General features: G+C 44.4%; 2 protein-coding genes across 12 annotated transcripts in view; both read left to right on the top strand.

Annotated features, from left to right (window-relative positions):
* The first annotated feature begins 5,882 nt into the window (after window positions 1-5,882).
* Window positions 5,883-26,227, top strand: PEX5 (peroxisomal biogenesis factor 5). 10 transcript variants are annotated; one of them, XM_047787633.1, is made up of 16 exons: window positions 5,883-6,028; window positions 6,648-6,810; window positions 7,125-7,160; window positions 7,371-7,503; window positions 7,706-7,837; window positions 14,742-14,847; window positions 15,314-15,404; window positions 15,803-15,913; window positions 16,177-16,278; window positions 16,906-17,025; window positions 22,259-22,402; window positions 22,587-22,657; window positions 23,248-23,460; window positions 23,696-23,861; window positions 24,196-24,353; window positions 24,774-26,227. In XM_047787633.1, exons 2-16 carry the CDS (start codon window positions 6,664-6,666, stop codon window positions 24,973-24,975), a joined length of 1,932 nt encoding a protein of 643 aa, XP_047643589.1. In that variant the 5' UTR covers window positions 5,883-6,028; window positions 6,648-6,663; the 3' UTR covers window positions 24,976-26,227. The 10 variants fall into 10 exon arrangements, with proteins under 10 accessions (XP_047643589.1, XP_047643588.1, XP_047643594.1 ...); XM_047787632.1 differs by having other exon boundaries at window positions 5,951-6,146; XM_047787638.1 differs by having other exon boundaries at window positions 5,951-6,204; window positions 16,177-16,269; window positions 16,930-17,025.
* Window positions 26,228-53,817: 27,590 nt separating this feature from the next.
* Window positions 53,818-66,370, top strand: part of LOC125131269 (antigen WC1.1-like) — a 21,334-nt gene continuing 8,781 nt past the window's right edge. For both annotated transcript variants that reach the window (XM_047787626.1, XM_047787625.1), the window contains exons 1-4: window positions 53,818-53,922; window positions 58,500-58,817; window positions 62,837-63,145; window positions 63,236-63,544. In XM_047787626.1, the coding sequence (XP_047643582.1) occupies window positions 53,853-53,922; window positions 58,500-58,817; window positions 62,837-63,145; window positions 63,236-63,544 (1,006 nt within the window). In that variant the 5' untranslated portion in view covers window positions 53,818-53,852. The remainder of the gene's footprint in view (window positions 53,923-58,499; window positions 58,818-62,836; window positions 63,146-63,235; window positions 63,545-66,370) is intronic.

Below are 66,370 nucleotides of genomic sequence, written 5' to 3'. Positions count from 1 at the left end.
ATGACGGCTGGGCAGATGGTCGTGTCATGATGGGAGGCGGGAATAAGCAGGAGCCTGGGGGCCTGGAGAGGAGTTTGAAGCCCCTGTGGCTCCACATGCTCCAAACTACCGCTCATTCTTGTGGGCCTAACCTCCTCTCTCAATGTCTCTGTCTCCGTCACACACACACACACACAGGGCACAGGAATCAGGAGACAGGCAAGATGCCAACTCCCCTAGTGTAGAGAAAGGGCGGCAAGCAGGAGTCCAAATGGGTTTTTATTTTATTGTTCAAAATCTCCTGGAAAGTTGTTCCCCAACCTCCCTCCCAGAAGCTGTCAAAGCCTCCGGACGCCAGACCTGGGCCAGGGTTTCTTTTTTTTTGTCTTTTTGCCTTTTTCTTGAGCCACTCCCATAGCGTATGGAGGTTCCCAGGCCAGGGGTCTAATCGGAGCTGTAGCCAATGGCCTACACCAGAGCCACAGCAACGCGGGATCTGAGCTGCGTCTGCAACCCACACCACAGCTCACGGCAACGCCAGATCCTTAACCCACTGAGCAAGGCCAGGGACCGAACCCACAACTTCATGGTTCCTAGTTGGATTCATTAACCACTGCACCACGATGGGAACTCTTCCAATTTTCCTATTCGCCTGTAATTAGAAACAGCAAATGCATCTCCTTTGGCCTCATTCAAATCTTTTCTTCTGAGCCGAGAGGTTGTTTTCCTCTTAAGCCTACTCTCCGAGAGGAAAATGAGATTCCTGAAAAAATGTGTGATGGAAAGCTATGCCCTTGGGAGAAGCAGGGCTGTAGAGGCAGAGGCAGGAACCAAATGTTGGAGAAGAGAACCAGGTGTGTCTTGCTTCCTGTGACCAGACCTGAGTACTGAAAGGTCACCTTTCTGCCTTTGTGGGAGGGTGGACACACAGGCACACACCCTGCAGCCCTGGGGCTGATGTGAGGATCAGAATCAGCCCCCACTCCCACCCCCAGCCCGGGAGCTTTGTTGGGGCAGGGCCGGAATGACAAGTCTGCTCCCAGCCTTCTGGGAGCTGTGGAAAATCTTACTCCCTTCAGATTTTAACCTCCATGCTGGCCCCCAAAGTGTGTCCCCCGGGTCCCCTCAGGGCTCCTCTGGACCGCGTGGATGGTCCCCCGCATCTGTCACATGAGCTGAGACGGGTTTGGGTTCACAGTACTGCTCCAAGCCCTACGGGTTCGAGGTCCTTGACTCTGCCTCCCCGGAATCCTCCCCCCACCCCCGCGGCCCGCACCCCCCACCCAGGCTTCCCTCACAGGGTGCCCCCTCCTGGGCGAGCCGAGGAGCAGGAGGAAGCGAGCCAGCGCAGAGGGAGCCAGGCGAGTCCCTGGTGGGCCGGTTGTCTGCCAGACGCAAGGAGCTGGCACGCTTCTTTTCACAGCGAAGTGTCACTGCATCTCTTGTGGCACCACGCTGTTGCTCCCTAAAATACCCTGGTCCTACAGGAAAAGGACAGATGAGGGTTTAAATTTAGCAGCAGTGGGTGGGAGGGGCGGGGGGATGGAGACTCTGGGATGTGGTGGAGCGGGCTTTGTCAGAAAAGGAGTTGGAACCCCATGATGCCAGGGTGAGGGTTCTAATCCACAGGATGAGGGAAGTCCGTCCCCGATATCCAATCTCAGAGACTTAAGCCAGTATCTCCCCATCAGATGAGGTCCTTCTCCCTTAAACAGGTGAGTTGGGATTAGGCTGCCCTGGCCCCACTGGCTCCGCGGCTGGTTCGGGGTAGGGGGCTGGTGGTGGCTGCTATTAATGGGCAAAACCAGCCATCGAGAAAATCTCTGATTTTCAGTTAGTCTTCCACGCTCCAGGGCGCCACGGAGAAGGAGAGTCACTTTAAAAAAGTCACAGAAGCAGTGAAGAGAGGGTGAGTGATTCCACTTGCAGAGGACAACAGGGCAAAGCCCCAGGGTACCAGGCCCCAGGTGACTTAGCTGCTCTGCTGCCTTGGCCCCCTGGAAGTTCGGCAGTCCCCCCACAGATCACCGTGCCAATGGCCTGCGCACCCAGGGCCTTCCTCTTCATAAGCCATCTTGCTACTTTGAGGAAATCCCCAAGCACAGGGGGCACCTCCTGCAGGGGCAGGGAGGGCAGGACGGAGGTGAGGGGTTTGAGGAGGCCTTTGCCATCAGCTCTGCCTGTGTTCAAATCTCAGCGGCTTAGTGTTCGGTCCTGGTCTTTAGCTTCTCCAAGCGTTGGCTCGTCACCTAACACGGGAAGTTGCTTAGTCCAAGGGTTGAGTGAAACCTCAATAAGATCACTTTTTCTGAAGCAACTCAGAACCAGCATATTACACATGAGCCATCACGATCATTAAATATTGGGAGATGGGCAAAGCCATCCCTAGCCCCGGTGACAATGGGGTCTTGAAAAACACAGAGTCTAGGGGATGGCAGGCTCCCTGAAGTTCCTTCTACCCAAAGCCCAGGCAGCCTGGGCTTGTGGTTTTGAACACAGGCTTTGGAGCCTGACATACCTCGGCTTTTCTTCACTGTAGCATCTTACAGAAGCTTCTTGTGGCTAATGTCCATAGGAGAGTGACTGTTTTTATAGTTGTCAGGTTGTTTTAGAAAGTAGAGGGTTATTTTTTTAATAGGTAGGGGCTTTAGGGAGTTCCCGTCGTGGCTCAGTGGTTAATGAATCCGACTAGGAACCATGAGGTTGCAGCTTCAATCGCTGGCCTCGCTCAGCTCAGTGGGTTAAGGATCCGGCGTTGCCAAGAGCTGTGGTGCAGGTTGCAGATGTGGCTCGGATCCCGTGTTGCTGTGGCTCTGGTGTAGGCTGGCGGCTACAGCTCCGATTAGACCCCTAGACTGGGAACCTCCATATGCCGTGGGAGTGGCCCCAGAAAAGGCAAAAAAAAAAAAAAAAAAAGGTAGGGGCTTTAGCAAGAGGGGCTGAGGTGAAAGAAGTTTGCTGAGATCTAGATGGGGGTGCAGTAGCAGACCATCTACCTGATACGGGGTAAGGTGTGATGCCAAAGACGCCCTGCTGTGTGAACTGTGAACTGGTCCAGCTGAAATCCCACCCTGCAGTCAGCAGAGGTGACTCCGCCTGAGGAACCCTCAGGGAGTTAATGGGGAAAATTGCCTTGGCAGCCTGAAGCCCCTCAGCCCTGTGCTTTCCTCAGCTCTGTTCTTCCATCTGACAACTACTACTCTGCAGTGCTAATTTTTTGACCTAATGACCTCAGCCTTCCTGACATGGTTAAATTGCTCTCCTGAGAAGGTGTAGAATTTAGTATAGAGACAGTGAAGTAAATCATAATATTGTGATATTAAGATAAGTTTAAAAGTCTGCATGAATTTGAGTAAAGCTTTGTGTTTCCAACTTGATCATTGATTTTAGTGTCATGATTTTTAGTTAAAAGGTATGACACTGCTCACACTTATAAAAGGTATTAGAACATCTAAGAGAAGTCAAGCAGCCAAACATGGTAAACTAAATTGATGAGAGTTGCTTATGTTATATGAAAGATTTTGCAAGTATTTTAAGTCCTTTTTAGGCAATTGAAGTACATGAGGGGAAAAAAATCAGATATATTAAGCATATGAATATGGTCTAAAACAGTTATGGAAATTTTACTAAGTTCGTAGATGAGATTAATTGCTAAGGAAATTTAAATCTGTTCAAGTTGAGTTAAATGTCAATCAAAGAACAAGTGGAAGGAATTTTAAAAAATTTAGTACGTTTATAAATAGAACTTCAGGATTTGTAAGTTGAATTTAAAGATGTAAGCAAAAGCAGGTTTTACACTTATAATTGTAATGAATTAAATATTAACTTAAATCCCACCTAATGAAATAGTCTTTTCCACACACATTAGACATTATGAATATTCACAATGATGGGGTGTTTGAGGAGCTGGTATCAGCTGTGGGATCAGAAAAAGTGCTGGGATCTAAAGAAATCTGAGATGGAGAAGGCATGGCCCAGACAAGACAGGCACTCTTGTCCTGGACACAACTGAGAGGGGCCCTCAAAGCTGCAGTAGAGGGAACAGCTGAGACCAGAAGACTGAAACAGCTACATCAACCATTTTCTTGCTTGGAAAATCCTTTCAGTGGAGTTTAATTTCATAGTCAATGCTATGGCCTGACACTGGTGACCAGAAGGGGGGACTGTTGTAAAGACTGCCAGCTGCACACCAAACCTTAGTCAAGCCCATTGAGGGCATCCAGCTAAACTACATTTCCCAGCCTCCTCTGCTATTAAAGTGGCCAAATGGCTGAGCCAATGAAAGGTGAACATTACACCACATCAGCCTCCTGATTGGAGAATCTCTTCAATGGAGTTAAATTTCACAGTCAATGGCAAAGCCTGACCCTGAAACCAATATTTCCCCATCACTCATTTTCTCTAGTTAATTTTTTTTTTCTTTTGTCTTTTTGCCTTTTCTAGGGCTGCTCCCGTGCTATATGGCGGTTCCCAGGCTAGGAGTCTAATCAGAGCTTTAGCTGCCGGCCTACACCAGAGCCACAGCAACGCAGGATCTGAGCCGTGTCTGCAACCTACACCCCAGCTCATGGCAACGCCAGATCCTTAACCCACTGAGCGAGGCCAGGGATTGAACCTGTAACCCCATGGTTCCTAGTCGGATTCCTTAACCACTGAGCCACAATGGGAACTCCTGCTATGAACATTCTTGCACCTGTGCACCTGCAAACACACATGTGTAAGAGTTTTCCTAGGTAAGAGTGATAGAGGTTTGGTCATCCAGGCAAGGGCTGGATCTGTGTACTGCAGGGGAAAAGGGGTAGTAGGGTCAGGTAAGGAAAAAGAGAAATTCTGCACAATCTTAGACCTTGTCATTCGGTTTTTTTGAGGTATCACGGCAGCTTCTCTACCATCCGAGGGGTGAGTTTATACAGCCATGCTCCTCTGGAGTCTCCACCTTTGAAATCTGCAGCCAGCCAGGAAACAAGCCTGGCCCGGGGCGCCACCTGCTGACTACCTGCCTCTTCTCCTTCACCCTAGACTGGGATGTTACTTTTGTCCTTTTGGCACAAACCCGTTCTTGCTACTCAAACAGCAGTCCTGAGCACCTCCTGCTCTTCTTCATGACGTCAGGACACCCTTGGACTTGAAGGCAGACGAGATTTCAGGGTTTCTTTCCCAGTGTCCTCGAGGTGTGACACTAGAGCCAATTCTGTGGCAGATGGTGGGGCCTGAAGCTTCTTCCATGATTAGAAATCATTTCTTGCATCATATTTATGCTTTCCTATTCTGGAGCAGTGACAATAAGGCCACCATGGTGACCTTGATCAGCGGTGAGGGAAGAAGCGGGGGAGAGGAGTGACTCACTGTGCATTTTCTCTGTAGGTTAGCAGCTTGAGGTCTCAGGATGCGTTGGACCCTATTTTAGTCAACGGAATTTGTCATCAACTAGCGCTATTTTCCCCAATACGCAGATGTGACAGAGGGATTGGGGGCAGACCTCTGTCACCACGGAGACAGTGACGCTGTCCTGCTAGGGGCAATTTGGAGTGAGGCAGGGCTAGAAGGCTGGAAAAGGCCCCGGATTTGACCCCCACACTCCCATGTCAGGGCCTTTCTCTAAATTCGCGGCCCAGAAAGGGAAGGAATCCCCTTGGGTCTCAAAGCGCCCCCCCCAGGGAAAAGGTGGAATGATCTGAGCCCAGAATCCACTTGCACGGCTTTCTCCCAAAGCTATGAAGGCCCTTCCTAGCTCCCTTCTTCTCTGAGCTTTCCATCAAACAAGTCCTAGAGTCCACCATCCTTCGGAGCGCTCCCAAAGTCGCCGCGCCAAGATTTCCCCTTTAAGCCGCTCTTCCCCTTTAAGGGCTACGGCTTCTCCCATTACGCGAGCGTCGCAGACCTAAGGCCCCGCCCCTCCAAACAGCTTCCGCCTGGGCCGCGACTGCGGCGCGGCGGTCACTGCCACTTTAAGCCTGAGCCCCGCCCCTAGCCCCCCGCCCCCTTCTCTCCCCTCCCCCTCCAGCCCGCACCTGGTACCTCGGCTGGTCCTGTGGCTTTGCGCGAGGTGGTGAGCGCTGGGCCCCGAGGGAACGCGCGGACACCTTCCTGGTCTTCCCCCGCCCTTGCGGTGCCCTAGCGGGTCGCGGAGGTGGAGCTTGAGCTACGACCCGCGCCGCGGAGACGGGGTACTCGGAGCGCGGGAGGAGTGGGCCGGGACCAGCCGAGCGGCGGGGAGGGCCTCAGGTGACTTAGTGGGAGGGAATGGCCCGCAGCGGTGCTCGCGGGAAACTGGGGTTGTGGGGAATTGGGCTTACGGTCCCGCAGCTAGTCCCCTCTCCCTTTCCCGACTAATTCTCCCCTACAGCCCAGGTGCGGAATTGTCCCTGGGTTCCTTGGGGTCCACGCTCCTTCCTTGGGGGTCTCAGGCGCGCCTGAGACTGCAGTTGTGGAGGTCACTGGAGAGGCCCAGGCGGAGAGCGGTGGCTTTTGAGGGGGGCGGCAGGAGGGTACCAGCCTCCTGACTCCTGGCAGAGGTGGGGGCCACAGCAAAAGTTAGAGGGGTGGAGAGTGGCTGGCAGTCAGCAACCTAGGACGGACATCTGCCCACCTCCCCCAGATCCGGGCTGAGTTGTGGATTGTGGAAGGGTCTGGCTCTGGGACCTCAGTTCCGAATTTCTGTCCTTCAGAGATTGGGCGGTCACCATGGCAATGCGGGAGCTGGTGGAGGCGGAATGCGGGGGTGCCAACCCGCTCATGAAGCTGGCAGGGCACTTCACCCAGGACAAGGCCCTTCGGCAGGAGGGGTTAAGGCCTGGCCCCTGGCCCCCAGGAGCCCCAGCCTCCGAGGCGGTGAGTGTTCTTCTGGTGGAAACCCTGAGTGATGACTTGTAATGGAGGGTCCCCATGCCCACTTTGGGATAACTGCTTTCTCTGTAGTAATTGTAGTTATCAACTGATGAGTATTTCCTAAAGCTTATACTAAGTGTCTTTATATAGATGAAGGTAGTTATTTTATATATGAGGGAACTGAGACTGGGAGAAGTTTTGTGACTTGTCCAAGGTCACATAGGAGGAAGAGCTGGAACGTTAACCCAGGGTTAACTGGGTTGTGTGTATGTCATCTTCACCACGGTTCCATATTGTCTCCCTTTCTTTTGCTTTAGGTCTCTAAGCCTTTGGGGGTAGCCTCTGAAGATGAGGTAAATAAACATACCAGTCTGTTCTGCTGCATTTTCTGTTTGCCTGTTGTATTTTTACTTTCAACTTGGTTTACCTGTATTTCCATCTGTGAACTTCCCTGATAAAGTGAGATTTGCCTTAACTCTTCTGCTCGTTTTGGTTTTAAGTCGTCTTTGAGCATTTCCAAATCTATAGTTTGTTTCCTTTTTCCTCTTTCTCTCTTCTGACAGTTGGTGGCCGAATTCCTGCAGGACCAGAATGCACCACTTGTATCCCGTGCCCCTCAGACCTTCAAGATGGATGACCTCCTGGCAGAGATGCAGGAGATTGAGCAGTCAAACTTCCGCCAGGCACCCCAGAGAGGTGGGTCCAAGTCTAGTGCTGAGGCGATCACCATTTTCTGTGCAGATAGGGACAAGGGATTCCATATTTGGGTGCTGCTGCTATTGGGGAACTGGGGTGCAGAACGAGACCAAAGGAACAGTGTTTTGATGTGCACTCAGGGTTCCTTAGGCATGATAGACTGATGTGTATTTTTCTTAGTTAGCTCTCTCTCTCTTTCAAGCCCCTGGTGTGGCGGACTTGGCCTTGTCTGAGAACTGGGCCCAGGAGTTTCTTGCAGCTGGAGATGCTGTGGATGTAACTCAGGATTATAATGAGACTGACTGGTCCCAAGAATTCATCTCTGAAGTTACAGGTGAGGATTGTCATGGAAAATCTAAAATCGTTCCTATGGTACAATCAAAATTCTACACTGTTACCCTAATTTATTTTAGGATATAGAATAATTTCAAGCTGTTTATGAGTTTACTGGACTCTTGGCTCTTTTCCTTAGGGCACTGAACCTGATTTCTCTTAGGTGGTAATATGAAATTGAAACATATTAAACAGAGGACTGAGTTTGAACTGGATAAGAGATTTTGAAGAGAGAGGTACATATGAAGAGAGAGAGAACATGAGGAGTTAAGTTTTCTTCTTCGTTATCTGGAGCTTTATTACTGTAGTTTGGTGGAGAGGATCCACAGGGTGGATGGGTGACAGTGTTGCCCAGGAGGAGAGAACTGTTCAGCACTTCCTTTGGGATTTTGGCATCAAGTCATCTTGAACAGAGTTGGAGCCTTGGACGGTGGAATTGTGGCATTCAAAGGCCTGAAGGTTATACTTTTTTTTTTGTCTTTTTAGGGCCGTACCCGAGGCATATGGAGGTCCCCAGGCTAGGGGTCCAGTTGGAGCTGTAGCTGCTGGCCTACACCACAGCAACGCCAGATCCTTAACCCACCAAGCTAGGCCAGGGATTGAACCTGCGTCCTCATGGATGCTAGTCGGGTTCATTAACCATTGAGCCATGCCGGCAACTCTGATTTCTTGATGATAGTAATAAAAACTATTAATAAGAGTTAATGTTTACTTACCATGTTCTAGGCTTTGTGGTAATGCTTTAAATGCATTGTCTGTTTAATCACTCTGAGAGGTAGTTACTCATTTTATTCCTAGTGAACAGATGAACACTGAGGCTGAGAGGTTAAGTAATTTGCTTAAGGAGACACAGCTTTGCAAGTGGGTGGAGCTGGGATTTGACTCTGGGTTTGAATGAGTCTGCAGATTTACCTCTTATGCTATACCACCATGCCTGCAATTTAAGCTCTTCAGAGTCCCAGCCTATTTTTCTGAAGAGGGAAGTCTATACTCACTGCACTCCTTAGGATTGATTCTTCTCCCCCTAAGCCTGGGGGCAAGGGCATTCCCTTCAGCCTTGCTCTTCCTGATTGTTCTCAAAGAGAAGCATTGTTAGCCTGTTTCCAATTTAAGAATTCAAGAATAATGGGATCTTGGGTTGCTGATGTGGCATGGGTTTGATCCCTGGCCCAGGAACTTGTGGATGTGGCCAAAAAAGAAAAAAATAAAAGAAAAAAATAAAAGAAAAACAAGGGATACAAATGGAGAAAGTTGCAAAGATTCTAGCCTCTCAGGGTGTTCACTTCATCACAGTTCCTGAACTTTCCTGAGATGTTTAACTGGACCCAATTGGTTCCTCCTCCCCCCATCATTTTTATTCTCCTGGAGACAGAGCTTCTTCCACACACAAGAGAAAACCCCCCAACTCTTACAGCTGAAACTCACCTTTAATGAAAGCTGTTGGTCCTTTTTATTGTTTAAGTAGGAGTTTGAGAAAGAACAATAGGTGTTCATGTTTCTGCTCACTTTGTATTCTTAAACCAAGTTGAGCTTCACGGTAATGCAAGGCAGGTTTTATAGATAAGGAAACTGAGATTTGGAAGGTCTGGTATTGTTAAATCATTCATTTAACAGAGATGATATTCAGACTCATGTCTGTCTGATTCCAGGCTCCATACTTGGAATTATTACACTATCGTTGAGACTCTTCTCTGTGGATTTGCCTCAACTGGAAATCTGAGCTGTAACAAAGACCCTCTATCAGATCAAAACTCAGCTTTTCATACACACCGTAGGTTTAAGTGCTATCTCTTATCACAGAGAGACTTCTGTTATAATGTATGGGTAGCATTCATACTTGATAATAATAATAAAAAAAATCATGCCTATTTTAAGCATTGAGATTGATGAGACAATTGTTAAAATTACTTGCATACTTGGAGCTACCAAAATCTTCATTAACCTATAAATGAAAAACTACTTTAGAAAGACCTGTTGAACCTGTCTTACCTGTTAAATTCTCTTTGGGAGATCTCTCTCTGTTTTGTATGTTCTTTTGGAACTGTGGCTGCTTCACAGCGGCGGGGATGTGGAAAACTGGAAGGGAAAGTCAAGCTATGTGGGGTCTGCCTGCATAAAAACGTCCTATTGCAGTAGTGTATTGCTTTGCATGTAGTGGTCCTTCAGAATTTATTGAAGAAATGAATTGAGATCTGGGAGGAGCTAAAAGAAATACAGTTGTCCCTTGGTTGCCAACAGGGGCTTGATCCCAGGACCCTCATGGTTCCCAAAATCCTGATGTTCAAGTCCTTTGTATAAAATTGGATGATATTTGTGTGTAACCTACCTTCCCATATGCTTTAAAGCTCTAGATTAATTATAATATCTAGTACAATGTAATGCTATGTAAATACAATGTAAATGCTATGTGAATTTGCTTTTTGGAGCTTTCTGGAATCCCCAATATTTTCCATCCTTACTTGGTTGAATTGTGGGTGTGGAATGTCTGGATGCAGAGGGCCAACTGTAATTCATTTCCATTAGCCTCATAGCATTTATGGCTGATATTATTATACTAGTGGTATTGGTTGCCTGTTTGTGGAAAGTAGACTTCAAGTTGAAAGAAAGGTTATATTCTTTAAATCTTTATTATTTTTAAGTCCACATTGTTAGGATTCTAAGCTCTAGTTTAAAAGGAACCTTGAAACTTTGTTTTTCTCGTTTTAATGTTGTCTCTGGAAATAGAGTTTCACTGGAAGTTGCAAAGAAAATGTACGAAAAGGTCCTGTGTATCTTTCCCTCTGTTTTTACCAATGGTAACATTTTGCATTTGTTAGTTATGTACAATATCAAAATCAGAAAATTGCCATTGGTACAATCCACAGAGCTTATTGGGTTTCACCAGTTTTACATGCCCTTATTTGTGTATTTATAGTTTTGGTGTAGTTTTATCATATGTGTAGATTTATTTAAGTGCCACCACAATTGCATTATTACATTAACACATGAAGCTCATTTTTTCATTTGACATATTTCTCGATAGAATTCCACCCCCCTCCCCCCCCAAAAAACCCTTCTGGGCCACATAACTGTTCATCTTGTGATTGCTCAGCTCTAGGGAAGAAACACATCTTTAAGGGGGTCTTGCATTTAGATGGCCCCAGCTAATATGGTGTGTGAGGTTCACAGGATAATCATGAGCGGTAAACCTTCACTTTTACAGGAAAAGCAGGGGTCAGCAGTAGCAGGTGGTGATTGGCAGTGGATCTCCATTGGGTGACAGAGGAGGAGGCTGTGGAGTAAAAGGAATAACGATCTCATTGTGATGTCTTCTACTTTTGTATGGGTTTGCCATGAGCACACAGTAGTGATAATAGCAGCTAATATTTGTTACTCTGTGCTTTGCACAGGCACTATCTCATTTGATCTTCGTAAGAATCCCTGTGAAGTAGCTGTTCTTACCCCTATTTCATAGTAGGGAGATGGAATCTTAGAGGGCTAACTTGTTTGAAGATGCACCGTGACTGAGTGGTGGGGTTGGGATTTGAGAGCAGGCAGGCTGACGCTAGAACGTGTGTTCTTGACCACGGTGTGATTTTGCAGACCTGGAAACTTGGCGTGGTTGAAGGTAGGAAGTTCTGAGTTTTAGACCGTTGAGCTTGGGTAGATGTGCCTCAGTGAAATGAACACCAATTGAGAAACCACACGAGGTGAATGTTCTGAATCAGTTATTGGGTACAGTCTCCATGACCTAGGATCGTCCCTTCCCGCAGCAGGCCTCTGCTGCTTCAATCTCACTGGTATCCAAATGGATCTGCTTTTCTGTAGGAATTTCTCAAAAAATAGTGTGAACGCTGAGTGGTATTCCTCTGGTTATTTTATTCTGACTCCTTTGTTGGAGCAGCTTCCCGATGCCATAAACCCCTAAGTCTTGTGGCCCATATGGCCACATACCAAGTTTTAGCTATTTGAGGATGACCCACCTCTGGGATTTTTGTTCCCCTAAACTATGTCTTGTCTGTTTTTTTGTTCTGTTTTTTTTTTTTTTTTTTTTTTTGCTTTTTAGAGCCACACCTGAGGCATATGAAAGTTCCCTGGCTAGGGGGTCGAATTGGAACTGTAGCTGCCAGCCTATGCCACAGGCACAGGAACACAGGATCCTAGTTGGTCCTAGTTGTATCTGTGATCTACACCACAGCTCAGGGCAACGCTGGGTCCTTGACCCACTGAACGAGGCCAGGGATCAAACCTGCATCCTCATGGATACTAGTTGGTTCGTGACCTCTGAGCCACAATAGGAACTTCCCCCTTGTCTGTTTTAAAGTCCAGGTGCTTTGTGCTTTTTTGTTGGTTTTTGCCCTTGAGAGGGGCATTTCACAGAGATGGTGTTCTCAGTAATTTGCAGAGTGCTTGTGGCCAGAATTTGCTTTTGCAGAACACTGGTTGAGAGTAAGCAGTGACCGGAGAGTGAGGGGGAGGGGACTGGTTATTTTTCCAGAGATTGGGACAGAGGTATTCAGCATCTCCTTATTAGGTCTCCACGCTTGAGCCAACAGTCTAGTCGGGCAAAGGAAAGAGAAATATTGCCTATAAAAGCTAGCGAGGGAAATCTGGGTATAAAAGTTGAGAGTCCTTGAAGTGAAGAGACAGAGTCCAGGATCAGAAAAACCTGTCAAACTCTATCTTTGATTTATTAGTAATAAATCACTTCTTATTTTTAATTAGGTGAATTCAGTGAGTTGTGCTCTTTTTTTCCCCCCTCAGATTTTAACATTACTTTCTCAAATGTTGAGATCAGTTTGCTGAAATTATTCAGGCAGGGTCTCAGTTAAATGGAAAGAAAGTTCTGTTATATGTTAATACTGAGGAGGTAAACCTGTCTTCTTGGTGTTAAAAGCAGTGACAAATCTTCAGATTGGGGACAAAGACAGGATGATCATTTCAGTGTCTGATTTATAAGGACACGGGGACAGAGCAGAAGGAAGGAACACCTCAGGCCCCCTTCCCCTTTTTTGGCCCCGCCCACAGCATGCCAAAGTTCTGAGGCCGGGCTGGAACCCATGCCACAGCAGCAACAAGGCTGCTTAACCTTAATCTGCTGAGCCACTGGGGAACTCCCTCAGGATCTTTTAAACCCTTTAACTAATCCTCTCTTTGCTTTTTTTCCTGGCCCTAGAATAGTAAAGGGTAAAGTCCTGGAGGCAGAGGAAAGTTCGATATGTTTATTCTGGTGTTGCCCTTTGTCACTAGAGCTTCTAAGACAATTTTTAGAATTGGACTTAAAGACTTTGCTCTCAAAACCAGTCAGAAGTGATGGAAATCAGAATGGTGTTTATCCCAGGGGCTGGGGACCCACGGGAGCCCGCGAGGGAACTGTAAACGTTCCATGTCCTGATCTGGGTGGGGGTGACTTGAGTGTGTTCATAGGTGGAGGTTAATGAAGCAGCACACGTATGTTTGGTACACTTTCTGTACTTTCATGTTTGTATGTTACGTCTCAGTTAAAACATGAAAAAAAGATCCAGGAGTTCCCGTCGTGGTGCAGCAGAAATGAATCCGATTAGGAACCATGAAGTTGCAGGTTTGATCTCTGGCCTCGCACAGTGGGTTAAGGATCCAGTGTTGCCGTGAGCTGTGGTGTAGGTTGCAGACATGGCTCAGATCCTGCATTGCTGTGGCTGTAGTTGCTGGCAGCTACAGCTCTGATTGGACCTCTAGCCTGGGAACCTCCATATGCCGCAGTTGCAGCCTTGAAAAGACAAAATAAATAAATGAATAAATAAAAGATCCAGTAGGAAGAGTGGACCCATGTATTTTTAGTTCTAGCCCAGCAGTCTGCTTCTCATAGTCTCCTGGTAGGTATATTAAGCTGAAATAAGGGGCTCCTGTTGTTGGGAAGGTGTGAATTCTAGAGGGGAACAGACCAGAGGTTTGGTTAAGGAACAGGAGCTCCTGTGCTCTCCCTTGGCTCCTTGCCAGTCCCTTGCAGTCTCTTGAGTGAGATGGTGTCCCAGGGCCTGCTGTTTCTTAGGAAGGGCTCCTATACTTCAAGCAAAAGGGTTTCGTCTTTTTTTTTTCCTTGATTTCTTTATTTGGATAATTCAGTTGGAGATAGGCCTTCAATAAAAATATAAACTAAATATGAAATATTTAATCGTTAAAGTGGCTTAAATTTCTGAAAGATTAAATAGCAATTATGTATTTTTTTCTTTTTTTATTTGCTCAATGAATTTTATTACAATTATGGTTGTACAAGAATCATCACAACCAAATTTTATAGCATTTCCATCCCAAACATTCAGTGCATCCCCCCAACCGCCAACCTGTCTTATTTGGAAACCATATGTTTTTCAAAGTCCGTGAGTCAGTATTTGTTCTGCAAAGAAGTTCATTGTGTCCTTTTTTTTAGATTCCACATGTTGGTGATAGCATTTGATGTTGGCAAAGGGTTTGGTCCTTAACTCCTCTCCTGAGCCTCCTTATTTAGTCTCCTGTTCCCAACTCAGTAAACTTCTGCCCCGGGCCCCTTGAGAGTGGGTTAGGTATTGAAAATTTGGTAGTATTTTCTTTTTAAGATCGCACCCACAGCATTTGGAGGTTCCCAGGCTAGGGGTTGAATTGGAGCTACAGCTGCCAGCCTACACCAGAGCCACAGCAACACAGGATCCAAGCCGCGTCTGGGACCTATACCACAGCTTATGGCAACACCTGATCCTTAACACACTGAGTGAGGCCAGGGGTTGAACCCGTAACCTCATGGTTCCTAGTCGGATTTGTTTCTGCTGAGCCACAATGGGAACTCCAGGAGTATTTTCTTTTGACCCAGGGTCTCTAAGGGATTCAGTAGGATTTAATCCACTTTGACCTGGTCGATATTCTCCCTTTCCTGATCCCTCAGTGATTCCCCACCTCTCTGCTCCTTGCAGACCCCTTGTCTGTGTCCCCTGCCCGCTGGGCTGAGGAGTATCTGGAGCAGTCAGAGGAAAAGCTATGGCTGGGAGACGCCGAGGGAACAGCTGCCGCTGACCGCTGGTGAGTCCAGCCATGTTTGGATGGATGCCTGTGAAGGGGGTGTTGGACTGTCTGCCCAGCCTCCCCAACCTCCTCCATCCACCTTTCCAAACCAGCTTCATTTTTTACTTTAAGGTTTCCCCTTGTACTGTTACCCCAGATTAGTGTATGTCTTCACCATAATTGAGTCAAGAACCTTAACTGTCTTACCGAACGTTTGTAACTCTTATCTTACGCACCCTTGCTCCCTTTTTAACTGGGAGCCCGTTCCAGTCTGTTGGGAAACGGAGGGATAAAAGCCCGTGGCCAGTGCTCTGCCACTGCTTTGGTGTAAATTGGAGCATGTGAGTCCTCAAGCCCAGAGTGGAGTAGCGTCACCCCTTGGTTCCCTGATGAGAACTATGACTACCGTGGGCCTGGAGGAGGGAACAGCCTGGGGAGGTGGTGGCAGACTAACATGTGAAATGAGCATGTCCTACCTGTCCAGGTATGATGAGTATCGTCCTGAGGAGGACCTGCAGCAGGCAGCCAGTGACTTTGTGGCCAAGGTGGATGACCCCAAACTGGCCAACTCTGAGGTGAGCCACCTCCCGCTGCCGCTCTGCCCAGCAGAGCTGGTTTTAGAAGTCGGGAATCTTGCTTCCCTTCCCCTAGTTTCGTTTCAAAGGAAAGAGATGAGATCCTAGGTCCCCTCCTTCCTTCTGGAGAACAGAGACTTAGGACCCTGCCCCTTCCTTCTGGTATCCTCGCCTCATTTCCTGCCTACTAACCCTTTCCCTTTTCTGTGCCTTTTCAAGTCTTTAGAGGCAGAAATCCCTTTCTTTTTGCTTTCTGCTTTTTTCAGGGTCTTTAGCATATCTTGTCTGCAGCTAGAGCTGGTCAGGGGAAGGGGTAGGTGCAGGCTCCTCTGGGCATGGTTGAGAGGTCACACCCGGAAGCCTTTTTCAAGTGGCCTGTGTGTGTCTCTGTGCCCCAGTTCCTGAAATTCGTGCGGCAGATTGGCGAGGGGCAGGTGTCCCTGGAGTCCGGCGCAGGGTCGGGCCGAGCTCAGGCAGAGCAGTGGGCAGCAGAGTTTATTCAGCAGCAGGTAGGACATCGTCACCTCCCAGTCCCACCTCAGAGCTGGCTGGTGCCCCTGGCTGTGGGCTCAGTGTCCAGTGGTCCCAGATGGGGATGGGATTTTATCGCCGGCTCATTTTGGTAGCATCCATATCCTGAGTGGGTGGGAGAGAGATTCTGAGAGTGTTCTTCTCAGAGGTGCCCAGATTGGTGGTGATTAGTGGGTTTTTAGTTGGTATTTAGGGGATGGAAAGCGGGTGGTGCTATGACCATCGCCGTTCTTTGTCACAGGGTACATCAGATGCCTGGGTTGACCAGTTCACAAGACCAGTAAACACATCTGCTCTTGATATGGAGTTTGAACGAGCCAAGTCAGCTATAGAGGTGAGAGAGGTTAGTGGTGTAGACGGCCCAAGAGAAAACACTCCTTTGTAGAGAGTGGGTGTCTTAACGTCAGAGATAATGAACATTGTATTTCATAATGTCCCTGGCCAACTCTCTCAGACCTGCTTGGGGTGGGGTGCGTGCCTATCGAAAATGCAAATTCCTGGAGAGTTCCCATTTCGGCTGAGCAGGTTAAGAACCTGACTGGTATCCATGAGGATGCGGGTTTGATCCCTGGCCTCACTCAGTGGGTTAAGGATCGGGCGTTGCCGTGAGCTGTGGTGTAGGTTGCGGATGTGGCTTAGATCCTGTGTAGCTGTAGCTGTGGTGTAGGCCGGCAGTTGCAGCTCTGATTTTACCCTTAGCCTGGGAACTTCCATATGCCATGGGTGTGGCCCTAAAAAGATAGATAGATAGATTATAAATAAATAAATTAATTCCTGGGCATCACAGACTACTGAGTCATAATCTGTGGATAGGCCCTAGGAATCTGCATTTAAAAAAAGTTTTCAGCTGGCCTTAAGCACATTAAAATTAAAGAACTGCTGCCTGAGGAATCCCTGTTAGTGGAGCTGAGGGTGGGGTGGCGAGGTCATGATGGATCTTCCTTTCCTATCTGCCTTCCCTTCCTTACAGTCTGATGTCGATTTCTGGGACAAGTTGCAGGCAGAGTTGGAGGAGATGGCCAAGCGGGATGCTGAGGCCCACCCCTGGCTTTCTGACTATGACGACCTCACGTCTGCTTCCTATGATAAGGTGAGAACTGGTTTTGCAGATCGCGGGATTTCCGTGTTTTATTGTATCTCCTTTCGTCTTGAATTTGAAGGGTCCCCGAACCCCCTTCCATGAAAAGAAGCCTGAATTTGTTCCCGTGCCCCCACTCTCCTGCAGTTATTGAGAGTATGCTTTATTCTTGGGATATAAAGTTTAATCATAACAGGCTATCCTTGTCAAATAATAATAATAAATGATAACACCTAGAAAAGAGGTTTGCACATGATGCATTAAACGCACAGAGGAACGAGCTCTGCTTTCGAAGTTGGTTGACAGCATTTTAAGAAGATTGCTATCTCCTCTGGCAGCAAATGGTAGGTGGTTGACCATGTCTCTGCCCTCCACCTTAGTATCTGTTTATTTTTTGTTCGTTTGTTTTTGGCTACACCTGTGTGCGGCATGCGGAAGTTCACAGGCCAGGGATTGAACCTGCACCGCAGCAGCAACCTGAGCCACAGTAGTGACAATACCAGATCCTTAACTGCTAGGCCACCAGGGAACCCCTACAACTTTATTTTATTTTATTAAATTAAAAAAAAATTTTAAAGTATAGTTGATTTACAGTGTCATGTCAACCACAAGTGTATTTTATTTTATTATTTTTTTCCACATTTATTTATTTACTTATTTTTATTACTCAATGAATGTATCACATCTGTAGTTCACAAGTTGATTTTACATTCTGATCGCTTCCTGTAGGTATTGACCACTTGCCCCCAATTTAGGGTATTTTCAAGGAATTGTATTAAATAACTTAAATGTTAGGAAAATTTTCTAGCTATTGATGGTGAAGGGTGCTTGGATGTTGCATGTAGTATAACCTGTTGCCTTAGAAGCATATGTCATATTGGGATATCACTGTGAAGAAAACCACCTTAGGGTCGTAGGGTATTGGGGGATGTGGTTAGTAATTGAGCTGCTGACTTAAAGTCTGCTGTGGGAAGGAGAGAATTGCCTGGTTTTGAAAAGGGCAAAATAGGGACTGCGGAGGTCAGGACTGGTATCTTTTTCTCACTCAGACCTGGTTGGGGCTAGAGCCAGGGCCTGAGACGTAGGGCACGTTGCTGGAAGTGGCTCTTGCAGAGGTGGAGAAGACTAGTTCAGGCTGACTTAGAAAGGCTGGGATTTGAAAGCCAGTGAAAATCTTAGTATGAGGAAAAATGTGATTTCGTTTCTCATCCCTGAGAGCTGTCCTGTGGTATAGTAGAAAAGAGAGCTTGCTTTTTGGAATCCTGCCCTTTGGTTTTTGCCATATAATCAGAGTTTCTTCTGTAGAACTGTGATGAGGAAGGACTGAAGGAAGCCCCTGGAGATAAGGCTTTTCTTAATTTGGAATAAAAACTTGGAGTTCCCGTCGTGGCACAGTGGTTAACGAATCTGACTAGGAACCATGAGGTTGCGGGTTCGATCCCTGGCCTTGCTCAGTGGGTTAACAATCCGGCGTTGCCGTGAGCTGTGGTGGAGGTTGCAGATGCGGCTCGGACCCCGCGTTGCTGTGGCTCTGGCGTAGGCCTGAGGCTACAGCTCCGATTCGACCCCTAGCCTGGGAACCTCCATATGCCGAGGGAGCTGCCCAAGAAATAGCAAAAAGACAAAAACAAACAAACAAACAAACAAACAAAAACTTGATAAGTTGCACAGCCGTTTTGACTTATAAATGGCAAGATGTAAAGTTTAGATAAAAATGTCCATGTTTTTGATAAATACAGACGTAGCTCTAATTTTATGTGAGCAGCACCTCCTGTTAGCATTTTTTACTTCCGAATTAGTGACATGATAGGTGGAGTACATTCTTTAATTCAAAACTTAGAGACATAACTATGTTTCTAGATTTTTGAACCCTATTTTGATATCTTTGCTACCTCGGGATATTGCAATATTAGGAATAGAAACAGTTGCATTAATGTTCCACAGAAATGTGCTGTACTTTATTACTTGCTAATAATGAACAATTCAGATTTTATCTGGCTTTATGCTAACTATTATTGAATTATATGTCAGTTGTACTTTTTTTTCATATATATTTTTTGTCTTTTTGCCTTTTCTAGGGCCGCTCCCGCGGCATATGGAGGTTCCCAGGCTAGGGATCTAATCGGAGCTATAGCTGCCAGCCTACGCCAAAGCCACAGCAACGGCAGATCCGAGCCTTGTCTGCGACCTATGCCACAGCTCACGGCAACACCAGATCCTTAACCCACTGAGCGAGGCCAGGAACCGAACCCGAAACCTCATGGTTCCTAGTTGGATTTGTTAACCACTGAGCCACGACGGGAACTCCTCAATGTTCTATTTCTTATTGGTGGTCCTTAGATTTTCAAGACCATTACCTATAGCTCGAGCAGATACTGTATGCTGTTAGTGACAAGTTTCTATGATGGGACATACTCTACTTAGTCGTGATCCCGTTTTTGCAGTATGATCCTGTGAGATTTTTGAGCAGACCAACAATGGATCAGACCTAGTGGTTGGCTTAGATTAGGCTTTTTAGGATGCCACAGTGATCTCAAGCTTATCCTGCATACTGCATCTAGGTTCCTGTAGAGGACTTTGTTCTCATGTATGCAAATATTCTACTTTTGAAAAATTCCTCTCTGGGGGTTCCTCTTGTGATTCAGTAGGTTAAGAACCCAGCATAGTGTCTGTGAGGATGTGTGTTTGATCCTAGACCTTGCTTAGTGAGTTAAGGATCTGGTGTTGCTGCAAGCTGTGGTATGGGTTGCAGATGCCGCTCAGATCCGGCATTGCTGTGGCTGTGGCGTAGGCCAGCAGCTGCACTCTGATTCAACCCCTAGCCCGGGAACTTCTGTATGCCACAGGTGTGACCCTAAAAGGGAAAAAAAATTTCTTCTCTGATCAGCAGTTGATAAAACCTCAAGGAAGATAGATAACACAGACAGGAGGATACTTTGAGAACCCTGTGATTGCAGTGTGAGGGCATTGATTTGTTGCATTGTCTACTGAGGATAGATAATACCAATTTACAAGTAGTAGTTTAAGCTTTTTGTAAAGCTTTGGCAGATATTCTCATATGCTCTCATTAGCTCTAAGAGTTAGGAATTACTTTCATTAGGAAATTGTGTTATAGGTAAAAGTGGTCTGTTTCCTATGGGGTGGCTTAAAACCTGGAGTGATTTTGGATAGTCGTTGAGGGTGAACGCAGAAAGATTTATTTTGTTGAACTCTAATAGTCTAGGCTGGGGGTTGGCAAGCTGTGGCCCGCAGGTAGATCTGTCCTGCCACCTGTTTTTTATGGCCTGTGAGCTGAGAATGATTTTAACTTTTTTTTTTTTTGCTTTCTTTTAGGGCTACATCTGCAGCATATGGAGGTTCCCAGGCTAGGGATCTAATCGGAGCCACAGCTGCCAGCCACAGCCACAGCCACAGCCACAGCCACAGCAGATACGAGCCATGTCTTCTACCTACACCACAGCTGACGACAACGCCGGATCCTTAACCCACTGAGCAAGGCCAGGGATCAAACCTGCAATTTGTTAGTTCTAGTTGGATTCGTTTCTGCTGCGCCACAACGGGAACTCCAATTTTAACATTTTTATTTTTAATTTTTTGAATTTTAATTTTTTAAAATTACAGTTAATTTACAAGGCTGTGATAATTTCTGCTCTACAACAAAGTGATCCAGTCACACATATACACATATCCATTCTTTCTGATTCTTTTCCCACGTAGATTATCATGGAATACTGGGTAGAATTCTCTGTGCTGTACAGTAGGTCCCTGTTGGCCAGTTGTTTCATGTACTCATTGTGCACATGCCAATCCCAGACCCCCAGTCTGTCCCTTCCAACCCCCCAGATTTTAACATTTTTAGATGGTTGAAAAAACAAAGTAATAATTTGTGAAATTAAATTACATAAAATTCAAACTTCAGTGTCCATAAATAAAGTTGTATTAGAATACAGCTTTTCACATTTGCATATTGTCTGTGGCTGCTTTTTCACTGCACAGGTGGAGAAAAGAAGCTGTGACAAAATATTTATCCTCTGCCCTTTACAGAAAAGGCTTGCTCTCCTTGGTTTAGGGCCCTTTTCAGTCTTGTTTTCATATTGTATGGAGATGTCACAGCATGAGTACACTTTTTATACATTTATCTCAAATCCATTTCCTATTATGTCTCACTTAGTAAATCTCCATTATAATTACTTAATTTTTATTTGTCACAAATAATTTGCATCTGATGACTTATAATGGTTTAGAACTTTGCTGGCAACATTTGAGCATTTCTGGTTCTTGAGCACTTTCATAATGAGAGTGCAGAAGGGTCTCACTCATGTCTTTATTTTATATTGTTTCATTCTGATTTGTCCGTAGCTACGTTTAGAAAGGGCCCTGCCTTGTATTTTGCATTGTTTTCATTCTGGTATATTGTTTTGTGGTGGTGACCATTACTCTCCAAAAAGGAGCATTTTACTCGCTTGTCCCAGGTCCCACGCTTCCCAGGGACCCATTTTACCTCAACCCCTCTCTGCCTTTGTGGACCATCTAGGGACAGAACTTTGTACACAGCATCACAACTCTTCCCTCAAACGAGGAGGCCTCAGCTAGAAGAAGACAGTCTTTCTGAAGCAACTTCCACCCTTAGGATTTGGGCGTCTAGCTTTCATTTACAGTCAGATACAGATTAATATTAGTAACTTTGGAGAATGAAATTGGGGAATAAATTACATTTTTCAGCATGCTTGAGCACATGCCCTCCAGTCAGTGCACACGACTCTGAGCTGGATAAGAGTTGGATTTGAATGGCAGGGCCTCTGACTCCAAGGTGCATTTTCTTTCTACATTATCACACTGTTGCAGGATAATAAGAATTGCCCTTTGAATAGCTGAAGAGAGCTTATCTCATTATAGGCAGATCCTGTTAAGAAATGTGCTCTGTCCAATGATGAAAAGTCAAGGAAGTGGAAATATAGGCCCATAAAGGCTTCCTAAAATGAGCTTAATCCCAGCATAGATCAGAGGTTGCCTGGCTTTCTAGTTACTGTGAGCAGGGGTAGCAGTCTGAGCACAATGCGTGTGGAATGACTTAACTGTGGTCGTAGGTGATCTCCTTTATGATACGGAGAATTTGCCAGCATTTCTCCAGATGAAATGCCTCCACCTTCTTCTCTACTTCTTTCTTGGTTGTCATCTCCCAGTTCTGCTGTCCCATCATGACTCCCTCTTTGATGGGGTCTCACTTGGCTTCTCTTCCTTGTAGGGGTACCACTTTGAGGAGGAGAACCCCCTGCGTGACCACCCCCAGGCTTTTGAGGAAGGGCTGCGGCGACTTCGGGAGGGGGACCTGCCGAATGCTGTGCTGCTCTTCGAGGCAGCTGTGCAGCAGGACCCTAAGCACATGGAAGTGAGCACTTCACTATGCTGACCTCCAGTTTTGAGGGAGCCCCTAAGGGTAGTGCGGATGAATTAGGGCCTGGGTGAGGGCCTGGGATGGGGGTATGAGAGTGGCATGGTGGCTGGAGGGAGCCGGAGGAAGGGACGGTGTGGAGGTGCATACGAGGTGCTGGAATCTGTCCACTTCTCTCTAGGCTTGGCAGTATCTGGGGACAACCCAGGCGGAGAATGAGCAAGAACTCTTAGCCATCAGCGCGCTGCGGAAGTGAGTGCACTGAGAGGTGGGGTGAGGTGGTTCCGGGGCTCTGCAGATAGCGTGTAGAGTGACAGATCCTGTCTTTTTTTTTGTCTTTTGAGGGCCGCATCCACGGCAAATGGAGGTTCCCAGGCTAGGGGTCGAATCGGAGTTGCAGCTGCTGGCCACGGCCACAGCAACGCTGGATCCTTAACCCACTGAGCAAGGTCAGGGATTGAACCCACAACATCATGGTCCCTAGTCGGGTTCATTAACCACTGAGCCATGACAGGAACTCCAGGTCCTGGTTTCCTTCTGGTCACTAACAAGAGTTTTCTCATGACGAAACTAAGGTTTGAAGTAAGTTTGGAGGTAACTGGTTCCATTCTTTCATCAGCTTTTGGTTTTGTTTGTGGGACCCCAGTTGGTTCCTAAGATTTTCCCTCTTTCGGATTTGTAACTTTATTAATAACCCACCTATAGAGTATTCCTCTAGATCTTCATTCAGGGAGTTGGCAGATAAGGCCAGCATAACTGCATTCAGAAGCTGGGCTTGGATCCCAGATTGCTGATGGTCCGGTGTCACTACAGAGACCAGCCCTGCCCATCTCGTTCAAAAGGTGCCTGGAGCTAAAGCCCGATAACCGGACGGCACTGATGGCGCTAGCTGTGAGCTTCACCAACGAGTCCCTGCAGCGACAGGCCTGTGAGACCCTGCGAGACTGGCTGCGCTACACACCGGCCTATGCCCACCTGGTGGTGCCTGCGGAGGAAGGGGCCGGTGGGGCAGGGCCGGGCCACAGCAAGCGCATCCTGGGGTCTCTGTTGCCTGAGTGAGTGTGAAGAGTCCTGGGATGATGAGTAGTAACCCATGTAGCAGGAGGCCCTTGACTGTGGAAGTCTGGGTGGATTGAGGCTCAGGGTCTTAGAGAGGAAAGGGAGACTCAGGGTTGGAAGGTGGAGGGGTGCAGACCCAGACTGAAGCATCTTGGGGATATGATGGGTTGATTAAGGAATATAGACATATTCATCCACCTGGTTTTTTGTGCGTTTTTTCTTGGTACCCAGCTCCCTGTTTCTCGAAGTGAAGGAGCTCTTCCTGGCAGCTGTGCGCCTGGACCCTACATCCATTGACCCTGATGTGCAGTGTGGCTTGGGGGTCCTCTTCAACCTGAGTGGGGAGTATGACAAGGCAGTGGACTGTTTCACAGCCGCCCTTAGCGTTCGTCCCAATGTGAGCCTCGGGGGAGGAAGGGAAATGGGATGTGGCTCTGCTGTGTGGAGGAATCATTTGACGTGCCCTTTGGAGTCATGGGACATTTCACCCCAGGGTTCCTTGTCCTGATTGCCTCAGGAGAATTGGGAACAGGAAGCTGGGATTCCAGGGTCAGCTGGACCTAGGGGAGTCTGCCGGGGTGGGTGAGAGTGATTACATCGTGGTTACACAGTGATTTGTTGAGGCAGGAGTGTGATGGTAACGTCCATTAGATAAACAGAGGGAATGGGGAGAGCTGGCAGAATGTGCTCTGGGCGGCTCACATTCCTGACCCTGGCCATGCCTATCCTAGGACTACTTGCTGTGGAATAAGCTGGGGGCCACCCTGGCCAACGGAAACCAGAGTGAAGAAGCAGTAGCTGCGTACCGTCGGGCCCTCGAGCTCCAGCCTGGCTACATACGGTCCCGCTACAACCTGGGCATCAGCTGCATCAACCTCGGGGCCCACCGGTGAGAGAATCTGCTGAGGAATGAGCTCCCCTTTCTCCCTGCCTTTGGTCCTGATGCCTCATTCTCTCTCTCTCTCTCTTTTTTTTTTTTTGGCATTTTAAGGCTGCACCTGCAGCATAAGGAAGTTCCCAGGCTAGGGGTCATAGCAACCCAGGATCTGAGCTGCATCTGCAAGCTACACCACAGCTCACGGCAATGCCAGATCCTTTACCCACTGAGTGAGGCCAGGGATCGAACCTGCCTCCTCAGGGATACTAGTTGGATTCGTTTCTCCTGAGCCACAGAAGGAAGTCCCTGGTGCCTCATTCTTTGATCCTGTTATTTGACTGGCCAGCCCCAGCTTGCATTCCCCCCATGCCCACCAACCCATCTCCTTCCACTGGTGTCCTGCTCAGCAGCTCTCATTCTGCTTCCTTGCAGGGAGGCTGTGGAACACTTTTTGGAAGCTTTGAACATGCAGAGGAAAAGCCGGGGCCCTCGGGGCGAAGGGGGTGCCATGTCAGAGAACATTTGGAGCACCCTGCGTCTGGCCCTGTCTATGTTAGGCCAGAGTGACGCCTATGGGGCGGCTGATGCCCGGGATCTGTCCACCCTCCTAGCTATGTTTGGCCTGCCCCAGTGACAGTGGGATGGGCTGCCCTGTGAGTGTCTGCCCGGAGGGGTCCCCGCTCTGGATGTGATTCCCTCTCCCCAAATGGGCCTGCCAAGGGGGTGGGCTGATGACCACAAGCGGTACAGCCTCTCAGGAGCTGCCTCACTGTAGGGTGGGTGGTCTGTGTTCTTGCTCCTACATGATTGTGGGAGAAAGCGCTGTGTTGTCTTGGAGTCCCTTGGTGATTCAAGGGCTGAACCATCCAGCTCCAGATCTCTCTGCTCATCATGCCCTTTCTTGGTGCTGCTTTCTGGGTGGGACCCGAAGATAGAGGGTAACTGTTGTCATCAGCTGCCACTTCTGGTCGGGTCTGCCGCATTTGTAACATCTGTCCTTTCCCCTGCTTTTACTGGGAACTGAGAATGGTACAGCCTCCTTGGGTGGTGGTGTGTGGCAGGTTCTCCCGAGCGCCTGTGTGATGACTGTGTTGAGGGTGGGATGTGTTAGGAGGGGGCCTGTTTAAGTGTTGACTTGGCTCAGCAGAGTTGAGTTTTTAGGGGTGCTCGGAATTCTTTCTGTCTGTCTTGGCCTCCCCTGGCTGTGGCTCGGACTCCCAGGTTGGGCTGCGTGCATTAATGCTGGTGTTGTGACCTAGGGGTCCTCGGGAGCTGCTGGGGTCTTTCGCTGCAGAGTGTGGGGTGTGGGATCGAGGAGGACTATTGTGGGATGGGCCTCGAGGGGACCAGACAGGTTCAGGTCAAGGGCTGTGGCCTGGAGCCCATGGTGGGAGGACAGAGCATGGGGGTCAAGGAGTGTTGTGAGTGCAGTGACCCACTCCGATTAGACACCTGTGAGGATGGTTTGAGCCAGCTCCTCTGGAAAGTGGGTTCAGGAAATTGCCATCCCGCCAAACTCCTAGCAGAGAGGTGACTCAGTGTTACCTTGAGTCTTTGCTGTACTTCTTGGAATGTTTCTTGGGAAGAGGGTCGAAAAGTCCCCTTCCCCCATATCACCTTCACACAGTGCAGGCTCGGGGAGATGAGGGAGCAGCTTGGATCCTGCTGGGGAGATGCCCTAACCCCAAAAATGACTGATGTGGCCGAGGAGCCTTTTGCCTTGTTTTCAGTAGCTAATGACCAGAGAGGTTTTTTTTTTTTAAACTACCGTGGTCCCAAGGTTCCATCCTGAAATTTATTTTTCTTTGTATGAATGTGTAAATGATTTAAAAAATAAAACTGTGAAATATTTGTATGAAGAATAAATGGAACTGACATGGGTGTGAGTTCTGCTACTGGGGGTGAGGTTGGGGTGGTGGGAGGGGGGTTGCTGTTTGGAGGTTGGCGTTCAACAGTTTTCTCTCTTTATCTTTCAAATTCCCATTGGTACGTTGATCACCCATCTATCTACCCAGCAATTACTCAGCACCTAATATATGGAAGGTACATAAATAAGTTGGTCAAGGTCCCTGTGTTCATGGAGCTGATGGTTTAGCAGGAGAGACAGATGTTTAACAATCATGCATTTTCACTTCTATACAGGAGAAATATGAGGTACTGTGTGATTGGTATTTTTATTATGAATTATTACATGGAAGGATTTTAATAATTTTTTCATTGCTTAGGGCTTCTAAAAGTTTTCATCTGCCTCTACCTGGTTTTATCAGGAACTATATCAAAAGCCATATCAAGATAGGTCTCTATCCTGGGAACATTTTAAAAAATATAAACAAATATTTATATTTGGAGATAAATGTCCATGGCTGTGTTAGGATTTAAAAATGTCTGGAAGAGCTGCTGGCCTACACCACAGCCACAGCAATGCCAGATCCAAGCGATGTCTGTGACCTACACCATAGCTCACAGCAACACCCAATCCTCAATCCACTTAGCAAGGCCAGGGATCGAACCCGCATCCTCATGGATACTAGTCAGGTTTGTAACTCACAGAGCCACAACCGCAACTCCCAAGAACAGACTTGCGGTTGCCAAGGGGGAGAGGGGAAGAAGTGGGAAGGACCAACAGTTTGGGGTTAGTAGATGCAAACTGTTACATTTCGAACGGCTAAGCAATGAGGTCCTGTTGTACAGCACCGGGATATATCCAGTCTCTTGAGATAGAACATAATGAAGATAATATAAGAAACGGTATGTGTATGTCTATGTATGACTGGGTCACTGCTGTACAGCAGACATTTGGCATAACATAAATCAACTATGCTTTAATAAAAAAGGGAAAAAATTTTTATAAAGCAAGTGAAAATGAAGATGAATATATCACCAATTTAAAGTCTGAAAGAGAACTGATTCAATAAACTATCCAGGCAGTGAAATATTATTTAGCCTTTTAATGGTATTTGTGGACCAGTTTCCAACGACAAAAATGCTAATATAATGAGAAAGAAAGGCTTAGCAAACTTTACAGGTGATCTCAAGAAGAAAATGCATTGAAAAAAGAATAAGGAAATTCCCAGTATGCTAAACATGTCAAAATTATGATTCCCCTCCCCTGCTTTGTCACACTTTTCTGCAGTTTATAACTTTTCTTTGTGTGTAATACTTTAATAGAAAAGAAAGTACAAAAATTAAAAAAATAAAAAAAAAATAAAAAAAGGAGTTCCCATCGTGGCACAGTGGTTAACGAATCCGACTAGGAACCATGAGGTTGCGGGTTCGATCCCTGCCCTTGCTCAGTGGGTTAACGATCCGGCGTTTCCGTGAGCTGTGGTGTAGGTTGCAGACGCGGCTCGGATCCCGAGTTGCTGTGGCTCTGGCGTAGGCCGGTGGCTACAGCTCCGATTGGACCCCTAGCCTGGGAACCTCCATATGCCGCGAGAGCGGCCCAAGAAATAGCAAAAAGACAAAAAAAATTAAAAAAAAAAAAAAAAAATAAAAAATAAAAGAAAGTACAACATCTTGGGGAGGAGGGCATCTGTTGCTGCCCACCTGGACTCTGAGGGGCAATGGTGCAGGGCCCTGGGCCTGGCAGTGGGCTGGGTGGGCGGAGGCAGCAGTTTCCAGTGCGGAGATTCAAGAAGGAAAAAAGTCTGGCTGAGGAAATGGCTTAGGAGTTGCGCCAACTTCATGTAAGCAAAATCCCCACATTCATCCTTTGCCTGCTTTGCCAAGAGAATGCTTTTCTTGCATGGTCAGGACCAGCTGCCTCCCGAATCCACAGCAAATTCAGCCAGTATTTATTAAGCCTCTGTCATGTGCCACGTGCCGTCAGGTACGGGATACAAATTCACAAGGCAAACGAGGTCCCTGCTCTCAGGGCCTATGTGCTTGTTGAAGAAGCAACAGCATAAGTAACCAAGAAACCTTCATTTATCTGAAGAAATAACATGGCACATTGCATGAGAGAGTAAAACTGAGGTAGGAGGTAGATGAACCCCTGGGCTGAGAACGGCTGGGACTTGTTAGGTCAGTAAATTGGGCCTTGTTTCTCTTTGACACTTCAAGGAAGACGTGAATGGCAGGAGCTGAGCTCTGCTGGTCTCCTAGGGTCAAGGAGACCTCCCCAATTACACATGCACAGTAAGACTCCCAGGGGTCAGAAAGTGAGGGGGTACCAGGCCATAAGTCCTGATGCCATCCCAGCACCCTTTGCTCTGGAATCCGTCTTTGCCAAAAGATGTGCACGTGTATTGGGGAGGGGCCTATGTCCAGTCAGTTGTTGGTTGAAGGTAAACAAAGACCTGGAAGGGCTGTCCTATGTAAGTGACTTAGATCACCTCTCTGGCGTGCTTCTCACTCCAGGGGTTTCCTGCCCCTGCACTCCTCTTTAAGGTGTGTATTACTTTGGTTCCACTGTTCTTGGTACCATGGAAGGGAGAACACAGCTCTTGGAGAGGGAGCCCGGCAGGGGGTAGGGGGGATGTCCTGAACAGAGGCTCCTTGGTGCCCTGGCTCACATATCAGCTGTCATGTGGCGTGAGAAGGGGCTCTTGGCAGCTGTGGCTTTGGAGACTTCAGCTGGGCTACAGAGCTTGTGAGTGATTTGTGACCCTTGGTGCCGGGAGTCAGAGAAGAGCAGCGAGATAGAGACAGTGACAGTGGCAGGGGCCCATGCATGATGGAGCGGTGACTGCCTTGACCAACAGACATCTGACTGGCTGCTTTCTGGTGCCTGGGGTGCTGCCCTTTGTTGGTCTTGCTTTCATTTACAAGGGCTGGAAGAAGGAGGAGAGGATTGGAGCAGAAGTCAACCGTGGCCAGCTGCTAAGAGAACCAGAGGAGAGCTCTGCAAACGAGACACACACACAGACACACAGACACAGACATACAGACACACACGGAGTCTCAAGAAAATGCCAATACAGTACAAAAGGTCTGCTTCAAACCAATACACATGATTTTCTAAGTAAAAATGCAATAGAGAAACAAGTGAAGTATGCTTGCTGCTGAGAACAAAATGGCCTGAAAAGCAAGCAAAAATTTCTAGAAAGTTATAAAAGTATACAAATTATCAGGGGAGAGGCAAGGGATTAGGAAGACAGACCTAGGAAACCTAATGTATAAACCTTAGAAATTACAAAAGAAGAACAAATGAGTAAGTAGATTAAATGAATAATGGAAATTTTCCCTGGGCCCAAGCTCAATTAAAAAGCTCTACTGAGCCCCATCTAAGATTAATTACAAAACTGTGCTCCCTAGTGTCGATTGGGATGGTAGGATTCCGGAATAGTAGAGCCTCTGTGGAGACACTTACCCACAAGAGCAGGGTGGCCATAATTATTGTAATAGAGGGCAAGATTGGAGTGGAAACCAGGGACCCTGAGTATGGGGAACTAAGGTAATGACTAGTAGACCTTGGTGGTCCTAAGAGCAAGTGATGGGAAGCCAGTGAATGTATTGCCAGGGAATGTGTCAGTCCCCACAAAAGAAATTCATGATCCTGTGCCCAGGTTCAAGGTCTTAGTCAGTTATGATTGAAAGGGAGCCTAGGTCCCCTTGAAAAGGAATCCTGCAATGCTACCACAATATATTCAATACACATTCTCCAAATCCTCTCTAAAGGGACTGAGGGCCACATATCAGAGTAATCGTATTATGAGGACAAGGAGAATACCCACAGTTTCAAGGGACCTAAAAAGCCATCGTGACCTTGTTTGAATATACCGGGGAGTGAATGGCAGCCAGAAGTGTATGGAGTCCTGGCCCAAGTCCATTTCATAGTGGGTCTAAGATGTTTCTTTCAACATTTAGCTTTTCCCAACTGACAAAATTATTTATCATTACTAAAATCATCATCCTCTGTAGCTTCCCAAACTGGGAACCTTAACTTCCTGACTCTCCCTCACTCCCACTCCCATTACTAAACTATACCCGAGCCTCTTTTTTCATTGTTTAAAGTTATTAATTACGTAACACTTGCTACAAAGACTACATTTAACTGAACATGTAATTTATGAATCACAGTAATGAAGTTTCTTGCAACTTCACAAAAATGTTATCGATGACATTGAAACCCTTGTTTCCTTCTCTTTTTTCTCCCTGCTTTCCCAGGAAGTAACCACTATCCTGCTTTTTACAAAATGCTTTTATCACACATTTATGCGTCTCTAAACAATAGTGCATTTATTTTCAAGTTTTCTCAAAATGATATTATTCTGTTGTAGTTTTCTGAGATTTGCTTGCATTCATTGAACGTATTCAGTGCAGAGCAGCAGTTCACAAACTCTCCCCAAGTTATTTGTTCATTTTTCCATTAACATTTAAATTGTTTCCACTTTTGGCTATAATGAACAAATCATTTTTTTTTTTTTTGGTCTCTTTGCCATTTCTTGAGCCGCTCCCTCGGCATATGAAGTTTCCCAGGCTAGGGGTTGAATCGGAGCTGTAGCCACCGGCCCGCACCAGAGCCACAGCAATGCAGGATCCGAGCCGTGTCTGCGACCTACACCACAGTACACCACAGCTCACGGCAGTGCTGGATCCTTAACCCACTGAGCGAGGCCAGGGATCAAACCTGCAACCTCATGGTTCCTAGTCGGATTCATTAACCACTGCGCCACGATGGGAACTCCACAAATCATTTCTATAAATATTCTTGTTGCTGTCTCCTGGTGTACACAGGCAAGAGATGTTTGGATATATCCCAAGGAGTAGAATTGCGAATGTTTAATTTATAAGGTAAAGCTTAATTATTTCAAATGTGAGTGCACCAATTTCCATCACCACCGCCAGTGTGTAAGAATTCCCACTCATCTGTATCACTCCCATACTTAGTATTATTGGATTCCAACTTACTCTCTTACTTGGTATTATTAGACTTACTGATTTTTTTTTTTTTTTCATTCCAGTGGCTTTAAAATGGTATTTCTGAAGTTCCCGTCGTGGTTCAGGGGTTAACGAATCCGACTAGGAACCATGAGGTTGCGGGTTCGGTCCCTGCCCTTGCTCAGTGGGTTAAGGATCCGGCGTTGCCGTGAGCTGTGGTGTAGGTTGCAGACGAGGCTCGGATCTGGCGTTGCTGTGGCTGTAGTGTAGGCTGGTGGCTATGGCTCTGATTAGACTCCTAGTCTGGGAACCTCCATATGCTGCAGGAGTGGCCCTAAAAAAGACAAAAAGACCAAAAAAAAAAAAAAAAGGTATTTCATTGTGATTTTAATTTGCATTTCTCTTAATAAAGAGATGTTTATTCCCATTCATTTGTCTCCTTCTGTGAATTGCTAATTTATGTCAATGCACATTTTCCCATTGAGTTGCGGCCTTCTTCCTCTCCCTTTCCTCCTCCTCCTCCTTCTTCTCTGCCCCTGTGGCATATGGAAGTTCCTGGGCCAGGGGTCAAATCCAAGCCACAGCAGCAATCAGAGCCACCGTGGAGGCCACGTCAGATCCTTGACCTTCTGTGCCATGGTGGGAACTCCCGGTTGTCTTTTTATTACTGATTTTTAGAAGATTTTTATATATATATTGGAGACTAATCCATATGTCCTACGAATATCTTCTCTCAGTTTATGGCTTGTCTTTTCACTCACTTTATGGTATTTTTTTGATTAACAGAAAGTCTTAATGTCATTGAATTTTTCACTCTTTAAAAAAATGAAAATTGTTTTTTGTGTGTAGATACAAAAGTACTTGCTTACCTCAAGGTTATAAAAATATGTATTATTCTGTACATTTTAATGCTTTGACTTCACATTGAAATCTGTTATCCATCTGGAATTGATTTTCACTAGAGCGCAGGCTAAGAACCCAATAAAAATTTTTTCCCTATAGATAATTAATTACTTCAGCACAATACCTTGAATGACTTCTCTTTCTATTGATTAATAATGCCACATCTATCATACATCAAGTCTTGATATATATGCAGATCTTTTTCTTTTCTGGCTTTCTCTTTGGTTTATTTATCTTTTATCTGTCTCTTTGCCAACATCACATTACTTTAATGATCTAACTTTGTTATAAGACTTTGGCTTTTTCAGAGAAATCCTCTCCCCCTGTTTATTTTAAGGTAAAAAATTCTTGAGCTTTTCTCTTTTACATATATCTGTATATATATATATATATAATATGAATATTATGCATGAATACATATATATGTATTTAAAGAGTGTCTAAAATTCCATGAGAAAGCCTATTGAGATATTAACTGGGACTGCATTTAATCTGAGATCAGTTTGGAAAGAGCTGACATCTTTACAATGGTTATTTTCTTCCATGAAACTTGTATAAACAGTTTTCAATTTATTTAGATCCTCATTATTGTTTTAATGTAAGTTTTTTTTTCTTTTCTTCTTCTTCCCTTTTTTTTTCTTTTTTTCTTTTTTTTTTTTTTTTTGTATTTTCAGGGCCACACCTGAGGCACATGGAGGTTCCCAGGCTAGGGGTTGAATCGGAGCTATAGCTGCAACCTGTGCCACAACAGCCACGGTAACACAGGATCTGAGCTGCGTCTTCCATCTATACCACAGCTCACGGCAATGCCAGATCCTTAACCCACCGAGTGAGGCCAGGGATCGAATAGGCATCCTCATGGATGCTAGTCGGGTTTGTTACTGCTGAGCCATGACAGGAACTCCCAGTTTTTTTTTTCTTTTTTTAAAACTGAAGTATAGCTAATTAACAATGTCATGTTAGTTTTAGAAGTGCAGCACAATGATTCAGTTATACATATGTTTATTCTTTTTCATATTTTTTCTCTTACAAGTTTTTACAAAATACTGGATATAGTTCCCTGTGGTATATAGTAGGACTTTGCTGGTTATCTATTTTATAGATAGTAGTGTGTATCTGTTAATCCCAACCTCCTAATTTATCATTCTCCCCTTTCTTCTTGGGTAACCATAAGTTTGTTTTCTATGTCTATGTGTCTCTCTCATTTTTTAAAATTATGGTTGATTTACAATGCTTTGTCAATTTCTCCTGTACAGAAAGTGTCCCAGTCTTCTCACACACACACACACACACACACACACAATTGTTTTTCTCATATTATCCTCCAGCGTATTCCATCACGAGTGACTAGTTATAGTTCCCTGTGCTATACAGCAGGATCTTATCGCTTATCCACCCCAAATGCACTAGTTTGCATCTACTAACCTCAAAGAGTCTCTTTCTGTTTTCTTTTCTGTTTGTTTTTTTGCTTTTTAGGGCCGCACCCTTGGCATATGGAAGTTCCCAGGCTAGGGGTTGAATGCTGTGCTGGCCTATGCCACAGTCACAGCAATATGGGATTAGAGTGGTGTCTGTGACCTACACCATGGCTCATAGCAATGTCAGATCCCTGACCCACTGAGAGAGGCCAGGGATCGAACTCAAATCTACATGGATACTAGTTGGATTCATTTCCACTACGCCACAACAGAAACACCCCTCTTTCTGTTTTGAAGAGAAGTTCATATGTATCTTTTTTTAATAGATTCCACATATAAACAATATCCAAAATTCACATATCAATTTACTTCAATCCAAGTGAACTTGGATTAAAATTTAATTCTCATATTTATTTTTACCACCATGACTTCCATCTTTTAGTTCTAAGATCTTAGGACAAGAAGGTTTTAAAACTTTTTCATAACAATGTATTTGAAAGAAATTTAGACCTGGAATCTTTTGTGTTGATTTTTATTTTCTCTTCAGCATTTTTATGGTCACTAATCATTAGCTTATTGTCAATTTTTTATTTCTTCTGTGCTATTTCTTATAACAGAGCTGGGACCCTAAGATCATTAAACCAAGGTAATATTGCTATTTTTTCATCCAAAAATCCTTTAAAGGAGGTAATTAAATAAATAAATAAATAAATAAATAAATAAATAAATAAATAAATTTTTTGCTTTTTAGGGCCGCACTCAGGGCATATAGAGGTTTCCAGGCTAGCGGTCTAATCGGAGCTAGAGCTGCAGGCCTATGCCGCAGCCATAGCAACGCCAGATCTGAGCGGCGTCTGTAACCTATACTACAGCTCACAGCAACACCGGATCCTTAACCCACTGAGCAAGGCCAGGGATTGAACCTGCAGCCTCATGGTTCCTAGTCAGATTTTTTTCCACTGCACCACGACTGGAACTCTGGAGGCAATTTTGGTACCCTGAAGGAATTATATGCTTCAGGTGTGGCCTTAAGAAAACAAAACCAAAAAACATTTAAATTGAGATGCAGTTGATATACAATATTATATTAGTTTCAGGTGTATAATAGAGTGATTCAATATTTTTATAGATTATACTTCATTTAAAGTTATTACAGGAGTTTCTGTTGTGGTGCAGCGGAAATGAATCCGACTAGGAACCATGAAATTGTGGTTCAATCCCTGGCCTTGATCAGTGGGTTAAGGATCCAGCATTGCTCTGGCTGTGGTATAGGCCAGCAGGTCTAGCTCTGATTAGACCCCTAGCCTGGGACTCTCCATATGCCACAGGTGCGGCCCTAAAAAGACGAAAAAAAAGTTATTAGAAAATAATAGCTGTATTTCCCTGTGTTGTATAATGTAACCTTTTTGCTTATCTACTTTATACATAGTAGTTTTATCTCTTAATCCAGTACTCTTATCCTGCTCTCTCTATTTGTGATTCTGTTTCTTTTTTTGTTTTTTTTAGAGCTGCACCAGAGACAAATGGAAGTTCCCAGGCTAGGGGTCTAATCAGAGCTATAGTGGCCAACCTACGCTATAGCCACAGAAACTCGGGATCTGTGACCTACACCGCAGCTCATGGCAATGGCAGATCCTTAACCTACTGAGCGAGGCCTGGGATCGAACCTGTGTCCTCATGGATACTAGGAGGGTTTGTTGCTGCTGAGCCACAAGGGGAACTCCTATGATTCTATTTCTGTTTTTAATTTACCCATTTCTTTTCTCCAGAAATATAGAGCCACTGCAGATGCTGCTTCTGAATCAAAAGACTGGAGTTTCCTTGAAACCATACGTTCCCTACTCACCATCTCTCAATGGTCTTGGGCACTCACATAGGGAAACAAACTCTCCGTTGTTCAAACAATAGATGAAAATTATTCATGTTCGATCACACTATCCATTACAAGCAGCCTTATTTCAAAGAAAAGAAAAGAAATAGCTCAATCAGGGGAAAAAATCCCCACCCACAATCTCAGGATAAGACTCAGAATTTCTAGCAAATCACATATTTATCCTATACTTTAAGGCAGTGAGTCCCTTGTCTTGAGGAAAGGCTGCCACCTAGGGCCATGTCTTTTGTTCTCTAAGTTCTATTCTAGTAAAAGTTTCCCAGCAGTTTCCTGATCCCGTTGAATGGCTTAATCTCAAAAGTCACAAAGAAAGAAACTGCTTGTCTCAGGTTGGGTTAGTATGTATCTAACCTGATAATATTTTCAAATAATTTTGAAAACTTTCAAGAGGACAGAGCTAAAGTTTTCTTCTAAATTTGACCACACAAACTTCATTGGTTCAAAAAATTATGTGCTGATGCCACTAACAAACACCTGGGAGCCACCTCTGTGCAGAAAAAACTACTACAACCACCACTGTTACATACTTGAAGTTCTTTAACTCGCTGATAGTTTTCAAAGCCAATGTAATTCTAAGTGTTTTGGACCAGGTTAAAGGTAAGCACAAGTCAGACAGGCTCCAAAATTCAAAGAGGCTCATTCTGGAGTCATCACCCCTCTGCCTTTTAATTCTTCTCAGTTTAAACAACCAGTTCAAGCCACAATAGTTTAGTTTAAATGAGAACCATTAATTTCAATCTCTTTCTCTGAATAAATGATTCAACAGAAGAAGAAGACATTAGATGCAGAGGATCACATATGAGAGAGAAAAAGCATCAGTTGCAGGGAATCCATCACATTTGCTATAGCCAACCCTGGATCAACAGCAGATGGCGCCAAAGGACCTTAGTAGCAGCCAACCGCTCTGCTCTCTTGGCAAGTGTTAGCTTGGGTTTCCTGGCTTCATTCAACCAGGATCTCTAAAGAGTGGAGGTTAAGAGCATTGGCTCCAGAGTCAGACTCCCTGAATTCACAATACAGTGTTTGCTAGCCAGTGACTTTGGAGAATTTTTTTAAACGTTTTTCTTGTTTTGTTTTGTTTTTTAAGGTCACACCCGAGGCACATGGAGATTCCCAGGCTAGGGGTCCAATCGGAGCTGTAGCTGCTGGCCTCTGCCACAGCCACAACAGCGCAGGATCTGAGCCACATCTGTGACCTACACCACAGCTCACGGCAACGCCAGATCCTTAACCCACTGAGCGAGGCCAGGGATCCAACCCGCAACCTCATGGTCCCTAGTTGGATTTGTTTCCTCTGAGCCACGATGGGAACTCCTGGAGAAGTTTTTAACTTGGTATGCCTCTTTGTAGAATAGAGATATTAATAAAAACTCCGTCTCATAGGATTGTTGTGATGATTATGTGAATTCTTACCTGTAATCATGGACAATATTTTCCTTGAACATAAGTCTTTGAAGTGTTATTTGTTAGTGGGTAGAAAACATAAAAAGAGGTATGTTGTGACACCAAAAGCATAAAATTTAGGAGAGGAAGTAAATGGGTAAGTTTTTGTATATGATTGAAACTAAGCTGTTTTCAGAATAAAATTAACTGTTATATCTATAAGATGCTTTTTGTAAGACTCATGGTAACCAAAAAAGTAAAAACCTACAGTAGATGCACAAAATATAAAGAGAAGAGAATCAAAGCACACCATTGTCTAAAATTATTATTATTATTATTTTTAATGGCCACAACGTGGCATACGGAAGTTCCCGGGCCAGGGATTGAATTCCAGCAGCAGTTCCAGCAACGTGCCGGATCCTTTAACCCACTTCCCAGGGCCAGAAATTGAACCTGCACCTCCACAGTGACCCAAGCCACTGCAGTCGAATTCTTAACCCACTGTGTCACAGTGAGAACTCCCATTGTTCAAAATTATAAATTCACAAAGGAAGATGACAAGAAAGGAAGAAAGGAACTAAAAAAAAAAAAAAAGGCGAGAAACCAACAGAATGGCATTAGCAGTTCCATACCTATCAATAATTATTTTAAATGTAAATAGATTCAATTCTCCAATCAAAAAAGAGTGGCCGAATAGATTATAAAAACAAAACAGAACCCAACTATATGCTGCCTACAAGAGAGTCACTTTAGCTTTAAGGATACAAGCAGGCTCAATTAAATATATGGAAAATTATATCTCATGATAAAGGAAACCAAAAGAGAGCAGCGGTATCTATCTACACTTAGATAAAATAGATTTTAAGTCAAAAGCTGTAACAAAGAGACATGGATGGTCATTATATAATGAAAAATAATTCAGTTTGTAAAGAGGATATAACAATAATCAATGAACATGCACCCAACATCAGAACACCTAAATATGAAAGCAAATACTAGCATTTCTAAAGGGAGATATAGATTATAATTAAGAGGCCAAGAATAGTTGATAGAGAAAGGATGGTCTCTTCAATAATGGTGTTAGGAGTACTGGATTATCACATGCAGAAGGATGAAACTGGACCTCTATCTTACACAACCCACACACATAGACTTGAAATGTACAAAGACCCAAATGCAGCACCTAAAACGGTAAAATCCTAAAAGAAAACAGGGAAAACCTCCATAACATTGGTCTTGGCAATGATTTTCTGGAAATTGTAACAAAAGTGAAATGAAAATCAAAAATGAAGTGGGACTACACTCAACTAAAAATCTTTGCACAACAAAAGAGCAGTAAACAAAATGGAAAGGCCACCTATGGAATGGAGGGATATATTTTCAGACCAAATGTCTGATAACAGGTTAATATTCAAAATATATATAAGAAGCTAGTACAACTCAATGGCAGAAAACCAAATAACCTGATTAAAAAACAGAAGACCTGAATAGAGCTTTTTTTTTTTCCCCCAGAAAAAGACATACAGATAGTCAATGGGCACACACATGGAAAGATTCTCAACATCACTAATCATCAGGGAAATGTAAACTAAACCACAATGAGGTATCATCTTGCATTGTTAGAGTGGTTATTGTCAAAAAGACAAGAGATAATAAACATTGGTGAGGATTTGGAGATGAGGGAACTCTTGAGCACTTTTGGTGGGAAAGTAAATTGCTGCAGCCACGATGGAAAACTGTATGGAATTTCCTCAAAAAAAAAAAAAAAAAAGAGTTACCGTATGATATAGCAGTCTTACTTTTGGGTATGTTTTCAGAGGAAAGAAAACTATTAAATTTCTAAGAGATATCTGCAACCCCATGTTTATTGCATCACTGTTCGTAATAGCCAAGACATGGAAATAACCTGAGTGTCCATCATTGTGAGACTGGTAAGAATTATATGGTAAGGATTCATGATAATATAATGTTATTCAGCCAGAAAAAGGGCATCCTGCCATTTTTGACAACATGGTTGGACCTTGAGGGCATTATACTAATGCAATAAATCAGGCAGAGAAAGGAAAATACCATATGACCTCACTTATATGTGGAATCTAAAAAAGCCAAACTCATAGAAAGACAGGGTAGAATATTAGCTGACAGTGGCTGGGTTGGGGGGAAATGTGGAGATGTTGGTAAAAGGGTACAAACTTCCAGTTATAAGATGAGTAAGTTCTAGGATCTAATGTTAGCATGGTGATTATAGGTAACGATACTGTATCATAGACTAGAATGTTGCTAAGAGGGTAGATCTTGAAAGTTATCACCACAAAATAGAAAGTGGTAATTATGTGAGATGTTCGAGGTGATAACCAACCTTATTGTACTAATCATTGCGCAATATTTGCATTTTTCAAACTATCAGGTTGCACACCTCAAATTTATAAATACGTGAATTATATGTCTGAAAGTCTGGAAGAAAAGAATTTTTGTTTTGTTTTAGGATGGGGATGTGTTACATTGGAAGGTGCAGAAACTGCTGGGTATTGAAAGCCTACCAGCTGAGGCTTTCCTGGACTCAATCAGGCTGCTTAAGAAGGCTGAGGATCCTGTGGATTCTGGATAGTTACTATAGTTAATGATACTGTATTGTGTATTTGGGAGTTGCTAACAGAGTAGATCTTAAATGTCCTCATCACAAGAAAAAAAAAACTATAGTGTGATGGATGTTAACTAGATTTGTGGTGATCATTTCTCAATGTGTACATTTAGTAGTCCCTTGTCATCTGCTGTTTCGTGTTCTGTGGTTTCCGTTACCCATGGTCAACCTTGCTCTGAAAATATTAAATGGGAAATTCTGTAATAAAGATTTTGTAAGTTTTAAATTGTGCACCATCCTGAGCCATGTGATGGAATCTTGTACCATCCTGTTTTGGCCAACTTGGGATGTGAACAATACTTTCTGCAGCATATCCATGCTATGTATGCTGTCCATGCATTAGTTACTTAGGAGCCACCTCAGTTATCAAATCAGCTGTCCTGGATTTGCCATGCTTAAATAACCCTTATGTTACTTAGTAATGCCCCCAAAGCACAAGGAAAATGATGCTTACACCGATAGTATTTCCTTACTGTGCCTAATTTACAAATGAAACTTTACCATAGTTAAGTGTGTTTAGAAAAAAACAGCTTATATAGGATTTGGTGCTATCCATGGTATCAGGTGTTCTCTGAGGGTCTTGGAACTATATGCCCTGTAAATCAGGGGTGGCTACTGTGTATCAAGTGATTATGCTGTACAAATGATTATGTTGTACACACATAAAATGGGATATGTAAACTGTATCTCAATTAAAATAAAAGAATCAGGGAATAGACACAGTGGTGGAAGTGGCATCTAGGATCAGAGACCTTCTCTTCTTGGGTGAGAGAGAAGTCATTGAAGAACTGTCAGGTGAGGTGTTGACTTCCTCATTACAGGTGTTAAAATCACAAATCTTAGCAAGGGGACCAGGGTGGATTGCTTCCCAGAAATTTCATGAGAAAAAAAATTTTTTTAGAAACACTCAGGGCATCAGGAAATGGGTTTGAGTCCAAACCCATGCAGATTCCAAAAAGCTACAGGTTAAATTCCTTACCCCAGCCTCTCACTTTCATCAAATGACATGCTTTTAGGGCACAGCTCTCTAAGTTCTTAACAATTAAAACTGTGTTCCAGGGAATGAAACACTCCATTTCTGCAACCCACAGTTTATATTCTTCTTGCTTCTCACTTGACAGTTTTTCTACACTCCTCTGAAAAAAACGAGCTCTTGGTATCAGTGCCATTTGGGACAGGTCTTTCACTGGTCAGGTGGTTCACACAGGCTGCAGCCTATCACCCTAGGGTGAGAAGGAGCAGGTTCAGTCTTAGCTACAGTCTGTCCATGATCTTAACCTTACCATCCATGTCATTCTCCTTCCTTCTACATGAGGAATACCACTTTTCTTTAAAAAATGTGGGTTGTGTAATGTGACGATTTCAATGGGCTTTCTCTTTCACTATCTCTTGCAGGGAAAATCCCTGCAAGAATCATTCTGGTAAATTCGTATCATGAAGAATGGTTCTGAATTTCCTGTTAGATTCTATAAACCACTCTCCTATAGGTTTAAATATCTCCATTATTTCTTCATCCATGCAATTCATTTTCTCTGAAAAGTTAAATTCAGCACCATAATTGTGATGAGTCTCCCTGACCACCATCCTCAACCCCGTAAGTACCCTTCAGCTAACAGTACAGATGGCATGGGGGTGTATTCTTGGTATTTTCTATTGAGTGCTTTGGGTAGGCTAAGCTGGTTTCCTGTTACTTTGTTACAGTTTGGGAATCTCAGGAAAGTCTATGCAGAAAAGCTTTATCAGCCATTCTGCCTTCTAATGTTTGGAAAGCCATGCAAGTTCATTGTCAAAAAGAACCCAGACTTCCTGTAGCTGATCATGAGCACCCGTGACATCCAGAGAATTGAGCAAACCACTTACTAACTTTTTCTATGCAGTTGCCTCAGTCTCTGCAGTCTTACTTGGATGGGTGCCTAAAAGCACCTGCTTCTTGATCCTCTTTCATACTTAGCTTTGACTTCTTTTCTTCCCTTCTTTTCTTCCCTTCTCACTGTCAAGGCTACATCCTGCTATACTACCTAAGCTTATATAGTAAGATGTAGTAACAGGTTTGTGGGTGACCACTTAATGCCATTTTTGAATTTCTTTCCACTTTGGGACAGCAGCTGTAAATTATAGATCAGGGAGGACCAGACATTTTGGGCCCTGGGTCTCCTGGGAAAATCCTCATATTAAGGCACAAACATCCTGCCTCTGCATCCTAACTCTCCTGCTAATCTTCTAGGTGTTGTGCAGAACAGTTGAGTTGCCCTTAAAGATCAGCTAAGGAGGACTCTCCTTTCACAAAGTGAAAAACTGACTAAGCTGTTTTTTTTTTTTTTTAAGCAAAATAACTCCTTCGGCACCTCACATCCTGCCTTATGTCATATAGACTGTGCTGCTTTTTTAAAATTTTTTTATTTTTTTGTCTTTTTGCTATTTCTTTGGGCCGCTTCTGTGGCATATGGAGGTTCCCAGGCTAGGGGTTGAATCGGAGCTGTAGCCACCGGCCTACGCCAGAGCCACAGCAACGTGGGATCCGAGCCGCCTCTGGGACCTACACCACAGCTCACGGCAACGCCAGATCGTTAACCCACTGAGCAAGGGCAGGGACCGAACCCGCAACCTCATGGTTCCTAGTCGGATTCGTTAACTACTGCGCCACGACGGGAACTCCTGCTTTTTTTTTTAATAACAAATTTTCTTCCTGTTTTATTTCTGTGTGGTTTTACTTGAAAAGCAGCCAAATTATAAATCATATATAAAAGTATCCTGTCTCCTCTGCTGGCCTGATTAAAACTTGATAAGAAGCCATATGATCTCCATCTGTTAGTATGTTGTGCTTGGTCTCGTATGTCTTTAAGGAATGAAACTTGCAGCATTTGTTAAACATTTCTGGGTGATAAGCTGCTTTTTTTTTTTTTTCTTCTCTGGCTGTGCCTGAAGCATGTGGAAATTTCTGGGCCAGAGATAGAACCTGTGCCACTGCAGTGACCAGAGCTGCATTAGTGACAGTGCTGGATCCTTAACCTGCTGAACCACAAGGGAACTCAAAGCTGCTTGTTTTTGAAAATCAAAAATTTCCTTTATAGCTGAAAACATATGTGTTTGAAATAAAAGTATAAATTACCTAAATAATGTCAAAAATAGCTCTTTTTACTTAAGATAATTTCTCTTAAATGTCTCCCACATTGCCATCCAGTCATTCAGCGAACATTAGTTAAGCATATTGTTATAGTTAGTAGAAATACAGACACTGCCCTCAAAACCTAGCTTAGAAGATTAAGGGCCACATAAAGAAATGAGCTAAAAATTTCAGGCGCTCTGGTAGCAGTACCAGGGAGGTAAAGTAGGGGCATAAAGGAGGTATGAAGGTACATATTTTACCCCAAACTTAGGCCCTGGCAGGGTCTCAGTAGATGCCTACAGGGGCCTTAAGTAGCCTGCCCAGATGTGGTAGGTTTCAATGATAAGGAAAAGAGAATCTGTTCACAGACTTTTTGGATGTTAAAGGAAAGAATATGTTTTGCTCTATTTCCAGTGTTCTTGGGCTGATGTGCAGGCAGGACAAAGCCACACCAAAGCTCATGTAAAACAGAGCACCAATGTGGGAGCATCAGGCTTTGAACGCTGAGTGCCACCCTGGTGCCACTAACCTTGGACTTAGGTGGTTTAAGAATCTCCATCCACGAGGATGCAATTGCTCTGGAGTTGTTGATGACATCAAATCTGAAGAGAAATGGGTTAATTATGAAGCTACTGAAGCTTCATCTTCATGGCCTCTCACAGCCCCAGCTCCTTCCAAGGCCTGAGAGGGGTCTTGGTGCTGCGCTCACATGGGCATGTGTTTGAATGTGCCATTTTCTTGGGTTGAGGAGAAGAAGTAATTCGGTAAAATTATTTCTTGCCCAAAGGCCAAGAAGGTAATCCAAGAAGCCTGAGCATGGAGCACTAAATCCAGGAATCCAGTTTGTTCAGGAAATCAAGAAGAAATGAATGAGGTTTAGACAGCATGTGCTGCCTTTTCATTAGTTTAGGAATAGTAGAAGGATAAAAATAAAATCAGAGATAATGGATTGGCTAACCAGAGGAAAGGAAAGCTGTTTAAGAATGAAGGTCAAGATGCTAAGAGACAAAAGTGGAGAAATGGGAGTGTGACTATTGGCACAGACTGATATAAAAGGCAAAAGGAGATACACCCAGGTGCAGATGCTGTTAACAAACAGGGCTTTAGATTTAGTTGTTGGTGAATCAGAAATGGTGACTGGGAAAAAAACCAAGCCCAATAAGGAAGCAAGGTGAAATCTGAGAGCAGCTTGGAATGACGACAAAAAGGAAGATGAGATCCAGGAAAATGCTGAGCAGCATCTCTTCATGTGACAGATGCCATCTTCTTTTCAAGTCTTCTTTTTCTTTTACATCACTTACAACAGACTCTCTTATGGCCCTGGAATAAATTAACCCTCAAATCTCAGTGACTCTCAGAACACAAAGTTATTGATCACTAAGCCTCAAATGTACTGTGGTCGGTAGGGGGCTCTGTTCCACATAGTAACTCAGGACCCAGGCTGACTGAGGCTGCACCAGATTGGACATGTGCCATTCGGAACACACATTTTTGGGGGCAGAAAGAGAGAGACTAGAGAATCATACTTCAGCTTTTCACTACCCCAACTTGGAAGTGGCATGGGTGACACCCACTCATATTTCTTTGGCAGAACTAATTTGGGGACTAGAAAAATACATATTTGATAAGTATTACTGTCTATACCAAACCTCTCAAAAAAACTCTTGCTGTCAGTATTTTTCTTGCCTTGGAGAAGCTTCTGATGTACGGCTTTGTGCAGAAATTGAATATGATTGGACTCTTCCCAGAGTGGGATTTGAAGGCATTTTAAAATTTGATCCATTTGACTGGTGTGTCTCTAACTCCTTACATCCACTTCAGTCTGTGCTGAGTGTGATTAGTCAAATTTGTGTTTCCCCTGTTCTCCATCTCCCTTGCCCCCCCCAGTGGTCAATAATGGCAGGGTTATCTTTCAGCATTTGTTCAGCATTCTTTTCTTTATTTAGTCAATATTTGTTAAGCTCTTACTATGTGCATTTACTTGTCCCTGAAGAGACAATGAAGAATAAGACACAATACTTTCTATCAAGAATCTCCTACTTTAGAGACAGTAAGCAGGTTTGTGCAGATTTAAAAAACATAGTAGTAATTTTTTTTTTTGTCTTTTTGCCATTTCTTGGGCCGCTCCTGTGGCATATGGAGATTCCCAGGCTAGGGGTTGAATCGGAGCTGTAGCCACCGGCCTACGCCAGAGCCACAGCAGTGCGGGATCCGAGCCGCCTCTGGGACCTACACCACAGCTCACGGCCACGCTGGATCCTTAACCCGCTGAGCAAGGCCAGGGATCGAACCCACAACCTCATGGTTCCTAGTCGGACTCGTTAACTACTGAGCCATGATGGGAACTCCCATAGTAGTAATTTTGAACTGGAAGGATCAGAAAGAGCTTTGTGAAGGTGACAGCTCTGCACATTTATAACACAGGAATATTTAGGAACTATCTGTCTATAGTGGGCTTGAGAATGTGTCCTCTAGCATTCAAATATGCATAAATGCTGTATTCTCTGTTTTTATAATGATTTATCTTGCTCACTAGCAAGGGGTGTTTGTGTAGACTAAGCGTTTCCATAAAGTTAGCTCAGACTTTTCTATTTAAAATGTGTTCATTCTTCACTTTAGCTTTGAAGAATGAACACATTTTAAATACTTGTAATACTTTGTAATAAATACTTTGTCAATTCTATGTCCAAAGGACCTGTTGTGGTTGGTTTTCCTCTTTCAGGAGGTATCATCTCTGTTTTTCCCACCAAAGATGGGCATCTGAGATGAGGGGATTTCTTACTACCCTAATGACTGTGGGGAAGGGTCCTTTGTCTGCATGCTCTCCACTAACTATCTGCTTGATTTAGTGGGTTTGAATGGTGTGGTCTCTGGGGGTCATGTGTTGGAATTGCGGAGAAATGAATGAGCTCTTTTCAGGTCTCAGCTCTGCCAGATGTTGTTAACCATAGACTGGAAAGGGCTGAACTAGGATGATGGGCTGGAATTCAGGCAGCTCATGACCTTGCTCTTTCTTTCTTACCCTTGTGATGAAGTGGTCTTTGTTAAAGGAGCCTTTACTAATCCTTGTACCATTCATGCAAGGAACACAGATTGCTAAGGTGGATCTCCAACGATTTTGTAAAAAAAAAAAAGCAAACCTCAATTAGTAATTTTTTCTCATGTTGTATAGAACTTTTTCAATTCATAAGGAATATTTTGTATCTAAACCTAAATCCCTATGTTTCTTTCTTTCTTTTGTCTTTTTAGGGCCACGCCCGAGGCATATGGAAGTTCCCAGGACTAGGGAAGACCCCTAGGTTGAATCAGAGCTGTAGCTGCTGGCCTACACCACAGCCACAGCAATGCCAGATCTGAGCCACATCTGCGACCTATACCTCAGCTCACGGCAATGCTGGATCCTTAACCCACTGAGCAAGGCCAGGGATCGAATCCTCGTCCTCATGGATACTAGTCGGGTTCATTAACCACTGAGCCATCATGGGAACTCCTAAATGCCTATGTTTCTGATAGCTCCTAAGGAAATGTCCTTCAGGTAAGGATGTTAGTTATTTCCCTAGGAAAGAGATTACTTAACTTCTTAAGCCTCCACTTTCTCATGTGTAAATTGGGAATTATGATGCTACATTACAATATTGCTGTAACCTATTTTATTGTTTTATAATCCATAAGGCCAATTAAACATTAATCCCAAGTGAAAGAGCAGAATTCTTTCTCCCCTTTACATCTGCACTTATTCAATAAAGTGCTGAACTAAATTTTTTATAACAAAATCCTCTTCCTTTTACAGCCATGCGTGGTTTTAATTGAAAATGTGCCAAATGATAAATATATAAACATCCTTCCCACTTGGCCATATCTGATTAAGACCAGAGCACGAGGTTTTACGGTCTCCACCTGTCAGTATGTTGTCTGTTTTCTGTATCTTCAGATAAAGAAGTTTGCAGCATCTATTAATTATTAGAACTAGTTGTCTAACACTGCTCTGGGAATGGGGCTCCATTTGTTTCTGGATTTTGGAAATTTTCTGCATTCCTTGCAGAGACATGTTACATAGAACGACATAACTCATGTCTTTTAATAGTCTTGTAATATCGTTACAACAAATGATGCAACTTGCATTGTGTTTTTAAGTCCTCACCGCCGGTTGAATAATGTTCTCAAATCAGTTCTTTTTGATCAGGATGATTTGTGTTAACACCTAGCAGAGTGCTGTTCATTCATTCATTCATTCAATTGGCATAATTTGGGATTTTTAATTAGACAGGCCTTGGGGATATAGAAGTGAAATAGACACAGAACTTCTTCCAAAACCATTCCAGCTTATGAATTAAATTGCCAGGTAAACACCTGAGTTCAGGGAAGAGTTACATATGGTAAAGGAGAGTTTCATGAGCAGTAGAACGGAGGCACAAAGAAGAGAGGGGTTATTTGTGGAAGACAGAGCTATAAGTGGCACCAGTTTTCATCACAGCACTATGGTTCCCTGGCAAGATTTTTGACAGCCTTCAGTCAAGGCTTGAAGAATAGATTTTTTTTTTGGTCTTTTTATGGCTGCACCTGCAGCATATGGAAATTCCTAGGCTAGTGATGGAATTGGAGCTGTAGTCTCCCGCCTGTGCCACAGCCACAGCAACTCAGGATCCAAGCTGTGTCTGTGGCTATGCCACAGCTCAGGGCAACGCTGGATCCTTTAACCCACTGAGTGAGGCCAGGGATACCGTGTCCTCACGGATACTAGTTGGATTCATTACCGCTGAGCCACAACAGGAACTCCAGAATTTAATTTCACATTCCAGAGTCCTGTGATTCCTGGGGTGGGATATAGAAAGATGCCCTAATACAACTTCTTTGCTGCTGCTACTAAGTACTGCTACTAGTTAGCAGTTTTAGCATTGTGTAGTAATGAAAACTCATCTATCCCTCACCCAAACTCTATGATTTAGGCACGATCATAACCCTCCTTTTATAGACAAAGCAGCTAAGGTTCAGAGAGTTTAAGAATCCTGTTCAAGGTCACACACATGGTATGTGGCTAAGCTATGAGTCAAAACAAGGCAGTATGGCTCCTGAGCCTGTTCTCTTAACCACTGCATTGCACCCTCTCAGGTTCATTGTGGGACCTGGCTGGGTTAATGTCCTCTCTGACTTTCCTTCTTTCCAAATCTTTGATGAGATTGCACTGTGATATTTCCTTATATGTCAAAGAAGACTTATCTTTATCAGAGAGTGAGTTTGTCCATGCTGACCCTACACCCCAAGCTCTGGGGTACAGTGTGCTGCTGGGGGATAGCCAGCCAGCCCTGAGTTAGCCCCTGCTTTACAGCCTATCCCTCCTTTGAACAGGGTCTGGAGCCCGTAACAGTGCCTTATGGGTGAAATCTCAATCCCATGGTGGCACCATACCTAGCTGGTTACACTAAATGCATCCCTATGTCATCCTGTGGGAAGTCTACACTGGACTTCAGCAAGCACATCCTGTGTTCTAGCTGTCTGTCTGAATGGTTTCCTGTGATGGTATGGAGTTTAAAACTGGGTCAGCAATGATAAATCAGGTCCCAGGGGGAATATAGCATCAACTCTAAGTGACGGAGCAGATCCTGGTCCTCCTTTGGCACCTGAGTTTAAATTCCAGTTCTGATTTCTTTTTTTTTTTTTTTGTCTTTTTGCCTTTTCTAGGTCCGCTCTTGTGGCCTATGGAGGTTCCCAGGCTAGGGGTCGAATCAGAGCTGTAGCCGCCGGCCTACACCACAGCCACAGCAATGCCAGATCCGAGCCACGTCTGCAACCTACACCACAGCTCATGGCAGGGCCAGATCCTTAACCCACTGAGCAAGGCCAGGGATTGAACCCTCAACCTCATGGTTCCTAGTCGGATTCACTGAGCCATGACAGGAACTCCTCCAGTTCTGATATTTATAATCAGTCTTTATTATCAATGTGTTAAGGGTACATATACAGAAAGAGATAGGGTTCATGTACAGCCATGGGGCTTTGGGGTGAGGGGAAAGGTGACAAGTAAGTGATCCTTGGAGAATTAATGGTAAATATTAGAATATTTGGGGGAGAAATGCATGTGTTCAATTGTCTTTTCTCCCTTTTCATTTACCTGAGTCTCGAGGAGAAAGGAGGGGCATGGTGGGAAAGACAAGCTGTGTCCGCTGACCTGGATGAGGTGGGTCCTCATTGTGGAGAACAATACAGGGCTGTGGATGGACCTGCTGGTGCCCTCAGTGTGTGTCACATGGAGAACTTCAGGTGTGGGATGGGGAGGGCATGAAGCTGGCTCTGAGCTCTGGTGGGGACTCTGGGGAGTGTGAGTCCCACACAGAATGCTTCCTTCTCACATCTAGGTGCTGAAATGTTGAGAGCTAGGGTGAGGGGGCCACAGGGTGGGCTGTGTGGACTGCAGGGGTACATCCTGTGAACCCTGAGCCTGAGGGGGTGTGAAGGATGTGGCAGCATGTTGGTGACCTGGAATTTTGAGCTGGGGGCTCTATCTTGCCTCCCCTTACTGCCCTCGCAGTCTCTCTGTTCATTCCAGGGTTACTTTCTGGGAGCATCAGGGAGCTTCTCTGATCAATGGAAACCAGAATAAGGCATCAATGGCTCAACTGGGAATAAGTCCCTTCCACTTTTATCTTTCTCCTCAACCCATCTGGGCTTCCATTCTTGCCAAAACCTTGACCTCAGAAGGAAGGAAGTGGGGGCCACTGATGGTTTCAGGCAGCAGCTACCCTCATTTCTGTTTCCCATGCCTCTTCTTCGCCCTCTAGCCTGCAGCCACCCTGTAGCAAGAGACCTTCTGTTTCCCCTTTCTGCCAGGGGCAGTTTCCTTAAATTATATATTGCATTTTCCTTAGTTATGGTTGTAATACAATTATGGTCTGAGTCCTACCAAACCAAAATTTCAATCTATATAGGAGAAAAATTTGAGGTTTAGAAAAGTTTAGCCTTTCAAAGTTTAGAAAAGTTTAGTCTTTCAAAAGTATTCTTTTCTTCTTGTGACCCCAAATCCTATTTTTCAGGTCTAGACTCCTTCTTTCTTTTTATTTCCTGTAATTACAATATCTTTCTCTTCTGAAGCCTCATTTGGTGACTAGCTGAAAGGGCTATGACACATATAATGAAATGAAAAAAAGGGAAAGGGATTTCGCATGTTAAAAAAACCCCTTATGTATAGGTATTGTGTCCCTGTATTTATGAATCAATTTATCTACTATCTATTTTTCTATCACTGTCATCAACATAACGAATGCATCATCCAATCTGTCTAATCTCTTTCACATCTACCTATGTTTATATTTTCATAAATTTCTTCAATAGTTCAAACAATGAAACTCTGGTATCTTCATAAATAGATCATTGTAAGACATGAAAATATGCAATAGATATGGATTGTGATCTTTTTCAAGAATCAAGGAAATAAGATTTGATTTCTTTAGCTTCCAGGAATTTGTCATTCCCAGCTCTGCCACCTTGTGGCGATCCTGTAAACTGCATACTTGCACAATGGAACCTCTGATTCTACGGGACAGGCAGCACCCAAGTAGAAGCCTTCTCCTATGGGATAAATCCAGGGATAGAGTGAGTGGATTATAATTTGACCTTGACTTTACATGAGAAGAAGTAACCATTTAGATATTTGGAAATTATCAAGGACTCTATAGAGAGTCCATGTCTACCTGAGCTGAGGCCTGGCAATAAGCCGTGGCAAAGGGCAGGGGTGGAGGTGGGGAGGAGTCATCAACACAAGAGTGTCCATTACCTGAAATTCTGCCCGCCCAGCCACTCCCAGAAGAGACGATGACCTAGACCTGGGGTGGGATGAAAGTAGATTTGCTTTTTTCCTTTTCCTATTTCAGGAAGGTTGGGTGATTCAGAGGAGAATTGATAGATTTCCAGATTCTACATGGCAATATGGTAAAATTTTTAATATTTTTGCCATTTTACTGGTAATACGTTTCTTTTATGCAAACATAATAATAAGAATAATTCCCATTTTGGGTATTGATTACATGTAAATAATCTGAAATATGGACAAAATTTATGGGAAAAGATTTTTATGGTAACATCAATTACACAAAAATGAGGATATGGAATTTTCCTTTCCATCTTCCTTCATATTCTCATTCTTCCTTTCTCTCTCTCATAATGATCAATAAATTATTATCATGAAAGAAGCTAACTGTTAATATGCTCTTCTTTTCTTTTATTCTTTTTAGGGCCACACTTGTGGCATATAGAGGTTCCAAGGCTAGGGGTCTAATCGGAGCAACAGCTGCCGGCATATACCACAGCCACAGCAAGGCAGGATCCTAGCCGTGTCTGCAATCAGTACCACACAGCTCATGGTAACTTTGGATCCTTAACTCACTAAGCTAGGCCAGGGTTCAAACCCGAAACCTTATGGTTCCTAGTTGGTTTCTTTTCCGCTGCACCACAATGGGAACTCCCTTTCTTTTTCTTTCTTTTTTTTTTGTAAATGGCCATACCTGCCGCACATGAAGTGCCTGGACTAGGGGTCTAGTCAGAGCTGCAGGTGGAGCCTACACCACAGTCACAGCAACATCGAAACTGAGCCACACCTGTGACCTACACCCACCACTTGTGGCAATGTCAAATCCTTAACCCACCGAGAGAGACCAGGGATCCAAACTGTATCTTCATGGACACTACCTCCGGTCCTTAACCTGTTGAGCCACAGTGGGAACTCCCATATGTTCTTATTTTCAAAAGGATATGAGATGTCTACCAACTGCAACTTTTCATAAAACAATATACATTTTAATTCAGAATAACATTTTTATTAATTTATACTGGGAACTGCAACTGCCAGTCAGATGGGTTGAAAATCACATCAGTGTGACCAAAGAATCTTCTACCTCTTACCCACAAGAGTCGAGGAGGGGGATGGTATGAAATGATTGAAGACCTACTTCATGAACAGGGGAAGGTGGATATTTAGTTGGAAGGTTTAATGGCTTTAAGCTCTGCAAACTGGCAAACCCATCTTTCCAATAAAGACGCATGTACCTTGCATTCCAATGAGACAATATCATATGCCTTTCTTGGAGGCCATCCCTCAGCTTGGCCAGTCAGGACATTCTCTGGTTCACCAGTCCCTGCATGGGCAATTCCACGGTCTGTGTTGATAGCTCTTTTATGCTTCTGGGGTGAAATTTTTTTTTTTTTTTGGTCTTTTTAGGGCCCCACCCGTGGCACATGGAGGTTCTCAGGCTAGGGGTCGAATCCCGGCCTACGCCAGATATGAGCCATGTCAGCAACCTACACCACAGCTCATGGCAAGACTGGGTCCTTAACCTGCTGAGTGAGGCCAGGGATCGAAACTATGTCCTCATGGATGCTAGTCAGATTCATTTCTGCTGAGCCACAGTGGGAACTCCTAGGGTGAAATATTAAAGCTGAGTTTCCACCGAGATATCAGAATATAACGACATTCTGAACATTAACTTAAATATAGAATTTGCAAAGGAAATTTATTAGAGTTTGTCCCATGGCACTTGGCCCCTTTAAGCAGAGTCTGAATATTGAGGGGATCTACTGTCTAGCAAGGAGGATTTTTGTGAAGGAGGATTAGGGTACACTTTGTGTGTGTGTGCTGAAGCCAGAGATTTTTCCTCATGCTCCCTGTGCAAGGTGGGCATCCCCTGCCCAAAATGTGCTGCAATGCCCTGTCCCTCAGAGGACCCTGAGGCTGGAGAAGAGGTTAGAATGTGGCCTTGAGGGGAGAGCCAGGCTGAGGCCTTTCATCTGCTCTTCCAGGTCCCTCACCTCCCAGCAGCCTGGGGCCTGGCCTGTGAGCAGGTGCTGCAATCCAGTCCGTGTGTCTTTGTTCCCCATAAACCAGCACCTCCCAAACCTTAATGTGCGTAAGGATAACCTAGAAAGTTTGTGACACACAGATTCTGACTTTCTAGGCCTGAGAGCCTTCATTTCTAACAGCCTCCCAGGTAATCAGCATCGCAGCTGATGCTGCCTGCAGATGGTCTGTACTTTGAGAAGCCCTGGTCTAAACCTCCACAGCAAACAGCAGGCGCCCTCGGTCACTGTCAGAACCAGGGCTGCTCACTTGTTGTCCACTCTGGATGTGTTGGGAAGGGGCCACTGCAGGCCTTGAAGTCAGCTGGGCTCCACTGGGTAAGGAGATTCCTCCACTGGGGCAGGAGAACACACAGATGGTCTAGAAGGGGGAAGGCATGGACACTATCTGGGTGTGTGTGTCCCCTCAGTTCACGGACCCCTCTCCTTGCTGGGGGCCTGGACAGTGGGGAATTGTCCTCTGATGTGGGGGATCCAGGGCAGGGCCCTCTCTGGACTAGGTCCAAGGGGATTCTGCCTGGACACACTCGCATCACCGAGGTCAGCCTGTGTTTTGTAGGAAACAATGTGGTTCAAGTGCACCAGTGGCTCTGACCCCTGACCCCTGACCCTCAGGGCAGGACTGCTGGCCCTGGGCAGCTGCACAGAGAGGAGGACATTGGGTCTATAAATCCCCTGTAGACTGGAGCCTTTCCCATCTTGGAGAAGGAGACTTTAGCTCCAGGGGACATGTCTGTGCAGGACAGACTGGTCTTAGGGGCTAAGAAAAGTGCGCGAGGGGAAACGTTAGGTTCTGTCAAAGCCCCGTGTTACTATGAGCCCCTCTGTGCTCCAGGACCCGGTAACTAGATCACCCTGAGCAGGGGGGAAAGACCAGCAATCACGCCTCCCAGCTGATGGCTCTCACCTCACCCCCTCCACGTTCACCTGTGAAGTCCTGTGCTCCTGGTCCTCACTTTCTGCTGGGCTGCTGCTGATTCTTGTATTTCGAGTCTCCTGTGGTACTCCGCTCAGCCCTGGGCTCGGTCACGGGGAAGATCAATGCTTGATTACATCAAAGATATTTTCCAGGGGCCACCTGGTCCCAGCATCCCGACCTTGTGAGATCTCACAGCCTGTGGTGATCAGCCAGGATGCTGGTGGGGAGAGAAAGCCCAAGAGATGGTCAGGGAGAGAGAAAGCACTCAGGCTTTTTGATGCAACTGTTCTATGCCAGCCGGGTTATGGGGGCCTTGTTCTCAGGGACCCACGGAAGCATGAGGTCAAAGGACGGTGTTGCTCATATAAGGAGATGTTGAAGACTCAGAAGCTAATTGGTGTCTGAGCTTCAAAAAATGGAGATGAAGCCTCCGATAGCATCTGAAATGGTAAAAGACGTCTCTATTGGCTGTCGGTAGGGAGGGTGTCAGGGGATGGGTCTATATAGACCTTTGTCGGTCCCCTGATGCCTCCTCCCAGGTTATTTTGCAGCTGGGACTTTGACCTTGGTGACCTGGGAGTCAGGATGGCTCTGGACAGACACCTCTCTCTTCAGGGACTCTGCTTCCTCCTGGTCATCATGGTGGGGGGTCAAGGTAAGAGTTTCGTCTCTTTCCTGGGATCAACAGCCAGGATGTGAATGCTTCATTGCAGGGAAGGATGCCTGGAGTTAGGGAGGCCAAGCCTCTGTGGAGACCCTATGTTTTTGACCAAAAAGGACCACTGCTGATGGTGAATACTGGTTCCTCTCCTGTGGAGGGTGGACTTATTTTAGCGGCAGATTTTACAGAGGGATGATATTTGGTGTGGACTGAGGTGAGTGTGTTTCCGTCCTGTCCACCATCTCCCTTGCTCTCAGGGAGCTTCTGTTGAGTCCTAGTGGCTCCCAGTGTTTGGCAGGTCCAGGGACTGACCTCAGCTGGGTGTCCGGGCTGTTCCCCACACACACCATTTGCCTGCTTTGTAGAGGATTCTCCATGGGATTCCCATGTTTTACGCATTTAGGCTCCTTTAGGCTCTGTGCTTGTGTGTGTGTGTGAGGTGTGTAGGGTGTGCGAGGGTGCGTGAAGCCTGTTTGTGTGAGAGGAACAGGGCTGCCGAGAAGGGACTGAGTCAGTTGGTTTGTGAAACATAGTGGGTGCCCACAGGGTTGGGGGGTCATGTCAGTTGCATGCAAGCAGATCATAGATAATCTTGCACCTGCCTGCTCCTCTCTGGCTCCCTTCCTTCACCCCCCTGAGCCTCCTCTCTGCATGTTGCAGGGTTTGTCCAGCACTAGGCTCTGTGAAATGCCCTGCCTCCTGGCCTCACCTGTTCCTTTCAGGTGTCCATTGTAGAGCAGTGGAACCTGCAGCCAGGAGATGGGACTCTTCTTTCTAGAGATTAAGTGATGCTCAGCACCAGCTATAGAAGGTTTCCTGAATCCCTGCCCCAGTCTCCATGAGCTGTTTCCTGATGTGCTGGGGTCCTGCAATGGTTCTTTAAAAAAATCTCTCATCTATTTATATTTATGGCCACACCAGTGGTTGAAGAATCTCCTGGGTCAGGGACTGAATCTGAGCTGCACCTGGACCTGCACCACTGCTGTGGCAATGCTGGATCCTCTAATCCACTGCAACAGGTTTGGGGTCAATCTCAAGGACCCACAGCAACCTAAGCCGCTGTAGTCAGATCCTTAACCCATTGGACCACAGTGGGCACGCCTGCAATGTTCCTTTCAACTCCCTCAGATCTGGTGGGAATTCTGCAGGGTGCATTTACTCTCTGATGCCTTCTTCTTTCCTTTCTTGGGATCAGGTTTCCACTTAGTGAGAGCTTGTCAGGCATCAGAGTTAGTGCTGCTGAAAACCCAGTCTTCAGCCTGGAGGAGGTGGCTCTTGCAGATCTGGGTACCGGCACAGCTGAGCCTCAGCGTGGTCCTGTCTCATCTCAGTGCTCATTGGTGTCCCCTTAGACCTCAGTCTCTAGTGCCAGAACTCTCCTTGGAAAACCCCTCCCTCCAGTCTCTGCTCCTGGAGTGCCGACCTGATGCAGTGAAGAATCTCCTTCTGAGGGCTCTGAAGGGCAGAGGTGGGTTTTGGTCCCAGGAAGGGGGAGAGACAATGGGTGTTCTGACCTAAGGACCACCCCCCCCAACCCCAACTAGGAAAACTGTAGGAAATTCCTTCAGCAGTTTCTTGAGAAGCAGGAACATTTCAGCAAAGCAAGCGTTCTTTTCATTTTTCCTGAAACAACATCAATCAGTGCTATCCTACTAGAAGTTTATTCTTCTACTTCACACAACATTGGACTTGCTCCTTTTGCAACAATATCCCTTTCCTTTCTGAGCATTTGATGATTTCTGAGCTGGGCACGCATTGCAGGAATCTCCACCATGAAATCCATGATGGACATTGAAAAGAAGTTGTCCCTTCAAAGACAGTGGATGTCATTATACCCCAAAACATAGATCCTCAAGATAGATAATGCAGTATATATTAGTTTCATAACCTTTTTAAAAAAGACAATCTAGGAGTTCCCGTTGTGGCTCAGTGGTTAATGAGTGCGACCATGAAGTTGCGGGTTTGATCCTTGGCCTCGCTCAGTGGGTTGAGGATCTGGCGTTGCCGTGAGCTGTGGTGTAGGTTGCAGATGCGGCTCGGATCCCATGTTGCTGTGGCTCTGGCGTAGGCTGGCGGCTGCAGCTCCGATTCGACCCCTGGCCTGGGAACATCCATGTGTCACGGGAGCGGCCCAGGAGATGGCAGAAAGACCAAAAAAAAAAAAAAAAAAGACAATCTACTTTGGACATATACACCATTAACTGTTCTTTTTTTTTTTTTTTTACACACAAAACACTTTTTATTGTTGTATTACAAAAATATCAGCTATTACAGGGGTAATATGGAAAATGTTAGTTGCCTCCAATTATTTCATTATACAATTGAAATGCAATATACACACCTAATCATCTGGGCATGTCGATGAAATTTCAGTTAACAGTGAAGAGAAGAAGAAGCCAAGGGAGTTTTATTTGAGCCAACCTGATAATTATGACCCAGGAGCTGATTTTCAGAGAGCTCTGGGAACTGTTCTGCCTGGTAGAAATCAAAGGCAGAAATCAAATCAATCTTTTTGATTGTAGCCATTCTAAAGGTGTGAGGTGACAGCTCGTTGTGGATGTGACTTGCCTTTTCCTGATGGCTCTTGATGTTGAGCCCATTTGGTTGTACTGTTGGCCATTTGTATATGTTTTTTTTCTCTTTTTTTTTCAGGGCTGCACCCACAGCATGTGGAAATCCTCAGGCTAGGGTTCCAATCAGAGCTGTAGCCGCTGGCCTATGCCACAGCCACAGCAATGCGGGATCTGAGCCGCGTCTGTGACCTACAACACAGCTCACAACAATGCAGGATCCTTAACCCACTGAGTGAGGCCAGGGATTGAACCCCCATCTTCATGGTTCCTCGTTGGGTTCGTTAACCATTGAGCCATGAAGGGAACTCCCATTTGTATATCTTTGGAAGAATGTCTCTTCATGTCCTTTATCCATTTATAGATCAGATTTTTTTTTTTTTTTTTGCTATGGAGTCATATGAGTTACTTAGGTATTTTGGATATTACCCTCTTATCAGATTATGACTTGAAAGTATTTTTTTTTGTTCATTCTATAGGTTGTCTTTTATTTTGTGGGCTTACAGGAGCTCTTTATTTACTGATTATTTAAAAAAATTTTTGGTTGTGTTGTGGCATGTGGAAGTTCTGGGGCCAGTGATGGAACCCATGCTACTGCACCAACCAGAGCCACTGCAGTGACAATGCCAGATTCTTAACCTGCTGAGCCCTCAGGGAACAACTGATTCCCTTCCTTTAGCCTTTATGAATCTATTGTAGGCTTTTGTTCTGCATTTACCATCCTTTTTATATGTATGGTCAGGCCCATAAGATGGCTACTCTCTTGCTCTCTGTATATCCCCTGCACAATCTGGCCCTGCCTCACCCTTTCCTTATGTGTATGTTTGTACTCTCACCTAAGCTGCAAGCTTATTCAGTAACTACTTGTGTGAACAGCTCAAGCCCCAGCTAACAATTGTTCTATCCCTCAGACCAGAACAACTCTAAGGTGTTTGGTTAGTAACAGGAAATAGCAACTCTTGCGAAGGTTGCTAACTCAGAGCTGTAGGGGGATGCATTCCAGCAGTACCCCTGGCAACCAAGGAGCCCTTCTGATGTCCTGCTCCGTATAACTGAGAGCTCCTCTTTCCCTGTGGAGCATCTAGCATCTCATAATTTCTGTGGGTCAGGAATCGGCATGGCTTACCTGGCTCCTCTGACTCAAGATCTCTTACAAGGCTGCAGTCACATGAAGGTTTAGCTAGGGGTGGGTACCACTCACACGACTCACCTGGTTGTGGCAGCCTTCAGCCCTTGGTGGTCTGTTAAATCAAGAGCTCCAGGCCCTTGATTGTTGGCTGTTGGCTGGAGGCCTCCCTCAGGCCCTTGTCATGGGGGTCTCTCCGTAGGCAACTCAGATGTGGCAGTGGCTTCAGCACAGCAAGAGAGAGCTAGAGAGGCCAACAAGGGAGCAACCAGAGCTGGCTTGAAACCTTATCTCTCAAGGGACATCACTTTTGCCAGATCCCATTTGTTAGATGTGTATTGTTAGGTAGATTCAAGTGTGGGGTTTACACAAGGACATGAGTGCCAGGCAGCAGGATGATTGGGACATTGTAGAGGCTGCTGGTCATAGTCCTCTGTTCCCAAGCTAGAGGAGAGTGTGCCCTATGGGATGGAGAAGGAGGGGGAAGATTTCTCCCTGGGATCATGGTCATGACTGTAACTGAGACAGGGAAGCTGGAGCCCTACTGGCCTTGGGCACATCTGGTGGGAAGGCAGCCTCCAGAGTCTCTGAAGGTCCGTCCTCAGGATGTCCCTGGAGCTGGTTCTACAGGCTCGTGAGAGATAATTGGGAGCATCCCTTCCCTGCTCTCCATTCAGTGATGCCACACTGGTAGCTTAGAACTGGCCATCATGGCAATATTTAGATGACAGAAATTAACAAATGCTACACCCAGGGAATTTTTTTCCCCTTCAGAGTGCATGTATGTATATTTTAACACTTACCAGCACACCATTTGAATGGCCTCTTAAAATTTCTCCTGTGTCCCATGTTCGGTGTTTGTGTCTCTCTTGCAGCTCTGGAGCTGAGGCTGAAGGATGGAAGGCACCGCTGTGAGGGGAGAGTGGAATTGAAGCACCAAGGAAAATGGGGCACTTTGAATCAGGCTTACTGGGGTTTGCAGGGAGCAACTGTTGTGTGCAGACAGCTGGAATGTGGAACTGCTGTTGATGCTCCCATGGAGTCTTATTTTGGACGAGGGGATGGTCCCATCTGGTTGTATGCTTTTTGTAAAGGGACAGAGTCAACTCTCACTGACTGTTGGCATCCTAATATTACAGACTACAGGACTAAAGGCGTTTCCCATGATTGGGATGCTGGAGCAGTCTGCTCAGGTAAGGCCTGTCTGGTCTGGGAGGGGTCTCCAGCAGGAAAAGCCTCAGTCTATTCCCAGAATACCTATAAGAAAACCAGATCACAGCCTTTTGAGCATAATTGTGTGAAGACTCCCATCACACAGTGATTCCTAGAGCATCAGGTGCTCAAGAAAACATACGGGCTTATTGGGTTCTGGACAGTCAAGGCTCCAGATCTATTGGTCACTGGACAATCAGGTCTCTGTGGTGTGTCTTAAGAGGCAGGAAGGTGAGTTCAAATGTTTCATACAGATACGACTGCTGGGGTGGATATCTACGACTTCGTTTCATCATGGTAGTGGTTTTCTTTTATGGAGATGGTCAGCAGGTGTGGCTACAAGAGGGGACGTAGGGAAGGTGCAGGTAACAAAGTGTATTATGCTCACAGGTCCTAGAAAGACAGAGTACCCTAAAGGGGCTACATGGGGGAAGCACCAGTAGAACAGGCTCAACCAAGCAGTGGGGACCCAAAAGAGGGAGTGAAGACTCATGGAGAAGTGACAATATTGGGGGTCAGGTTGGAGTTACACAAGGAAAAAACACGAGGGGATTTCACTGGTGCCTTTGAATGATACTGTGTATTTGCTTTCTGTTTAATTGATTTCTGCTCTCAGTTTTAATTCTTCTCTTTTGGTTATGATTTTAGTTATTTTTCTAGATTCTTGAATGGACTCTTAGGTCATTTCATTCAGTTATTATTATCTATTCTAATGTAGCATGAAGGAAATATCAAGGTTCTAAATTTTCTTCTAGGCATCACTTTAGTTTTAACCCATGAATTTTGACACTACATAATTTCGTTTGTATTTTATCATTATAAATGTTTTTTTCCTTTCCTTTGAATATATTCTTTGTCCTATAGTCTTATTTTGTATAATATTAGTTCCCTTAATTTGTGTTTGCCTGGCACCTAATTTTTTACCTCTTTAATGTGTTTCCATATTTATAGTTAAACATGCATATATTCATAGACGCACATGGTTGTATCTTTTGTCTGATCTGAGCATCTTGCTTTTATTTAGAATATTTAACTTAAGTTTAATGTAATTATTGATATAATTTGGCTTATGTTTACTAGCCTTGTATTTGTTTTGTGTTTTCTTTGTTCCTACTTTAATCTCTGAGGCTTTTTTTCTCCCCCAGTATTCTGTTTATTTACTCTATTGGTTTATTAGCCTTATCACCTTTTGAGGAGTTTAACATAATGTTGAAATTATTATTCTGTAGTCACATTTTACCTTGAAATGATATTTTGTCACTTCACATACAACGAAAGCTCTTTCTGGCGTGTATTTCCATTTCCCTATCATTGTCTTTGTGCTATTGTTGTTCATATATTTTACTTTTAACTGCATTGTGACACTTATAATATATTGCCATGATTTTGCCTTAAATATTCTCTTATTTTCAAAATGAAATTTTTTTAAAACATATTTTGCACACAGATTTACCATTTAGCACACTCAGTATAGCTTTATTTAGATTCAAGTTTTCATCTGTTATCATTTTCCTGAGCTTGAAGACATTTTTTGTAGTGTGGATCTGAGGCCTCAGATTCTGTATCTTTTCAAAACATGAAATCATTTAAGTTTTCATTCAGTTTTGAAAGGTATTTTCATAGGTGACTGAATTCTAGGTTACGAATCTTCCCAAACCCAACCCCAGGACTTGAAATAGGTTTTTACCTCATGTGGCTTGCATTCCCTCCACAATGCAAACAAAAAGTCAGTGCTGCTTATCCTTGTTTCCCTGTATATAACGTGTCAATTTTTCTTGGCTGCTTTTTAGACTTTTTTTGTTTGTTTTTCACTGGATTGTAGCAATTATACTATCAAGTTATCCGAGAACATTTTCCTTATGTTTATCTTGTTTGGGGTTTGTTTCACTTCTTGGACCAGTGGATTTGCAGTTTTCATTAAATCTGGAAAAATTCCATCTATTCTTTTAAATATTTTTTCCTACACATTCTCTATTCTGAATCTCCAAATACACATATTTTGATACGGTTTGATATTTCCCACATGCCATTGAGGCTCCATTTCTATTTTCTGCCTTTTTCCTCTTTCGTCTTCAGTTTAGAGTCTCTACTGCTATGTGTTTAGTTTCCCAGTTCTGTTGCTTTGCAGTATCTACTGCTTGTTAAATTAATCCAAATAATTTCTCATTCCAGTTTTGTATTTTAATGGAAAAAAATAAAAATCATTATAAAAAAAGTTCTACTTTTTTCTGTTTTTGGTTTTTCCTCTCTGCGTATTTTTATGCTTCATTAAGCATATTTATATTTGTGGTTTAAAGACCTTGCCAGCAAATTCAATCATCTCTGTAATTTCCATATCTTTTTAGAATAATTTTTATTTAAAAATTAGTTACAGGTTACATTTTTCTTTTTGGAAATTCGAGTTTAATTTTTTGATTGGATGCTGGCCACTGCTAGGCATTCCTTTACCAGGACATCCTGTAGCAGTAAATATTCGGAATATACTCAGAAACCAGGAAGTTGTACTTGATGAATTAAAAAAATTTGTTTCATTGAGTTATCTGCATAATAGGAAGTGATCTGCAAACTCGGCTGTCCAATAAAGACCCACCGATAACTTACTCCTTCCCAGGTTCATTGACAAATTCTGGAGGTTCAGTAGAGATGCTCTCCCTTCTCCTCCACCCCACCAGTATTCTTAACTCATCTTCTTTCCCATTTAGGTTACCTGAGAAATTCTTAGAATTTTTTGTCATCAAACATTTTCAGGAGTTCTGTTGTGGCGCAGTGGAAATGATCCGACTAAGAACCATGAGGTTGCGGGTTTGATCCCTGGCCTCATTCGGTGGGTTAAGGATCCGGCATTGCTGTGAGCTGTGGTGTAGGTTGTAGACCTGGCTTGGATCCTGCACTGCTGTGGCTGTTGTGTAGACCAGCAGCTGCAGCTCTGATTCGACCTGACCCTGGGAACCTCCATATGCCACTGGTGTGGTCCTAAGAAGCAGAAAAAAAAAAAAAAAAAAAAAAAGAAGCAAAAAACCATTTTTTTTCAGAAAAACAAAACGTGATGCCATAAAAATATACATATATATATATATATATATTTGGTCTTTTTGCCATTTCTTGGGCCGCTCCTGTGGCATATGGAGATTCCCAGGCTAGGGGTCAAATCGGAGCTGTAGCCACCGGCCTACACCAGAGCCACAGCAACGCGGGATCCGAGCTGCCTCTGGCACCTACACCACAGCTCACGGCCACGCTGGATCCTTAACCCACTGAGCAAGGCCAGGGATCGAACCCACAACCTCATGGTTCCTGGTCGGATTTGTTAACCACTGAGCCACAATGGGAACTCCATAAAAATGTCTAGTTATCATGTATATATTTCTTCTCTTGAGTGAACATGTGTCTACAGCCTGGCATTCATTTATGTGGACTCATGATTTTCCCTACCTTAAGTCACCTGAGGATTTCTTTCTCTTGGAAGAGAAAACGGATCAGGATGGTTTTCTATCTTTGTCTGGTTGACAGGCCTCTATTCCCATAGCCTATGTCCCTCTGGTTCTATAGATTGGTTCTATACTTCCCATCTTTTCATTCTAGTTAAAGTGCCTACATACGCAGGTTCCCTGGGCTCTGTAGGTCCCAAGTTCATAAATGAGAAAGTCACTTCTCCAACCAATGCATGTTCCTGGCATTCAGCTATTCCAGATGATCTGTCTTGAGCTCTGTAGTTTCCAGGCCCCTAGATAAGGAATCCACATTCCCACTCAACCTCAAGGTATACATTTTTGAGATTCAGCCATCCAGAATGACACTGCAAAAAAACCCTTCTGGATGTCTCTTCAGAAACTAGCTAAAGAGAACACAATTATGACACAAAGTGTCGAATTCTCTCTCCTGCCCCACTCTTGCAAAGGAAAAGCTTTCTTTCACACCATTGCCTGTGAGATGTTGTTTCTAACTGCCAAGCCAGGAGCACCAGTGCTCACTGGTTTTGTTGTTGTTGTTGTTTTCCTAGGATTTGTGCGCCTGGTTGTAGGGGACAGACCTTGCTCAGGGCGAGTAGAAGTGCATTCTGGAGGAGACTGGACGCCAGTGTCTGATGGGAACTTTACATTCCCCACTGCCCAGGTCATCTGTGCAGAGCTGGGATGTGGCAAGGCTGTGTCTGTCCTGGGTCAGAGGCCCCTCAGAGAGTCAGGTAACCAGGTCTGGCCTGAAGAGTTCAGGTGTAAAGGGGACGAGCCTGAGCTCTGGTCCTGCCCCAGAGTGCCCTGTCCAGGAGGCACTTGTCACCACAGTGGAGCTGTTCAAGTTGTCTGTTCAGGTGAGATGTGTATCAGGACTTAACCTCCCTGCCTACCCAGTTCAGGTAAGAAAACTGAGATGTTGCTAAAATCCCGTCCTCTCCCACCAGCATACTCAGAAGTCCGGCTCATGAGAAATGGCACCTCTCAGTGTGCGGGGCGAGTGGAGATGAATATTTCTGGAGGATGGAGAACACTCTGTGCCTCCCACTGGACCACGGCCAATGCCAATGTTGTCTGTCGTCAGCTCGGCTGTGGAGTCGCCCTCTCCACCCTGAAGGGAGCAGAGGGAGGTGATCAGATGTGGAAAGCCCGATTTCACTGCTCTGGGGCTGAGTCCTTCTTGTGGAATTGCCCTGTGACTGCCCTGGGTGTTCCTGACTGTGCCCATGGGAACACAGCCTCTGTGATCTGCTCAGGTAAGAGGGGGAAGGGCTAACATAGTCAAGATGCCCCTGGAGTGAAATGTCCCTCAGGGCAAAGAATGAGGGAGGTGGACTTGAAAAGTAAGATATTTCATGGTGAATTTTTTTTTTTTTTACCTCATTGTTCATTATTTTCTCAGGTCAGAGCAAGAAGTATTAAGAGGAATAATACTTTTCAAAGCAGACATTATTATTTTACCACATGTAATCATAGAGAACAATGTAAAAGCAACAAGTGTATATCTCAGGTTTTTTTTTTTACCCTCGGAACCATTTGAGAATTACTTATATAGACATCAGGTTCCTTTTCTTAGCATGTATATCTTAAGGAAAAGACCTTCATTGAAATTCAGGAAATTTAAATTTCATGCAATTATTATTAACAGTTAACTGTTTACTCTGAAATATATCTGAGCCTGAAGGTTTTAGCTTTTCGTTTCACTTTGTTGTTGTAGTACAAGTTCTATATACGTATATTTAAACCTTATTGGAGTATAGTTGACTTACAATGCTGTGTTAGTTTCAGGTCTACAGCAAAGTGAATCAGTTATCCACATACATCTTTTCAATCCTTTCCCATATGGCTTCTTACACAGTATTGAGTAGATTTCCCTGTGCTGTACCTACCTATTTTCTATAGAGCAGTGTGTACATATCCCAACTCCTACTTTATCCCTCCCCTGATGTTTCCCCTTTGGTAACCATAAGGTTTTTCTAAATCACTGAGTCTCCTTCTGTTTTGTAAGTTCTTTGTATCATCACTTATCGTCCACATATGAATGATGTCGTGTGATAGTTGTCTTTCTCTGTGTGACTGACTTCACTTAGTATGATAATTTCTATGTCCATCCATGTTGCTGCATATTGCATTCTTTCTTTCTTTTTTTGGTTGAGTCATGTTCCATTGCATATATTACCACCTCTTCTTTATCCAGCCCTCTGTTGATGGACACCATCATGGAAGATAGTGTAGCCATTTTGATGACATGGATTCTTCCAATCCAGGCGCATGGTATCTCTTTCCATTTGTTTGTGTTATATTTGATTTTCTTCATCAGCGTGTGATAGTTTTCAGAGTACCGTTCTTTTGCCTCTTTAGGTAGACTTGTTCCTAGGTATTTTATTCTCTTTGATGGGATGGGAAGTGGGGTTATTTCCTTCATTTCTTTTTCTGATCTTCCATTGTTAGTGTATAGGAGTACAAGAGATTTCTGTGTTCAGTTTTTATCCTCCGAATTTACGGAATTCATGGATGAGCTCTAGAAGTTTTCCAGTAGCATCTTTTAGGGTTTTCTAGGCATAGTATTATGTCATCTGCAAAGAGCGACTGTTTTATGTCTTTTCAATTTGGATCCCTTTTCTTTCATTTTCTTCTTTGATTGCCACAGCTAGGACTCACGAAACTATGTTGAATAAAAGAGGTCAGAGTGGACATACTTGTTAGCAGAGATTCTTTCAGCATTTCAGTGTTGAGAATGATATTAACTGTGGTTTTGTCATGTATGGGCCTTACTATGTTGAAATGGGTTCCTTCCATACTCACTTTCTGGAGGGTTTTTAGTCATAAATGGGTGTTGGATTTTGTCAAAAGCTTTTTCAGCATTTATTGAGATGACCCTAGGCTTTTTATTCTTCAGTTTGTTGACGTGGTGTATCACATTGCTTGGTTTACATATATTGAAGAATCCTTGCATCCCTGGGATAAAGCCCCCCCTGATCATGGTGTATGATCCATGTAATGTGTTGCTAATATTTTGTTGAGGACTTTTACATCTATATTTATCAATGATATTGGCCTGCCATTTTTTTTCCTTTTTTTCCTTTTTGGCTGCACCTGTGGTATGTGAAAATTCCCAGGCCAGGATTCAAATAAGAGCTGCAGCTGAGGCCTACACTATAGCCATGGCAGCACTGGATCTGAGCTGCATCTGCAAGCTTTGCCGCAGCTTGTGGCAATACGAGATCCTTAATCTTCTGAGTGAGGCCAGGGATCGAACTTGCATCTTCGCTGAGATGTGGGGTCCTGAACCTGCTAAGCCACACTGGGAACGCCAGGTAATTTTCTCTTTTTTTGTGGTTTCTTTCTCTGGTTTTGGTATCAGGGTGAGGGTGACCTCGTAGAATGAGCTTGGGAGTGTTCCTTCTCTGTAATGTTTTGGAAGAGTTTCAGAAGGAGAGCTGTTAACTTGAGGATAGAATTTACATGTGAAACCTTCTGGTCCTGGACTTCTGTTTGTTGTGCCAAAGCAGGACTACCAGTATTTACCATTGTTACATCTTCTCCTTCAATTGATCCCTTGATCATTAGGTAGTGTCCTTCTTTGTCTCTTGTAACTTTCTTTATGTTAAGGTCTATTTTATCTGACATGACAACCCTTCCGGTGTGCAGTGTTTCTGCTGAAAAATCAGCTGATATCCTTGTAGGGGTTCCTTTGTATGCTATTTGTTGCTCTTCCATTTTTGCTTGTAATATTTTCCTTTGTGCTTTCTATTTGTCAGTTTGGTTAGTATTTGTCTTGTCACGTTCTTCCTTGGATTTATCCTATATGGGATTATCTGTTCTTCCTGAACTTGAGTGAGTGTTTCCTTTAGCATGTTAGGGAAGTTTTCGGTTATAAACTCTTCAAACTCTCCAAATATTTTCTCTGGCCCTTTCTCCTCTCTTCTCCTTCTGGGACCCCTGTAACATGAATGTTGGTATGTTTAATGTTGTGCCAGAGGTCTCTTAGACTGTTCTCCATTCTTTTCATTTTTTTCCTTTATTCTTTTCTGTGGTGTTGATTTCCACCACTCAGTCTTCCACCTCACTTATTCATTCTT

The sequence above is a fragment of the Phacochoerus africanus genome, chromosome 7, assembly GCF_016906955.1.
Source record: "Phacochoerus africanus isolate WHEZ1 chromosome 7, ROS_Pafr_v1, whole genome shotgun sequence".
Taxonomy (NCBI): domain Eukaryota; kingdom Metazoa; phylum Chordata; class Mammalia; order Artiodactyla; family Suidae; genus Phacochoerus; species Phacochoerus africanus.
The sequence above is the reverse complement of the archived record's forward strand: the minus strand, read 5'-3'. Positions and strand labels throughout refer to the sequence as shown.

Coding starts and splice junctions, on each gene's coding strand:
- PEX5 (XM_047787633.1), top strand. CDS start 6,664: ATGGCAATGCGGGAGCTGGTGGAGGCGGAATGCGGGGGTGCCAACCCG. Junction 6,811..7,124: donor GAGCCCCAGCCTCCGAGGCG/GTGAGTGTTCTT, acceptor CTTTTGCTTTAG/GTCTCTAAGCCTTTGGGGGT. Junction 15,405..15,802: donor CCAAACTGGCCAACTCTGAG/GTGAGCCACCTC, acceptor TCTGTGCCCCAG/TTCCTGAAATTCGTGCGGCA.